Consider the following 70,194-nt stretch of genomic DNA (forward strand, 5'->3'; position numbering starts at 1 on the left):
CAAGCCAGGTTAGGGGCCCTGGGGTCAGGGACGGAGCGGAGCTGACTCCTCTTCCTGACTCCATTGGCAAAGCAGCCTCACAACAGGGGGCTGAAGGCTGCTCCCTAGGAACCAGGGTCTCTATGGAAAGGCAGGGATGGCAACTGGCATGGAGCAGGTGCTCAGTGCCCTTTGACTAAGGAATGAAGAGCCTGTGTAGGCTGACGGTAGGGGAGCCCCTCGGAAGGCCTAAGCCTCAGACCTCTCTCTGGGGGGCTAGTGGTGACATTAGAAGGGGGAGCAGGAAGAGACCAGTTGGAACCCAGGAAAGACGGGTATACAGTGTGAGGCTGTCGTGGCCTGTGAGAAGGACTCCTGGCTGGGACTCAGTCTCCTTGTCCTCTGCCCCGGCAGGTGACCCTCGAGAAGCATGACCAATGTCACCCCCACCCCAGGCCCCTGGCAGAGGCCACAGGAAGCCACAGACCACAGGCTGTCCCACGGTCACCACACAGTATAGCCACTCCTCCGTTCAGGTCAGACCCTATGTGAGTGCGCAGCAGGCCGCGGCATCCCCTAGGCCTGCCTAGCTCAGCTGGCTGGGGGTGTGGCCGCCCTACTGGTGGGGAATACAAGCAGGGCTCTGCTGGGTGGCTCTTCTGCTGCACATGGTGGCCATGGGGGGTGGGCTGGTCCAGAGCTCAGTTTCACTGGCTCCTGGCACACCTGGTGCTAGCTCATGGGTTGTCTGGGAGACAAACCCCAGATGCTTGACCCTCTTATGTGGCTTCCCCAGTGTGAGCATCCTGAGAGAAGCACTGGGTGGCCTTTTCTGACACAGTGTCACTCTGGCCTTGGGTTCACCCATTGGACAGAGAGCACAAGAGCCTGGTGCAGATCATTCAGGGTGGGAAATATGAGTTCCTAGAAATTGAAATTAAAAGGTAAGTGTATTTTGGTGAAAGGAAAGGAAAGGAAAGGAAAGGAAAGGAAAGGAAAGGAAAGGAAAGGAAAGGAAAGGAAAGGAAAGGAAAGGAAAGGAAAGGAAAGGAAAGGAAAGGAATCCCTACATATAAGGGGTTTTCAAAAAATGATGCGAAGCTCACTTTATGAGAAAACTATGCATGACCTTCAACTTTTTTTACACCAAAATACAATTACCTTTCAATTCAATTTTCCACGAACTTTCTGAAGTTCTGTCCTACAGCTGCGGCCATCTGTCAAAAACAATATGTCCCCCAAAGGGAACACCACAGCCAAGAATTGACCCAATTCTCTGCCCCTGGGACAGCCACGGGGAGGGGGACTTGGGAGGTCTGAATCAGGGAGCATTAAGAAAATGCTGGGGTGGGCATCTGAATGCCTGTTGCCCATATTGGAGTGTCTGGTTCGAGTCCCAACACCTCCACTTCTGATCCAGCTTCCTACTAATACGTATCCTGGAAGACAGCAGGTGATGGCTCAAATACTTGGACCCCTGCCATCCATATGGGAGACGTGGGTGGAGTTCCAGGCTCCTGGCTTCAGCCTGGCCCAGCCCTGCCTATTGCAGGCATTTGGGGTTAGTAAACCAGAGGATGGAAGATCGCTCTCTGTGTGTGTATCTTAAAAGAGAGAGAGAGAAAAAGAAAATTTAAATCAAAATTAAAAACAGAAAAAATGCTGGATTACGACTTTCTAATAATGTGGTAGTTAAGGTTTTTGAGTTAATTCCTGTGTGCCTGTCCCAGGTAAATGCATGAGTTATCTCTTTTCTTTCTCACAGTAACTCTATAGGGTAGGAATTGATATTCTCCTGCTGTACAGGTGGGGAAACTGAGGCACGTTAGACACTGGTCCCAGTAACTTCCCTGGAAGAAGCACAAGCAGGATTCAGAAGCAAGTGCCTGGCCTCAGAGCAGGTTTCTTTCCAAGGAAAACCAAGCGGTCACACAGGCCAACTGGACTCTGGCACCCAGGCTGACCACCAGGCCTGCATGGTCCGGACGCTGGCACTGCCACCTACGAGCTGTGTCCCCCTGAGCCTTGGCTTCTCTGCCCATGAAACTGGGTAACAGCATCCACTTCTGGGTGGGTCAGGTGCCAGACAGGGGCCTGGTAATGAACAACCACTAAGCCCCTCCCCTTCTCCCCTGGAGGACCAGAAGAAAACACCACTGTTGTTCCCCAGAGGGTGGGGGACATTGGAATTTTCGGGAAGCCTGGGTGAAAACCCCAGAGAAGACCATGGGGAAGTCAGTGTCCTGAGTGTCCACTGCGTGCCAGGCTTCCTAGCAGGGCCTCGGGTCTCAGCCCTGTGGCCAATGCCGCAGAGGGACACTGCTTTCCAGAGGTGGGGCTGAAACACCATCTGGTGTTAGCTCCTAACTCCTCAGAGTGCAGGCAGCCATCTGCTCAGGGTTCCCTCCACCCCTCTGATCTCATCTCTGCCACACTGCCTGTGGCTGCCCCTGGCTGCTCTTACCCATCACATCTCTGCCTCAGGGCCTTTGCACCTGCCCTGCACTCCGCCTGGAACCAGCTTCCCCCGACTCTTGGCCCGGTTCACACCTCCCTTCATCCAGGTGTCTGTTTGAAAGGCATCTCCCCGGGGAAGTCTTCCCTGACCACCTATCAACCCTTACACCTCACTTGCTACCTGCTTAACCCACCTTGGCTGGGAGGGCAGGAGCAGATAGCACTTAGCACTTAGCACTGTCTGGCATTGCACTGTCCATCTGTGTCTTATTTATACCCATTGACCTCCCCCACGGTACTCATCCCTCCTCGGCTTTGTTTATTGCAGTATCCTTAGAGCTTAGCACAGTGCTTGCACACAGTAAGTGCTCAATAAATGGTCACAGACAGAAAGAAAAACCTAATGAACAGGACAAAGGGAAGGCCAGGGGGCTGAGCTGCTGCTGGGGTCTTTTTGGTTTCTTTTCCATCAGAGCGCTTTTGACCTGGCCGGAAGAACAGGCACGCCTTGCCCGCTGGGTTGGGGAAGGTCAGAGCTGTTCCCTAGCAGTAGAAGTGGTGCTTTTCCGATGAGCATGAGCACGTGTCAGGTATGGCCCCGTAGCGGAGGGAGTGCGATCACCGCAGGCGACCCTCGGGGAGTGTAACCTCCAAGGCTCCAAGGCAGCCGCTTCACAGGTGTGCGTCTGGCCCAGAAGGCAGCACCCTGCTTGGTTTCATGCCCTGTGGTCACCATCGTGAAAAATCTTCACTCTTTCACAAGGGGCCTGCCAGAGAGCCGCCCCCAGCTGGAGCTTCAGGCTCGGTAGATGTGGGTTCCCTTGGAAAGAGGACTTTTGTGAATGCTATTCACACACCATGCCGTGCAGGGTCCCCCTTGGCATTGCCATCCACTATGCACCAGGCACTGTGTTAGACGCTGGAGAGCCAACAAGTGAAGCTTAGCACCTGCCCCAGGAGCTGCCAATCAAGAGGAGAGGCTGGCCAGTGAGGAGAGAGGTGACACTGAGCTGAAAGGTCCCCCTAGCAACCTGGTCCCCAAAGCCCACAGCCTTGCATCCCCCAGGAAACACAGGGCAGGGACCCTGCATGGCAAGGAAGGTGATGACCTGCGTCAAAGGGGCTGTTCTGTGGGTGACGGAAGCCTGGGGCAGTTAGCCAGCTGTGATGACTTCCATCTTGTGGGAGGGGCTCCCTGCAGCAAGTGGAGCCGGAAGCAGAGGTCCCTCTCCAGCCAGAAAGTCCTTTAAAATATCTTTTCTGGGGCCTGTGTCACAACGCAGTGGGTGAAGCCACAGCTTGCAATGCCAGCATCCCATATCAGAGGGCCAGTTTGAGTCTCGGCTGCTCCACTTCCGATCCAGCTCGCTGCTAACGGCCTGGGAAAAGCAGCAGAAGGTGGCCCAAGTGCTTGAGCCCCTGCCCCCACATGGGAGACCTGGATGAAGCTTCTGTCTCCTGGCTCAGCCTGGCCCAGCCCCAGCTGTTGTGGCCATCTGGGGAGTGAACCAGCAGATGCAAGACCTTTCTCTCTCTCTCATTCTCTCTCTCTCTCTCTCTCTCCCACTCTGCCTTTCGAATAAAAAATCTTTTTAGAAAAACTTTTTCTGCTCCTCCACTCCTCAAATCTCCTGTCATTGTTGAGACTGACTATAGCCAGTGACACCGGAGTAGTTGCAGAAGTTCTTGGGGAGAAAGAAAGGAATGAAATGTAAGTTTATTTTTGGTGGGGAAAATAAAGGTTTAAATCCATGCATAGGCTTCTCATAATATGCATGTCCATGAACTTGAACTGTCCTCCTGTCGGCATGTCCCCTTCCTTCCCAGTAAGCCACGCGGGTACCAGCACCGGGCCAGTCCAGCACAGGGTAGCCCCGGGCCTGCCGTGCGCGAGCGCTGCACGCGTCTGCCCTGGTGCACCCGCCCGCCTCCCGCTCCGAGCTCGCAGCTGCGCGCTCGGCCCCGGCAGCGGTGTCGCCGCGCGCATTTCCGCCCCCTCGGGGGCTGTGCCGAGCGGATGCCGCTGCCTGCGTGTGAACAGGGCTTGTTTTCCCTTCACGCCCTCGGGCTCCGTTTTTATGAAGCACTTCCTTCTGTTGGCGCTTTGGGAATATTCATTCCTGGCTTGCACCGCACGCGGGTGACAGTTGGGCTGAGAAACGCACCCGCCGCTTAATTAGGGCGTCGCCAGACCTGCCAAGGCCCTGCTCCGCCCCTCACGGCCGCCGACCCTAGGGACACCTCCACCCGCCCACCCCAGGCCGCTGAAGGGAGCTCGCTGCTCCTGCCGCTGTGCGCGCACCGCCGCGCCTGGGCTGCCGCCTAATGACCCCGGTGTCCTCAGGCTGCCCTCGCCTTCCCCTCCTTCGTGGGAACCTGTCCCAGCCAAGGCAGATATCTGATCGTCCTCCAAAGAGGTCATGGCCTCCCGCACAGCTCGGTTCTTTCCATTGCTTTCATGAGGAACGCGCCCCTGCCTCCTCCCCGCACAGTCACACCTCCAGACCCCTCCCAATTCCTCCCACACCCCCTCCCAGTCCCAGTGGACCGGGACCGGGCTGCTGCTGTGCCCCACCGACCGCCGTGGGCCCCTGCTCTCTAGGCACTGGGGCCTTACCTGAAATCCAGAGGCAGAGGCGCACAGGTAGGGTTCAGCCCACTTGGAGGAAGCTGAAGGTGGCGCTAGCAGGAAGGCTGGCTTTCCACAGTCCACTTAAAGGGCTCCCAGCGGGGCCAAGGGACACCCTGCCCCTCCCCCCACCCCACGGCTCAGAGGAATACTGCAGATGGAGGCCGCTGACTGAGTTGACATTAAATGTCAAGCCACAAAATCAATATTGAAAATTCCACGGTGTATGATATTAAAATCCCGCTATTAAAAAAAAACTAGAAAAAATATTTGCAACACATATGGCGAAGGATGAGTCTCCTTAAATGCTAAAGACTCCCACAGTGAGCGGAGAATCAGCAAGCCAAGGCAGAAGCGAGCAAACAGCAACAGGCCGGGCACAGAAAAGAACCCGGATGGCTTCTGAGAAACAGGGCCACGTGCCACCGCACAGCAGAAACGTGGAGGGGACATGGCAGCATGGCTTAAATTCCAGAGAGGGGGATTGGTGCCATCAGCATCCCACATCAGAGAGCCAGTTCAAGTCCCAGCTGCTCCAATGCTCCTGGGAAGGCAGCAGAACATGGCCCAAGCACCTGGCTCCTGCCACCCACATGGGAGGCCAGGATGGAGCTCCTGGCTCCTGGCTTCCACCTGGCCCAGTTCTGGCTGTTACAGCCATTTGGGGAAGTGAAGTGTAGGGAAGATTCTCTGTGTTTCTCCTTCTCCCTCTGTTGCTCTGCCTTTCAAATAAATAAATTAAAAAAAAAAAAAAAAGACATGTTGGTAGAGGTGCAGGCATCGAGCCCAGAGATCCAGACGCCATTAGGACACCTGCCTCTCATACTGGACTGCCTGGGCTGGAGACTTAGCTCTGGCTGCTGACTCCAGCTTCCTGCTAAAGCTGGAAGATATCACCTAGGAGGCAGCAGGTGATACCTCATGGAACTGGGCACCTGCCACCCACGTGAGGGACCTGGATTGAGTTCCTGGTTCCTGGCTCTATCCCTGTTCCAGCCCCAGCCATTTACGCATTGGAGGAGTGAACTCGTGGGTGAGAGATCTCTCTCTCTTTCTTTCTCTCTCTCTCTCTATATATATATTTCTAAAAATTATAATAAATTTGGTAAAGAAAACATCTTCAAAACAGGTGGCCTAGTGGGAGAGATATGGGCTCTGGGGAAGCTCTGAAGTGGGCTCCCACTTGAGTGGACCCACAGGGTTTCCATGGCCAGCTGACCCCAAGGGGTGATATCAGCAGTTGGCATGGGGGTGGCAGCCTGGGGTCCACACATCTCAGTGCTACCACCTCCCAGATATGCGACTGCCAGCAGCTGACTTTCTCCAAGCCTCAGTTTTCCCATCTGTAAGCTGGGAGTCACCCTGTGTTAGCCAGGAAGATAAAGGTGTGGTGGAGGAGGGAGGAACAGGGGGCGGGGAGGGGGGGAGGCAAGGCAGGAGAGGGCGGTAGACTATTCAGTCCTCTGCGAAATGGGCTCTGTGGTCCAGGCAGGCTGAGCGAAGATGGGAGCCGGTGGTGGAAATGAAGTTCAAGGTTATTGGTGGTGAAGGAAGGGCGGGAACTTAAAGGAGGGACAGGATCCAGATGGCAAGGTGCTTAGATTGGGCAGCTGAGACCAGGCTAGGAAAACAGCCTTGGGCTCCCAGGAGGGAGCCCTCGGCTTTCCCAGCAGCACGTCACAGCCTGGCCCACATTTTCCCCGACTCAATCTAGCAGAAGTCCAGGCCATGCTTAGAAAGCACTTGGACACACCCAGAGCCCAGCAGAGACTTGGACGCACCCAGAGCCCAGCAGAGCCATGGCCACAGCCCACCTTCCCATGAGTTAGGGAGCAATGGTGGCATTTACTCCAGAGCTGCAAGGCCAGCAAAGCCAGGAAAAAAAAAAAAAAACCACAGTCCACAGCATTGAGTGCAAAGAGGGAAATACACAACCTGGACTTAACGACGCCCCGCGCCACAGCCAGGTACATAGCTAGGCTAACAGAACAGGTCCCAGGTGCAGAGGCTCAGAGTCACCTACAGCGTGTGCTCATGGAAAGGTGCCCCACATACCAAGGGCGCTCATTTGTCAAAGGTGCTCACTGGAGGAGACTAGCGAGCCCCCAAGCATGAGCCCGCGAGAGCAGCGAGGCCAGGTGCTGTGCAGATAGCTAAGGTGTGGCCCCACCTTGCAAGCCTCGGAGAGCGCACGCGCAATCAGTAGGTACCCAGCTCCCTCAGGAAAAGGGTGATCCAGGAGGCATTCCTCGCTGAACGGGCTGCAGTCCTGGCTGCCTTCAGGTACCCGACTTCCACGGGGCGGGAAACTTGCATGGGGAAAGGGAAGGTTACTAGAACTCCAGAGCGCGCAGATTCCAGGACCTCCAAGAGGGGCGTCGTGAGCCGTGGGGGTGAGGAAGAAACCAGGGCAGCCTGGAGGGCCCAGAAACAGGTCCCTGTGGCCTTCCCGGCCCTGCGCTCTCACGCCCCGGGCCTCGCTGCCCTACTCCCTGGACAGACTCTGGCCATAAGAAGCTGATGTCTCTGAATGGCAGCCGGCCAGCCAATGGGTGGCGCCCTCTGCATCCACTTCCGGTTCGGCGGGGGCTGGTGCAGTGGAGGTCGCTTTCTAGGAGCAAATGGGGCTGAGCTCGCCTGCGAGCTGACATCATTGGGAGACTGCGTGATGGACGCCGACCTGGACCCGCTCTGACCTGGACCCTCTGACCTCTGGCTGTGTGGATGCAGTGCGTTCCATCTCCCGGCCTCAGTTTCCTGAATTGCAAAATGGAAATAAGGTGTTTGTCACAGGTTGCTGCGAGGAGAAAATGAGATCCTAAACGGGAGGGTGTTCCTTAAACCGTAAAGCTAGCAGCGAGTTGCTTTAGTGTACACGCAGCCAAGTGAACGTTCTGAGTTCTGCTTTTTTTTTTTTTTTTTTTTTTTTTTTTTTTGACAGGCAGAGTGGACAGTGAGAGAGAGAGACAGAGAGAAAGTTCTTCCTTTGCCGTTGGTTCACCCTCCAATGGCCGCCGCGGCCGGCGCGCTGCGGCCAGCACACCGCGCTGAACCGGTGGCAGGAGCCAGGTGCTTCTCCTGGTCTCCCATGGGGTGCAGGGCCCAAGTTCTTGGGCCATCCTCCACTGCACTCCCTGGCCACAGCAGAGAGCTGGCCTGGAAGAGGGGCAACCGGGACAGGATCCGGCGCCCCAACCGGGACTAGAACCCGGTGTGCCGGTGCCGCAAGGCGGAGGATTAGCCTAGTGAGCCGCCGGCGCCAGCCCTGAGTTCTGCTTAACAGTGCACCTTGGTCCAGCCCCCGGCTGATCCCTGGCATGGGTCACATCCTGCACTTTTCTCCACAGTCTGGGGGGGGGGGGGGGATGGGAAGGGGAGGGCGGGGAATGCACAGGAGTTTGCATGCAGAACACACACACACACACACACACACACACACATGGGGCTGGCAGGTCTTGGCTTCAGGCACAGCTCTGGCTCCCTTACAAAGTTGTTCAGCCTTCCAGGTCTCATTTCCTCCATCTGCAAAATGGGTTGGCAGATGAGAGGCTCCCCTAGTGCACACACTGCTGGGGGATTCAGTCACCCCCTGGCCTTCTTTGCTTCTCCTCTTCCCTGCCTTCCTCCCTGGGGTTCCCATGGCTGGTAGCAGCTGGGAAGGGAGGAGCCCTGCAGAGGGCACTTGCGCCCCCCCCCCCAAAGTTCTGGGGAAACCCTGGCCAGCTACCCGCAGCAGCCCAATACCCAGACAAGCACGCCTGCCTTTCTCTAGAACAGTCCCAAGTGCATCTGTAACGCGTCACAACTGGACTGCAAACCTCAGGTCACAGATAAACCTCCATTGCGAAAATCCCGGTTGCTTGCTCTCTCTGCATGACCAGAGCAGGCACCCAGCGAAATCATTTGGTAGGGGACTGAGCACCCAGCAGTGATCCCTGCTGGCCTGGCCCCTTCCCTTCCTGCCCTTGGTCTCGAGGCCGCCTCATGCTCCTTGCAGTCCCCACAGTTCCACTTCCCTGTACTCTGCAGGCCTGGGAGAAAGCACTCTCCTAGGTGGACCCTTACTTCCTAGACCCCAGGCCATCGGTGCCCCGGATCCTGGGACCCAGGCAAGGAGGGGCTGCAGCTCCCGAGCTCTCACCCAAGCCTGCAGACCCGGGTGTCACTGCAGCAGCTGACAGTGGCGCCTGCACCACTCGAGTGTCACTTTTAACACCGCGCGTTAACACCAGCGGCTGGCTGGGGGTGCAAGGAGGCCCCCGCACCCCACATGCGGAGTTGTGAATCCGGCAGTTGTTCAGCAGGTTCTCTCGGCCTCGCCTCCAAACGTGTTACTTCTGGAGGGAGCAACACCACGGAAGCACACAGGCGCTCCCAGGAAGAGGCGGCGGCACCTGCCTGTCCTGCCTGGGCCGGGGCGGCGTCTCTGGGCAATGACACACAGAGGCCGGGACCTGGGTCTCCGCCACCTATGCACAGCTCTGCGAAAATTCAGTAAAAAGGACACAGCAAGGAAGAGGGAAGCAGTGTCGCCATGGTGCTGGCAATCTCTTCCTAAAGCTGCAGTTTAACGCACACCACGTGTTGTCAAAGAATCTGTCGTGGTGCAGTGGCAAGAGGCAAAGGCAGCGGGCAAAGCTGCAGAGCCGTGGACTCCAGTCCTGCGCATGCGTGGGCAGCGCCGCCACTCTCGCCCGTGCCCTGCTCCCCTCCGTACTTGGGTCCCTGCGGGGTTTCGCTTCCTCACCACTTCAGCTCAGAGCCGGCACATGACTGGCTGTAGCCGATGAAACGGAAGGGACGTGGCCTGTTTCACTTGCCGGTGGCGGGGCGGAATGGCAGCCCACTCTTGCCAACCACGGCAGCCGTGGCAGGATGCATTGACACCAAGGAAGCTCCCAGGAGTCTGCGTCACTGAGCGGGGGACACCCAGTGGGGGAGCAGAAATAAACCCTGTCCCAACTGAGAGCCTAATTATGTGTGATAGATGGGAGCTCGGCCATGTCTGCTTTAGACTTCTATAGAGTTCCCGAATTTCCGTAGTCAGCAGGTGCCGGGTTGAGATTTCACAAAGCTTTGAGCAGGGCTGGCTTTTTCTGAGTAAATACACGTGTCCTTGATATGTGCTTCCACTGCGTCATCTCATGGGAGGCTCACAGAATCCTAAAGGGCTTTTCTCATTTTGCAAATGAAAATTGGAGTTTCAGAGCGAGCAGGTGCCAGGTGTTCTGTGTCAGTATCTCCCATGTCTCCTCCTCTCGTTTAATATAAGCCTAAAGGGGGAGGTACAGTGGACTTGTCCACAGTTAATCATTTAAGGAATTAAATGACCCTCACACGACAGCAGGCATCCCCAGTAGTCTGCTTCTGGGTGTGAGGCCGAGGCACAATGTCAATCAATCCTCTGCGTAACTCTGTGCCATGTCACTAGTGCCACCTGCTTTCTAGGTGGAAAGCCAATGCAGGCTCAGAGAATCTGAGCGCTTGGTCTAGGGGCACACAGCAGGGCGTTCACAGAGTTTGGTCCATCCAAGAAAGCAGGAGTAAGGAAGCAGGAGTGGTGCAGAGGTGACTTTGAGTGACAGACGCAAGGACTTTTTGAAATGAAATGTATATTTTTAGCAAAAACTTTCTAAAATGTTAAAAGTCCAACAATACTGTGAAACTCATCAGGAAAAGCAGCAGCGGCATCTCTTCTCAGAAGAACAACTTCAAGTCCTTTTGCTGTTCCCTCTGACATTTACTTTCAGATTTCTAAATATCATTCTTTACTGATTTTGGGGGGCGGGTATTACTTATTGGCTTCATCCTCTGAAAGACTGCTAACCGGTTCTCCACCAGCCACCAAACACAAACACACTTTTTTTCCTTCCAATAGAGTCCTTTAAAAGTTGCTAAATCGATATTCAGTTTTTATGCTGTTGTATCTACATACAAGGGCATGTCTGAAAATACATGGAGAATGGAATTGAAGGATATTGGTGCAGAAGCTTTTTCTTTAAATAAACATAGTTTTTTTCACAATCTGCATTTTCAGTGTTTTGAAGACCCCTCATAGGTATGGATTCCCCTTATATATGTTATTCACAGATAACAACAAGACACTAGGTTATATGCTTATAGTTGTTGTGTTGTGCAGCCTTTTGTTTTCCCGGGAGTTGGTGATTACCTCAGTTTTTTGTTTCATTGGTTTTTGATGTGGCATTACTAATTCTTCCCACAAACATGTCCACAGAGCACTAAAATTTCTAGTCATATCATGAAACATGTCTGGTAACCTCCCAGTTCTGTTTTACCTGGAGCACTCTGTCTGCCTGCTCCTACCAGGACTAGCCACTCTCCTGGCTGCCTAGACCGTAAAAGTTCTCAAATTTCTCTGCCATTATCCTGGGAATTCCCTTCACCTCTCTCCTGTGTCAGTTTCTTGTTTCTCAGATCCAAAGTCCTCTTCTTTCTTGGTTTGCTCCCTTCATTTTGTTGTAACATATATGCCAGTAGCTTCCTTGGAGACTGCATATGGGAGTTCAGTTTTGGGATAATTGATTGACAGTTTGGCTGGATGTGCAAATCTCATTTGGAAATCATCTCCCCTCAGAATTCTGAAGGCAGTTCTCTACTGGCATGTGGTGTGATGAGTTGATGGTAAGTGATCCAAAGCCATTCTGATCCTATTGTGTGACTTTTCAGTCTCCAAAGCTTCTAGAATCATCTCTTTATCTCTGATACGCTAGAAAAGTATTTAATAAAATTCACTATCCAATCAGAAAGAAAAGCTTTGCAGAAGTTAGGCTACAAGATAACTCCGCAAGTTGACATTTACATGTTTTACCCCAAACCAGGGGGTAGGTACCCGGAAGCATGGTCCCCACCACCCCTTGCCCAGCTAGTGCTACTGGGAAGAGGGATCAGACTGGAAAGGAGGAGGTGACGCATCGCTATTTGAAGATTATTTGACTTTTCTCCCAGAAAACTCCCAAGAACCGATGGAAAAATGATTGAAAACGACGAAGTAATTGAGTAAGGTAACCAGATCCAAAATGAGTAATCTATTACCCATAGCCCTCAAACACACAGACGACAATCTGAACCAAAATCTGATGGATAAAAGACTCCATTTGTAAAAGCAACTAGAAATAAACTTCTTTAAAAACAGGCACAATCTCTGTGAAGAAAACCTTTTAAATGTTACTGAAGGAGACAAATGCAAACTTTTTACCACGTTCTCGGGTAGGAAGCCTCAACATTAGGAGGATGCCAATTCTCCCTAAATTAAGCTCCATATCAACACGATCATAATGAAAAATATCAAGAGGTTTTCATGGGGAACTGGACAACGTGGTTCTAACAGGGATATGGGAAACATACATGTACAAACACCCAGGAAAAGTTGGAAAGCAGAGAGAGAGCGAGCAGAGGTAACCCTATCAGCTCTGGACATGCATTTTATATATTATAAAGCTACAATAATTGAAGCTGTGGTTCAAGTATATGAATAGCCATATAATTTAGAAGTTCTTGGAAGTCATCCAACATGTATAGGAAGTTACCATATGATCAAGTTGGCATTGGAGCCAGGATTTATCCATATTTAGTATTGGGACAATTGGCCACCCATCTGTAAAAGAAATTAATTTAGATCCTCACTTCACATGTTATACCAAAATAAATTCTACATGAATCAAAGGTTTAGAGAGAATTGTGAAATCCTTAAAGCACCAGCAGGAAGCAGGGGACACGAGAACAAGCTTCTCTCTCCGGCCTCTGCTCCAGCTCGAGGCCCCCTGCTGGTGGCTTGTTGACTGAATAACCGATGGATTCCTGGTCAGGTCCGGTAGGAGCAGTGGCTGCCAATCAGTGGCCTTGGGCTTGCTGTATGCCATTGGGTTCTACCAGTGTGAAGACATTTTTGGGTCTCCATCCAATATTTTTAAACTGGGAGATCTCACATAGAAAAATCTGGATTTCAGGCGTCCCTGAGATGTCTAAAAATCTGGCAGCACAGGGCTCTACTTCCTTCCTGGAGCCACTGAAGTTGGTCCTGGGAGCGAGGCGGCCGGGCTCCAGGCTCTCGCGGGAGCTGACAGGACCAGTGCACAGCCCGCTGAAGGGGCATGGTGGCCCCCCCCCCCAGCCCAGAGCCCTGGGGTAGCCATGAGGGCTGAGGCTGCAGCTGTGTGGGGGTGGTCCCCAGGCTGTGTGGTCACCCAGGTTAAGAAGTGATGGCACAGGGAGAGGACTGGCCAAAGGGAACTGGGGACTTGAATCCAGAGGACTTGGGCACAGAGACCGCGTGCGCGCGTATGTGGGTGTGTGTGTAGAGAGAGGGGAGCAGGAGCTCAGAAAGCACCCCCAGATGCTCGCACAGGTGGATAAATGCTCAGGGAAACGAAAACCAGATCTGGCCGCATGCCTACTGCCAACCCACCGCCTCACCTGGGCCACGGGGCCACTGCCCATCCCCCTGAGCCTTTGAACTCCTCCTCCTTCCTCACCAAGCCACAGAGGCCCTGGGCCATCCTGGAACCCGCCAAACACTTTTCTGCCTCAGGACCTTTGCACTCCCGGTTCCCTCTGCCTGAGACCTTTCCCCTGCCCCTGATTCTGTAGCTCATCTTTCAGGCGTCCTCTTAAAGAAGCTGTCCTGAAAGAGATTTGGAACGTGCTAGTAGAGGCCAAGGGATGGCAGAAGGCCGCGGAGTTCTCCCTTCAGGGTGGTGGAAAGCAAGTGAATTTCTGAGTGCAAAGAAAGGAAAGGCCTGGAAGGGGTGGGGGTGGGGGTGCAGATCAAGTTGTCCTGGGGGACTTCCCGTGGGCTGCCTGTAGCACCCACCCGTGGCCGTGGGGAGAGTTGGGAGCCTGCACCTACAGGCAGGTCGCCGGATGTCAGGTTGTCAGGTGTGTGTTGGAAGGGACAGCTCTGGGGCAGCCGCTTCCTTGGAGCCGGCTGGGGACAGTCTGATGGCGCAGGGCCGCAGGGCGGTGGCCTTCTCTGGCGCTGGCTCCTCAGGTACTGGCTCCGTTAAGGTAGGGAGAGGTCTGGAGGCAGGCGTGGTGCAGCCACGAAGTGGGGCGATCCCCCTCCCTCCGCCGCAGCGCGGGCGAAGCGCTCGGTAGGAGGTGAGACGCCACCTGCTCGGCCGGCCCGGAGCTGGTCACCCTCGTGTGAAAAGTGAGGACCCGCACAGCGAAGCACCTGGAAGGGGCTGTTAGGGAAGCAGCCGCAAGGCCCGGCCTGCCCTCCGCAGGGCCTGGGGAGAGAAGGCGGGGGCCGGCTCTTGGGCTGCAGGGGAGGAGCCCGAGCCAGCACAAAGGCCCGCGTGGAGCCCCGGGCAGGTGGGGTGCACGCGGCCCCGAGGGGTTGCCCGCCGCTCGGCCGCCAACAGCCCCGCGGGCGCTCCTCCCTCCGCACGTCGGCTGCGGCAGTCCGAGGGCCTCCTAATTGTTCCCGGATCGGGTGGCATTTAGATCAATGAGTATGCAAAGCAGGGCTAAATCAGCTCAAGGGCGGGCCCCCTGCGAGCCGTCCGCGCCCTGCCGCGTGTTTATCTGGAAAAATGGAAATCGGGCGACCGCACAAAGCCGCCCCGCCGAGGCCTGGGGTCTCCTGCTGCCCTGGCGCCTGGGGGCTGTGCAGGCTCAGGCCACGCGCTGCCCTCTCTGGGCCCGTAATCACGCTATTGAGCCTTGACTGAGGGCCCGAACTCAGCCCGCGTGTTAATCCGTTTCTGCAGGTCAGCCTCAAGACCACACTAACCAGCAGGAGGGATTATGCCCATTTTACAGCTGAAGAAACTGAGGCAGAGAGGTCAGGACGTTCTCACAGGTCCCTGGGAGCAGCCCTGACCAAGCACTTGACCCTCACGTGTGTGAGTCAAAGTAGGCAAAAATCTGTTAGTTTAGCTGTGCTTGCAGCTTTGCTCCCTCTTGAGGACCTACTGCGTGCATGCACTCTCCCAGCAGGAGATCTGGAGAGAAAGAGAGAGAAGCTCCAGGGAATATGAGCAGGGCAAAGGGCAAAGGTCGACAGGAGGTGACAGAATTCAGCAAAAAAGAAAAAGAGCGAGAGCGCGCGCGCGCGAGAGAGAGAGAGAGAGAGAGCCCCTTCTTGCCAGAGGCTTGCAAGGGAGCAGTGGGCGGGACAGCAAGATATGGTCCATAATGATACGGAGCGCAGTCCAATACGCACACTTGTAACACCGGGATTTCCACAGTTAGGGTGAGTTTCCCATGATCCAACAGGTTTTCCCAGGGAGGTGATTTGCATCTCTGGGCGGAGCTGGGGAGCTGATATCCCCTTTATCCTTATGGACTCCACCAAATGCTACAGGGTGATCCTCTGCAGAGCGGAAATAGCAGAGTGGCCAGGGCCGCACGCTGGGGGCCTGGGGACACCAGCTCAGGCTATACACCAGGAATTAAGGTTTCGAGATGGCTAAGCATGGTTCAGCTGTCCCCACCCTAGGCTAATCAATTATGGTCAGAGGCAGGTCACAGAGTGGGAACTGTCCTGTGAACTGGACACCCACCCCAATCTACACCCACTAGCCAAGTGGACCCCACATCCATGCAGCAGGCAAAGTCCAGGGAGCCACAGTGCAGAGGTCAGAGAACCTTCCAGAAGGTTGTCAATCTGTGCGGATAGGCACAGAGTCCGGGATGCCCCAGTGCACTGGGGCCAAGTGGAAGGAGGTGCCGGGTGAGTGCCCAGAGGAGATGGCTGAGGAGTGGCAGCCCGGGGACAAAGTGACCAGACGCGCTATTTTAGCAAAACTGCCCAGCAGCCTGGGGAAACTGAAGATGTAGGGCACCGTGGAACTGCTCCTGTAGGAGTCTATGAGGGCAGGCGTTGCCTGGAAGGGTCTGCAAAACTTCCCCCAAAGATGCCCTCTCCGTGGCAATGAACTTGGCCTCAGTCAGGCTCCTGGACAACCCTGAAGTTCCTCCTCCCTCTCCTCCATCCGACCATGTGCTCCCCAGCTCCTTACTGCCCCCTCATCATCGCTTCCTTCCTTTTCTTTCTTTCTTTTTTTTTAAATTTTATTTGTTTACTTGAAAGTCAGAGTTACAGAGAGGCAGAGGCAGAGAGAGGGGTCTTCCATTTGCTGGTTCACTACCCAGATGGCTGCACTGGCCGGAGATGCACCGATCAGAAGCCAAGAGTCAGGAGTTTCTTCCAGGTCTCCTATGCGGGTGCAGGGGCCCAAGGACCTGGACCATCTTCTACTGCTTTCCCAGGCCATAGCAGAGAGCCAGATTGAAGAGGAGCAGCCGGGACTCGAACCGGCGTCCATATGGGATGCCGGCACTGCAGGCAGCGGCTTTACTTGCTACGCCACAGCGCCCAGGTCCCTTCCTTTCTATTTCCAAAGCTCCCTTGTGATGACTCCAGATCATTGCAGCAACTTCACAGGGACCTTCCTCGCGCCAGGTCACCCACCCAAGTCCCTACCCCGGGTTAAAGCCTCTAGTGAACAGCAGGCAACCCAGTGTTAGAAACGAGCAAATGATTTGTACATCTTCCTCCTCACAAAGATGCACAAATGGCCGACAAGCCTATGAAAAGATGGCCAGCACCATCCTCATTAGAGAAATGCAACTCCAGACCCTAAGGAGAGACCACTTTGCACGCACTGGAAACGCTATTGCATGAACACGGTGGGTTGTGGCAGCACACCCCTTCTCCGGCTGACGGACCCGCAGTTCGGGGCTCTTGGGCATAGAGCTGCCGCAGCTTGGGAGACAGTCTCTCACGCAGTTTCTCTTGCATTTCTGCAAATCTCCTGAGTCCAATGATGGGTTTCAAACAGCCTTGGAAGATTGTTCTCTCCCTGAAACAGAGGGCAAATGTGCTTGCTTCCTATCAGAGGGGACTTGGGTTCCCTAAGCTCAGAGCTTCCCTCTTGTAATGCAACTCGCCGCATACACAGCGCCTGTGAGGAGCCCCGCACATTGCCCCTGCGGGATTTGGAGCAAGAGGAGCTGATGTGGTGACACATGTGTTGGTACCCGTGCTGCTGCTGTGACCCGTGGTTCCTTCTCACATCGTCTGCCACTAGCAGGCTACCTCATTAGCTTTCAATTAAGTGACATCTCAGACCCTTCATAGCTCCTCATTCAGAATGCTGTTTACGAATGTTTTTGTGAACATACATTTGGCCACTGCTTTTTGGGTCTTCCATCCTGCTGCCCGCAATACACATGTGATGCCGGGAGCTCTGGTCACCTTCTTGATCCATGAGGCCCAGGTATATATCAGAATGGAAGGTGTGTGAGTCCCAGGGGTCTTGGCCAGTCGGCATCCCCCACACTGGCCCTGGAATTTTATAGGAGAGAGAAATGCCTTGTTCATGCCAGTGCCACCGTGGTGCTTCCCAGTCCTATGGAATACAACCCGGGCCGTGTCCCGTGCCTTCGGAGATGCTGCTTCTGCCCCTCCCTTCCTCCGTGCACTAATGTACCTTGTACCAACCTCCATCAATACCTCCCCTCGTGCGCCAGTCCTCCCCACAGTGATTGCTTTCTGCACCCCAGTGCCTAGCACAGCACCCAGCACCCAGCACCCAGCAGGCAGGAGCTCAGGCAACGGAGTTGACAGCTGAACAAAATGTACAAGACAGACTCAGACGAGCTGAGATCATGCGAGACATCTGCAGTGCGGTGGGACAGGTGTGGAGTTCCATTGGCTGAAGGGATTCCCATCCATAGCCCTGGGCTGCGTGGCCCTAGACTTGGCTCTTTCCTCCCCCAGCTCAATTCTCCGGCTCTGCCATGTGGGCTTCAGCTCAGGTGCTGAATGTCCAGGGGCCTGGCTGAGACCCAAGCCCTGTGGTAGGGACCAGCCTTGTGGCGTAGCGGGTTCAGCTGCCGCCTGCGATGCCGGCATCCCATACGGGCACCGGTTGGAGTCCCAGCTGCTCCACTGCCAATCCAGCTCCCTGCTACTGGCCTGGGAAAAGCAGCAGAAGATGGCCCAAGTGCTTGGGCCTCTGCCACCCATATGGGTGACCTGAATGCAGCTCCTGGCTCCTGGCTTCCGCCTGGCTCAGCCCTGGCTGCGGTAGCCATCTGGGGAGTGAACCAGCAGTGCAAAGATAACTCTGTCACTCTGACTTTCAAATCTTCAAACAAACAAACCCCTGCGCTAACAACTGGCATGTGGGATGTTGTCTTCTGAACCCTGCTGCTTCCTTGCTCCGTTTTCTTATGCTGAACCAGTGGCATCACTTGGTGGCTGAGGGAGGACCCACCGCTTGCTGGGCCCAGGACCACTCACTGCTCTGCACCCAAGGTTGGAGAACTGTGGGTGCCTGGGTGGCTTGGCAGCTGGAGGAGACGGCCGGCTTCAGTGAGCCCAGCTGGTGCCACTGAGTTGTGTGGGTGCCTGGTCACCGTGCTAATCTGCTCTTGGTGCCACTAATACCAATTTATGAGCAGACAGCCAGGATCAGACAGGCCAGCTGTCAGGCAGTGGAGCAGCTCAGCGTGTGCTTTGATTTTCAGGCTTAGAGCCGGAATTATGAATTAATTAGCAATTCTCTGTTTCTGGAGCTGCTTCGGGCAGGTAGCTCCCAGGGACTAGGTGACATCAGTGATATACTGCGAACCCAGCCCAGCCACCCCCCTGGGAACTCAGCTCTGGTCCCGGCCCCGCCAGCACCTTGCAAGGTGGCTTAGCTGGGCCCTCACCTCTCTAGCCCCTGCACCTCATTAGTACCGCAGAGGGGGCTGGGTTCCATAGCCACATTCTGTGGTTGCCAATGTGGCCCATGGTGCCTAGCACATAGCGGGGCCAGCAAAGCTCTCGGTCACCCTTGGCCCTCCACCCCTCAGTGCGGGGAGACCACCTCCCTGCTGCACCCTGTGCCCGTTTCCTGAGCTCCAAGGGTCGCCGTTTGCAGAAAAAACAGGCAGCATAGTGTGTATTTGTTGATTTTCAAGACTATAATGAAATACCTGGGGCAGGCTGTTTGTAAAGAAAAGAGGTTCTACTCAGCTCACAGTTCTGGAGGCTGGGAGCTGGACGGCGTAGTGCTAGCCCTGGCAAGGGATCCTTGGCTGCGTCACTCCGTGGCGATGGCCATGGCTGAGCGTATGAGGATGGAAGAGAGCGCACCTTGAAAACAGGAAGTGGAGAGCAGCTGGGAGCCCCCGCCCCCCGCTTCTGAGGCCCCGGCTCCAGCAGCCTCAGGACCTCCCACCAGACCCCATCTCTCACAGGTTCCATCACCTCTGCCACCGCCATGCTGGGGGACCAGGCTCCCAGCACATGTACCTCTGTTTGACACACTGTGTGGGATGGTCTAACCGTGTCACCCTGCCAGTGTCACCCTGCCATCTGACTTCCAAGGGGGAGCGCTCCAATGCCCCCCACCTCTGCTCTCTGTCTGCTGGGCTCCAATGCCCCCCACCTCTGCTCTCTGTCTGCTGGGCTCCAGCCTCACCAACCCCCTCTGTGTCCTCCTGAGCGATGTCCCTGATCCTGCCACAGGACCCTGCCACATATCGTTCCCTCTGCCTCCCTGGTTCCTCCCTGCTTCCTCCTAGCCTGTCACCCTTTGGGTCTCTGCTCTGATGTCCCTGACCCTCAGCAGCCACTCTCGGAGCACCTGTGCCTTCCCACACCCCGTCATCACAGAGGGGGCGTTAACTCTTGGGGTCTCCCCATCCAGGTCACGGAGCAGGTACACAGCTGTTGTATTCCCCAGTTTTGCCGGAGCCTACATCCTGCCAGTATGGATTCTCTCCTCGCAGAGCGCTGGAGCCCCTGACGTGGAACTGACCCGCAATAAAGACTTCTCGATGTGGCCGTGTGGCCAGTTCTTCTGGGCGGTGGAGTAGGACTTCCAGCTGTGCCTGTCCTCCCGCCAGTGGGACACAGGGCAGACAGGGCAGTAAGGTGGGGCTGGGGTGACACACGAGCTATGACAGTGACGGGAGAGAGCCAAGCCTCTGTCTTGTTTGAGCCCCTGAAATCCTGCGGTTGGCTCATCATGTGCTCTTTTTTTAAAAGATTTGTTTATTTATATGAAAGGCAGAATGACAGAGGCAGGAGACATACACACACACACACACACAGGGTGGGGGGATTTTTCCATTTGCTGGTTCACTCCCCAAATGCCTGCAATAGCCAGGGCTGGGCCAGACAGAAGCCAGAAGCCTGGAACTCCATCCTGGTCTCTCAATGCACTTGGGTCAACTTCTGCTGCTTTCCCAGGCGCGTTAGCAGGAAGCTGGATTGGAAGCGGAGCAGCCGGGACTCAAACCGGTGCTCTGACATAGGAGGCTGGCAGCTTACCCTGTGTGCCACAGTGCCAGTCCCTCAGAGTGTGCAGTGACTGTGTGCTTTAGGGATGGGGTGATAGACTAAATGGCAAGTTGAAGTCTCTGAGCTGCTTCACTAGGGTCAAACTCCCAAGGGGCCAGGGGACACCTGTGTACCCAGGGACACCAATCTTCCTCCACCCCACTATGTCAGCAATTGTGCCCCAAACCACATTAGGAAAGGGTAGGTGCTTAGTACCTATTTCTTGATTACGTGAGTGAGTGAGCCAAGCACTGCAAAACTAGACCTCACAGTCTATAGCTTTAAGTACACTTTGGATTCAAAGAGGTTTGACGGACTGGCGTGCGTCCTAATGAATGATCATCTGCTTGGAATCTGGTCCACGTCCTGCATCCAGACAGAGCCAGGGCTCCATCGTCCCGCCCTTGCCACAGCCACACTCAAGGAGGCTCCTCCCAGAGCTGGCCTGCCCCTCACTGAGGACAGAGGCTTCAAAACCTTCGTGGAAAAATGGAATTACCAGATCAAGTTTCGGGGACAGGCATTTAGTCTAGTGCTTAGGGCGTGGTGTCCGCCTCCCAGCGCCCGGCTCTGCTTCTGCCTCTGGCTTCCTACCAGCGCTTGGGAGACAATGGCGATAAGGGGGAGCTGGACTGATGATCTGGCTCCTAGCTCCTCGCCTCTCCCACCCCAATTCTAGCCATTGCAGACAGATAAGGGTGAACTAGGGGGTGAGAGCTCGCTCGCTCACTCGCTCTCGCTCTTGCTGCCTCTCAAATATACAAATTTTAAAAGATTTTTATTTATTTGAAAGACAGAGAGAGAGAGAGAGAGAGAGAGCTTTCATCTGCTGGTTCACTCCCTCAACGGATGCAACATCCAGGGCTGGGCCAGGCCAAAGCCAGGAGCCTCTATCCGCGTCTCCCACATGGGTGCAGGGGCCCAAGCACTTGGACCATCTTCTTCTGCTTTCCCAGATGTATTAGCAGGGATCTGGATGGGAAGTGGAGCAGCCAGGACTCGAACCAGTGCTCCAGTGTGGGGCGCCATTGTTTCAGGCAGTGACTTAACCCACTTCGCCGTAATACCAGTCCCAATAAATAATATTTTTTTAAGAAAGTTAAGCTTGCCGGCGCCGCGGCTCACTAGGCTAATCCTCTGCCTTGCGGCGCCGGCCCAATGGGTTCTAGTCTTGGTCGGGGTGCCGGATTCTGTCCCGGTTGCCCTTCTTCCAGGCCAGCTCTCTGCTGTGGCCAGGGAGTGCAGTGGAGGATGGCCCAAGTGCTTGGGCCCTGCACCCCACAGGAGACCAGGATAAGTCCCTGGCTCCTGCCATCAGATCAGCGTGGTGCGCCGGCCGCAGCGCGCCAGCTGCGGTGGCCATTGGAGGGTGAACCAACGGCAAAGGAAGACCTTTCTCTCTGTCTCTCTCTCTCACTGTCCACTCTGCCTGTCTAAAAAAAAATTTTTTTTTAATTAAAAAAAGAAAGTTAAGCTTACCGCAGTGTAAAAAAAATCTGGAACCTGTGCATAGTTTTCCCCTAACACATTTTCCTTAAACTTTTTGAAGACCTCTCATATAGGCATCTCCTACCTGGGTCCTGCCAATCAGATATCCTATTAGTGACAGCAAGGACAAAGTCTCAGCTCTAGAGAATGAAAGCAAGAGCAAATTCTCGGGGCAGGCATTGTGGCATAATGGGTAGAGCCACCTCCTGCGGCACCAGCATCTCATATGGGCACTGGTTCATGTCCCAGCTGCTCCACTTCTGATCCAGCTCCCTGCTAATGCACCTGGGAAAGCATTGGAGGATGGCCCAGGTCCTTGGGCCCCTGCACCCACATGGGAGGCCTGGAAGAAGATCCTGGCTCCTGGCTTTGGATTGACTTAGCTCTGGCCGTTGTGGTCAACTGGGGAGTAAACCAGCGGATGGAAGGCCTTTCTCTCTGTGTAACTCTGTTGTTCAAATAAATAAATAAAATCTTAAAAACAAAGCCTCTAGAAGACCCCCTTTCTCTGTGTGTGTGTCTCTTTCTGCCTCTCTCTCTCTGCCCCCTCCCCACCCTGCACTTCCAGTTTCTTGTCTAAGCCTATCAGAAGACCTGGCAACCCTGCCAGGTGTCAGACAGTGGTTGCCAACCAGCAGTGCTTCCTCCTGCCAGGTGCACAGCCTCCCTGCCCCTCTGCAGTCCCCGGCCACCCCTCCAGGTGAGCCCTCACCTGGCCTCCTGACTCAGGTGCCCATTTGCCTGCCGGGTCCCTGGGCCTCTGCTGTGGATCACATCCCCACGCAGTCCTGTCAGCTACGCTCGTATCTCTCACACCTTCTCCCTGCACCTGACTCCCAGAGCCAGCCCAGTGCTGGAGGCAGGTGCAGTGGACGCTTGTTGGCTGTCTCCTTTCACTCTGTCGCATGCAGGGACCCCCAGACCCACCGGCACGGGGCTGGCTCAGGCCTCGGAGCAGAGCAGGTGCTCACCTGGACTGGCACGTTGAGCTGCATGTAACTATGAGCTGTGTGTGCTCCCTGGGGGTGTGGGGCAGCCTAAGGACCCCAACGCGGCTGCTGGGGAGTAGGCTGGGGGCTGGCCAGGACTGCATAGCCAGGCGCTGGGAGGCTGCAGCCTGCCATGTTCTCTGCACAGCAGGGGTACTTTCTGGTCACTTGGGACTTCCCACAGCTCACCTGGAGGCTGGATTTGCTCTACGCTCATCCCTGGCTCCCAGGGCAAGGACAGAGCTGGAGGCTTCCTTTCCATTCTCCCCTAAGCACCCGCCCCCCCTTCAGCCCTTGGACTGGAGCTACTGTCGCCCTCCGCTCTGTGGCCACAAGTGGATGTGGCCGTGATGGGTTGCAGCGATGGGCTCCCTGCCAGCCCAGCCCCTAAATCCTCCCCTGGACTGCATTCCAGGCTATTTCTCTCCACCCAACCCCCACCCCACCCCGCCACCGACCAGTCTGTCCACAGCCAGGGCAGAATTTGAAGGCCCTAATTACAGATCACCGTACTGCGGTCAGTTTGGACCCCTGAGGAACTGCATGGAGTAGACTCAGCCAAGAGGGTGGGAATTTGGTGCAATGGCTCAAGCCGCCACCTGGGGGTGCTGGCATCTCCTCTGCTGTGCCTGGTCCAAGCCACGGCTGCTTTTCCCATCCAGCTTCCTGCCACAGCACACCCTGGAAGGCAGCAGATGTTGGATCAGGTACTTGGGTCCCTGCCACCACATGGGAGACCTGGATGGAGCTGTGGGCTCCGGGCTCCAACTTGACCCACTGCCAGCTGTTGTGGCGTTTGGAGAGCAAACCAGCAATAGCTGGGGGTGGGTCAAGCTGAAGCCAGGAGCCTCAATATTGCTGATTTCCATGGTTGTTGGTTTTTGTTTTTGTTTTTTTTTTTTAATCTAGGAAGTGTCATGGCGTCAGGTGCATGATGGGAGTGCAACTGTCATCCGTGGTAATTTTATTATGATGACCTAACGGCCATAGCAGGGCTGCAGCCTGCAATCCATTTCAGATCATTCTAGCTGGTGCTGTTTGTAAGTTGCACCATCGGGAAGTTGCAGTTTTCCACTACCAAGCAGGCAGGAGCATTGGCAGTGCACAGAAAGGGAGTGTGGACAGTGCAGAGCTGGCCGCCATGTGGGCTGGAGCGGGCAGTCACGTGGCTTGGCAGGGGTTGTCCCGCCATGGGCCATGCAGGGCTGCAGAGAGCAGTGCTATCAAACTTCAGTTCCTCTTCCTCTCGCTGCCTCCCTGCCTACATCACTGCCTTCCTGTCCCCACCCGCTCTTGGAAAATCACTCCTCTCCTCTGTGCCTCGCCTCCACATATCTCACACCATGGAGCTCATCGACTCCCTGCTGGCCTGGGTTTGGGGGCTGGGGACGCTGAGATCCACACCTCACACCTGCCTGCCTTCAGAGGGCTCCCAGGCTCAAAGGACAGGGTCAGCTGAGCCAGAAGGCGGCACAAGGCCACTTGTGAAGGGGAGGGGCCAGGCCTGGGCTGAGGGTGGGGATCTCCACAGCCCCTCCTCCCTGCGGAAGCTGAACCCAAGAGCCTGTTCTTCTCCCAGGGGGTCCTGGCTGATGGCCAGGGCGCAAACAGTGCAGCAGGCACAGACTGAGCTCTGGGGTCAAAAAAGCTCCCACCGCCCCCTCGCTCTCCAAGTTCACCCAGCCCTGCGCCCTGGCCTGTGCACCTGCCTCTCTCACCAGCTGGGCTCTGCCACCTGCCTCCTCCCCAGCGCCATGTCTGAAAGTCTCCCTCGGCTCAGCCCAGAGCAAAGGCCCCAGAGAGCCTCATCTGTCCACAGAGGCCATTCGCGCTGGTGTTTGCTGTCGGTGGGTCCAGGTGGCAATTGTCTATGGGTAGGACCCCATGCAGGTGAACCCTCCAGCCCTCCTGTTAGTGCATACTGGGCCCCAGCCACGCTCCAGGCTTCATGCTTAGTGCTATAGGGACCAGCCCCCCCCCCCAGTTCCTATAGCACTAAGTCCCTATAGCACCCGCTGGAGGCAGTCCCCGCCTTTGGGGAGCTTGCAGCTGAGGTCGGAGATGAAGCAAAGGGCTGAAGAGTTGGGCCACAACCAGAGGGAGAGGGAGGTCTCTGGGGATGAGTCTGGCAGACACTCAAAGGAAGGAGAGGGCTGGAGGCTGGGGGGAGCAGCAGTCAGGGAGGGCGTCCTAGAAGAGGTGGGGAAGGGACTACAACTCTGGAAGGAAGGAGCTGTCTGCATACTTTGCAGCTGCTCTTGCGTCTGCCCTCCCTCAGGGCCAGGTCCTAGTAAGGTCCCCTGCAGCACACACATGGGGGCAGGTAGCTCAGGGGCGGGGCTCTGTCTGTGCACAGAAGCGGCTGCAGGAGCTGCTCTCCTGGACGGTATCTCTGGCCACATTTCTGCACGTCCCCAGGCCCTGGCCTCGGCCGCTGTGTCTCAGTGCCTTGTGGCTCCTGCCCCCCACCCTCCATGCCATGCACGCTCTGCTCACGCTGCAGGAAGGGTGGGTGCCCACCCCCCCACCCCCCGCTGCTGCACTCTGTGCCTCCGGCCGCTCTAGGGCTGCTGCTCACTGCGGCTCTCACCTCCTCTCTCTCTCTCTCTCTCTCTCTCTCTCTCTGCTCTCTGGATACAACTTTGTGTGTTTTGCTTCCCCAAAGCCCCAAGAGACAGCATCTGTTTGGCTGGACTCTGGCTAGTGACAGCTGCCCTGGGTCAAGGCCCCACGGCTGGTCCCACCAGCTGTGGCCAGAGCATCCGGGATGGAGGGAGGTGGCGGCCCTCAGCTGAGCAGCAGAGGGACAGTGAGAGCCTTGGCTGTGTGTGGGGGGGGTGGGGGCGGGACGGGGGCGGGCGGACAGGCTCAGAACCCTCACCCCAGCCGGTCCTGCAGCACCTCGGCTGGCCCAGTCCCTCAGGGCAGCCTCAGCCGGGGCCATGGTCAGCCGCAGGGCTGAGAACTGTGCAATGCCGTCTCAAACGCTGTTTCCCTAACACTTCACACCAAGACCCAGGGTGGGACCCCGGGGACAATACCCTTGCTCCCGAGAAACCGAGAGCCCCGTCCTTTGGCACAAGCCAGGGGGGCAGGTGCCGCGAGTGGCGTGGCACTCACCAAACCACCAGAACTTTCGAGCAGAAGGTTTTGTTCCTTCTGCCCCCACCCCAGATGACGTGTTCGCCTTTGGTTTTGCCATTGTTCTTTCCAGGGAAATCTGATTTTAAAACAGAGCAAAACAAAACAAAAACCCTGTTTTCCAACCAAAGGGACATGGCATGTGCCAACAAACATGGGATTTGAAAGCTTTGTTTTTAGGGCTCAAGGCGAAAAAAAAAAAAAAAGCCTACGCATCTATCCAGAACAGGTGCCTGGCGCCCACGTGGCCTTCTGGACTTCTGTGTGTGTGGACAACCCAGCATGAGGGTCACGAAGTTTCCGGTTTGCAGGATCTTGCCCCCTGTCGATGAGGAAAGAAAACATCCCAGTGCGAGCATCAGCCGCTGATGTCTCTCCACACCCGGCGCACCGGATGAGCTCCGGCGGTGGGAGGTGCTGACCACCACGCAGCTAGCAGGTAGCCGGTTGCTGTGTGCAATCCACTGTTAGTGTTGGAGAAGGGTTTCGTGGCTCCTGCGGCAGCTCCTCCACCCCGGTGGACCTCCTCATTCTCCTGGTCCTCCTCCCCAGGGAACCGTGGGTTTCCAGGGCAGACCCCAGGGTTCTGTTCCGGGGAGGGGGAGGGGGAGGCGGGGTGGGCTGGGTCACACCCGAGACCCATCACCACTGCCTAAGAAGAAGCAGATACCCACCCGCTCCAGCCAGTGGAAGAAGCCTCAAAAGGCAGCCCTTGGGTCTCTGGGGACAAATCCAAGGTGAGGTGAGGGCTCCGGCACACCCAGGCTGAGGCCTCTCGTCTGTACAACGGGAGAAAGCGCCGCGTGTCTCCACAGGCGCGCAGGGGACGCGAAACGGGATGACGCCACGAGGGCCTGCGGCCAAGGCTGCGGACAACTCACCCGTATCCCTTCCCCCGCTTCCTCGGAGACACAGGCCAGGGGTTCCGCTGAGTCACCCGGAACACAGCCTGTTCCCACACTCCCTGGAAGCTGGAAGTGTCCCTACGGGACAGGGCGTCGCCACCTTAGCCGCGTCTCTGTCTCTACCTTGTGCTGCCGCTTGGAGTGTAGCAAGCGCCACTGGCCCCGGGGCCACCCGTCCTGGAGCACAGGCACCATGCTGCACACTGGGGTGGCAGAGCTAGGGGCCGCCTTGGCCTGCCTTCTTCTAGAAGGTTCTCTGGGTGTTCGGCAGACACTCATCCTGGCCGGCCTCTCCTTGACGAACAGTCTGGCCCAGCGGTGGGATGAGTCACAGCCACCATGACAGGGCTTTTGTCCTCCAGGGGTGGATGCGTCACCTGAGGGTGACACGAAGGCGCCTCTTGGTGCTGCCGAGAAGCTGGCCCCCTCCCGGCAGGCAGTGCAGGAGGAGTGGAGCAGGCCAATGAGAGTTGGTGGCACTAGCAAGTGTGTGTGTGTGGGGGGGGTGTGTGGATGGGTGTGTGGGTGTGTGTGGATGGGTGTGTGGGTATGTGTGGATGTGTGTGGGGGGGTGTGTGTGTGTATGGGTGTGTGGATGTGTGTGGATGGGTGTGTGGGTATGTGTGTGTGGGTATGTGTGGATGGGTGTGTGGGTATGTGTGTATGGGTGTGTGTATGTGTGTGTATGGGTGTGTGTATGTGTGTGGATGGGTGTGTGTGTGGATGGGTGTGTGTATGGGTGTATGGGTGTGTGGATGGGTATGTGGGTATGTGTGGGTGTGGGTATGTGTGGGTGTGTGTGGGGGGGTGGGTGTGTGCGTGGTGTGTGGATGGGTGTGTGGGTGTGTGTGTGTATGGATGTGTGTGTGTGTATGTGTGGGTGTGTATGGGTGTGTGTGTGGTGTGTGTGTGTGTGGTGTGTGTGTGTGTATGTGTGTGGATGGGTGTGTGTGTGGGTGTGTGTGTTCTCTGGGACTCTCGTGGCGAGGACTCACTCAGTCATCAAGAGCGTGCTGGCGAGGTGCAGGAACTTGCCTGGCAGTTGCGATCGCAGGTCAGACGCCGTGTCCGTGCTGGAGCACCCGGGCTCAGTTCCTGGGAGGCGGCGGTATGGCTCAGGCATTTGGGTCTCTTCCACCCACACAGGAGACCTAGACTGGGTTTCTGACTTCAGCTCTACCCAGTCTGGGCTGTCGCAGTGAGTGGAAGCACCTTGTGTTGGGGAGAAGGGGGCGGGAGGGACGGCGTATGTGTGTTGAGTGCTCCTGTGTGCGACAGTGACAGAGACCAATAAACGGCGCCCCCATCTCGGGCCATGGACACCTGCAGATGCTGGTCCCTCCCGGCGCTCGCTGGCTGAGGACAAGTCCACCGCAGCTTGTGTTGTGCCCCGGGGGACCACAGCTGTGGCACTGTCTCCACACTCAGGCTGGACTTACACGGAGCCGGTCCTACTCTCCACCGACCTAGCTGTGACCAAGAGCTGGGGTAGGGCTGTGCTGGAGGCCAGGCTGGCCAGGGACATCCCTCAGCAGGCTCACGGGTCAGCCACCAGCCAGGAAGGCCCGCACTTGCTCTACATCAGCCCACTCATCTTCCCAGTGAGCCTAGAATGAAGGTGTCTTGTCCCCACTTTATAGAAGAGAAGACTGAGGCTCAGAGAAGAGGAAGTGGCAGACACAGACATTGCACACATGTCATAGAGGCTCCAAAGCCATGGGCAGGTATAGGACCTGGCATGAGCCACACCCCTGAGGGACAAAGGGCACAGGGTCAGGACTCCCAGCCTCCTCTCTGCTTTGTCTCAGAGTCAAGTGGTGCCTGCCCTTTGGCCCTGCGGACCCCCAGGCCCACCTGCCCACCCCCCACGTTAGAAGGCATCTTTCCCTGCCTCCTTTGGGAAGGGACATGAGCTCCCGGGAAGGGTGTGTTTGCACACTGGCTATGCACCTTCTGGGCTGTGTGTCCAAGGACCAGCCCTGTGCGGAAGGATGGGGACATGCCCTGTGGCTCTGATGTGGCCAGCCTGAGCCAAGTAGCCCCGGCTCAGCCCCGGGCTCCAAATCCACTCTGGAGCATCACTTTAGAGCTCATGACCTTGGGGTTTTCCACGGGTACCATCAGAAACACAGCAGGCCATTCTCTCTTTCAAGAGTGCTCTGCTCTGTGCTCCAGGATTTTCTGGGGACAGTTCTGCCATCCTGCAGTTGTCATCCTGTGCCTGCTGGGATGAGACAGCAAGTGAGACAACCAGCCTGACACAGAAGGAAATGCACCCAAGTTCAATGATGCCATCAGGGGGCCGGTGCTGTGGCATAGCCGGTTAAATCACCACCTGTGGCACCAGTTTGAGTCTTGTCTGCTCCACTTCTGATCCAGCTCCCTGCTGATGCACATGGGAAAGCAGTGGAACATGGGCCAAGTGCTTGGGCCTCTGCACCCATGTGGGAGATCCAGACGAAGTTCCTGGCTCCTGGCTGTGGCCTAGCCCCATGCTGGCTGTTGAGGCCATTTGGGGAGTGAGCCCAGGTGGGCTGGCAGGGTTGTACCCAAGGAAGCAGCCGTCCAGGTGGGGAGCCCAGGGTCAGTGGCTCTGGGGCTGCCAACTGAGGGGGCCTGATCGACCTTTCCAAGCTTTGGTTTCTTTTTTTTTTTTTTTTTTTTTTTTTTTTGACAGGCAGAGTGGACAGTGAGAGAGAGAGACAGAGAGAAAGGTCTTCCTTTGCCGTTGGTTCACCCTCCAATGGCCGCCGCGGCCGGCGCGCTGCGGCCGGCGCACCGCGCTGATCCGATGGCAGGAGCCAGGAGCCAGGTGCTTTTCCTGGTCTCCCATGCGGGTGCAGGGCCCAAGCACCTGGGCCATCCTCCACTGCACTCCCTGGCCACAGCAGAGAGCTGGCCTGGAAGAGGGGCAACCGGGACAGAATCCGGCGCCCCGACCGGGACTAGAACCCGGTGTGCCGGCGCCGCTAGGCGGAGGATTAGCCTAGTGAGCCGCGGCGCCGGCCTCAAGCTTTGGTTTCTTGGTCTGCAAAATGGAGCCTGTGACACCCAAGTGGTGAGAATCCCGGTGAGACCCTACATGAAAATGGAGAGAAAGTAGGCACACACGGGGAACTCCTGTCGGGAGGTGGGGATAAGGCTGGTGTGTGAACACAGACAGCCCTGGCTGGAATCCTGGCCCCACCCCCTTCTGGCTACATGATGTCCCTAACTCTGCATGGACAGCCAGAGCCGCGGCGGCCCCCTTGTGGGGCTGTGAGGCTGACATAAGGGCAGTGTTCCCTGGAGCAAGAGAGCGCTCCACAGGCACAGCCCGTCAGGAGCAGAGCACGCTCCTGCCGCTCAGGTATGTGCAGCTGCTTCCTCCAGTGAGAGCCTCCGCCCCGGCTAGGTGTCCCAGGGTGCCAGCCCACCCCGGGGTCAGCACTGACCAAAGGCCCTTGCCTTGTGGATGCACCCATCTGCCGCTGCCCCCTGCTGTGGCTTCTTGGTGTCTGACCTCCCACAGGGGTTCCCAGTTCCTTCCAGAATTTCCAGTCTCCAGCGCCAAGCAGCCTGGGAAGTCAAACAGCAGGGTGAGAGGCAGAAATGCAGACAAAACAGCATGGCCATCTCAGATCACCAAACGGGCTGTTTCGTGGGACGGCAGTGAAGCCGAACGAAATGAAGATGAGCTATGAGGTCTGAAATGGGAACAACGAGGCGGGGACTGGCGGGGGGCAGCCGACTTGGGAGCCAGGCAGCCCCGGGTGCTATCTGGGTGGCCCGGACAAGTCTATCACCTCCTGGAGGCCCTGCTCCTCGGGTTCCAGGCAGCAGCGACAATGAGTGTGGTCCCTGTGCCAGGCCCCCGATCTTTCCTGCTCACTCCCTGCTGTCTTCACGGGCTCTCGGCCCCCAGGCCCCATGCAAAGCTCTGTCTCTGGCTGGGGTTCTCCCTGCACACTGCAGGCTGCCACATCCACCCCCTGGCTTCACATCCGCCCCATCTCTGTAGCGCTGTGCCCAGAACTGAGGGTGGGAGGCGATGGCCCAGGACCCGTGACCCTCCCTGACGGGTGCTGAGCTGAAAGGACGACCCGGGCTCTTTCCTGGCATGCTGGCAAGGTCCCCATTCCCTGATTGCCCCAGGAGAGGGGTCAGAGCCTGGCTGGTGGGCTCAGCCCCAGCCCTGTGCCACCTGCCTTGCCTTCAGAGACTTTGGCAGGGGCCGGCGCTGTGGCACAGCGGGTATAGCTGCCGCCTGCAGTGCCCGCATCCCATATGGGTGCCGGTTCAAAGCCCCACTGCTCTACTTCTGATCCAGCTCTCTGCTATGGCCTGGGAAGCAGTAGAAGGAGAATCAAGTCCTTGGGCCACTGCACCCGCGTGGGAGACCTGGAAGAAACTCCTGGCTCCTGGCTTTGGATCGGCCCAGCTCCAGCCGTTGTGGCCAATTGGGAAGTGAACCATCAGATGGAAAACCTCTCTCTCTCTCTCTCTCTCTCTCTCTCCCTCTCTCTCTGTAACTGACTTTCAGACAAACAAATAAATATTTTAAAAAATAAAAAGGCTTTGGCTTGCAGCTGTCTCTCTCTCCACAGTGGAAGAGAGAGGACCTGGGGACCTGCCCCACAGCATTCCTGGGGCACCTGGATGAGGGTGCCCGGTGGGTGCACTGTACCGCCTGACTTCACCACTATCTGCAGAGCAGGCTCCGCAGGCCCTGCGGCTCCTGGTGCGTGAGCCCCAGCCGTCTCCTGCCTCACCCTCGCAGTACCCACACCCTAGCTGCAGCCTTGCAGGACACCGTTATGTTTTCCTGATTAACAAATTGCAGAGGCAGGCATCTGGGGCAATGGCTAAGATGCTTCCTGGGGTAACTGCATCCAACTCAGAGTGCCCAAGTTTGAGTCCTGCTTCTGCTTCCAACCCCAGCTTCCTGCTAATGCACACCCTGGGAGGCAGCAGGTGAGGGCTCAAGTCCCTGGGTCCCAGCCGGCCACATGGGAGACCTGGACTGAATTCCTGGCCCAGCCTTCCGTGTCGCAGGCATTTGGGGAGTGAACAGGGGGTGGAAGATCTCACTCTCTTTGCCTTTCAAATAGAAATGTTTAAATTTTTTTAAATTAACAACAGTAATATTTATTTCAGAGAGAGAGAGAGAAAAATAGACAGAAAGATCTCCATCTGCTGGAACATTCCTTAATTGTTCCCAACAGCTCCCAGTGGGGGCCAAAGTTGGCAACTGAGAATTCAATCCAAGTCTCCCCCATGAGTGGCAGGGACCCAACCGCTGCCTCCCAGGGTGCACATTAGCAGGAGGCTGGAATCGGGAGCAGAGTCACAGCCCAAGCCCAAGCACTCCGACATAGGACACGGGCATCCCAAGACCCGGGACAACCACTACACCAAACACCCACTCCAGTAATATATGTAAGCCGCTAAAGCTCTGGATAAAGAAGCAAGCAGTAAAGACGGGAAATGACTCTTCCAGCTCCACCCCACTCCCCGAGCTGCCTGCTGATGACAGTTGTTATAGTTCACTCCAGAACTAGCCTGCCGTTTGGGATACAGATGTGTGTGTGTGCACCTGTGAGATTACACACACGGGGCCATAAGAAACGCGGCTGGGGCTGTGCTGCCACGCTGCGCTGAGACCCACTTTTATTTTCCTGTAGCGAGTGGGGAGCATTCCTTCATGCCAGGCTTTCCATGGACTGCATAGTGCTCCGCCGTGCAGCAGAGACATTCTGCTTCACTTTCTTCCGTTGCTAGCGCAGACCACGAGGCACTGGACATCTTTGCATCTGTCAAGGACAGGCTCCTATAAGTGCAACTTCTGAGTGCCCAGGACCATGCATTGTGAATGCTGCTAAGTCCTCCCAGCTGCTTTCCTGTCCCGCATGGGAACCGCACCCCACTGAGTGTAGCAAGTCCTGGAGCCCCACGGCTCTGCTGATGCAGCATTGTCATTTCTTTAAATTTTGCTCCCAATAGATTCTCGCTGTTTCACTATGACTTCCCTGGGGACTGGGGCAGTTACACATCTATTTAGCTGTCCACTGACCACAAGTATTCCTTATCCTACAAATTGCCTGTTCCTTTGCTTTGCCCATTTTTTTCCTACCAGACTATACAAGAATGTGTTTTTGCTTATGGGCTCATGAAATCTCATTAAATGTTACAATAGGAACCAGCTGTCTGTTGCACAGAATTTCACTGCTTCCTCCCGGTCTGCCAGATCTCCTTCTAACTTTGCTGATGGTGCCTTTTGGCCATGCAGAAGCTTTTGTTTTTATGTAGTTGGGCTTTTCTTTGATAGCTTCCGGGTTCCGTGTCTTGCCTAGGAAAGCCTTCCCTCTTTCAGGATCATGAAAATATTCTCGCTTTTCATCTGCTAGTTTATAGCTTTGTTTTTCCTGTTCCCTGCCTCTATCCATCTGAAATGAGTTTGGTGGGATGACACTCCCTTCCCTGGGAAACCCAGCCTTGTCTTGACATTCACAGAGGCTGAACCCAGACTACCTTCCTGTCCTTCTTCTCTCATTCAGTCACCCCGCAAGTATGCTTTGAGCTTCTGCCGCGCTCTAGCCCAGAAGATCCTGAGCCTGCCCTGGGAGAGACGAGGCCTGACGAGGAGACAGACAGCAGCAAGAAGACCCACGGCTTGCAAGTGCCACTCCGGCACTCCGGGTAATATGGAGAAGGTGAAATGGGATGGGTGTGGGTGTGGGATGCGTGCATGGGAGTGTGCATGCATGTGTGTGGTACATGCATGTGCATGGGAGTGTGCTGCATGTGTGTGCAAGTGTGTGCATATGTGGTACATCTGTGCGTGCATGTGTGTGGTACGTGTGTGTGCATAGGTTTGCATATGTGTGTGTGCGTGCATGTGTGTGTGTGTGTGTCTACTCTCTGCCAGCCTTTCAGTGTGACTGTTCCAGGCCCACTCTTGCTCCTGGCATGTCACTCTCATGGGTGTGGTCTTAGTCTCCACCCCTGGGCAGTGGTACCCAGCGCTGTGCCTGTTATATCATAGGCTCTTCCTAGGTATGTGAGGATGACCCATGTAAACCCCACCCTGTCTCACAGGGACCCCCAGCATCCATCACCTCAGGTGCCAATGGGAACCTCACACCCAACATGTCCCAGAGTGAACCCCCTGCCTGCTTCCCAGCCTTCTGCCCCTCGCCCGTGGTCCCCAGCGCCATGCTGGACTGTCACCCTCACTCGCCCGTGGACTCCACCCCAGAACACCTGCAGGAGCCACCTTCCACGTCGTCCCCTTGATGCCAGACTTTCTCATCTGATGATGCCATCGACTTCAGCCTGGGCCCCCACCCGCACGTGGCTGCTCCAGTCCTTGCACAAACAGCAGCCGAGGGCTGGTTGTTCTAGAGAGCACACCTCCACAACTAGTGTCCTTTCTCTGGGTCAATTTCTCCAGCAGGGCCAGCTCAGCAGGGGGAAGACAGGGAGGGAGGGAGGGGGGAGGGAGGAGGAGAGGGCAGGAGGTATGGGGCCCACGCCAGGGCCCGGGAGCAATTACATTAAGGACTGGGCAGAGGAAGAGGCTGAGGGACAGGGAAGGAGACGCACCAGAGCTGGGGAACCTTGGAATCCTGGGACAAGAAGATTTTTAAAAAGCAAGCAAGTAGGGATGCAGTTTCAGTGCTGCACACGGGGAAACGGGCGACGCAGGGTGTGACCCACCCAGCTCTGTCTGCGACTCCCACGGCGTCTTCCCAATTCTGTGGCTGCCCTTGGTGTTGCCCGCCAATGAACCTGACCGCGGAACAGGAGGCACTCAGTGACCAGCCTGGGAATGAGGTGGGGAGGGCCGTGACATTTTTCTGTTCGGAGAGGGTCTTCTACACCCTCTTGCCCTGTCCACACCCCCAAGGCATGCTGAGTGAATTCCCAGGGGACACAGCTTACCCTGGGCGCTCAGGCAGTGTGTCTGGGCTGTCCTGATGCCGCGCTGTGCCAGGCATCATGGTGGAGACTTGCAGCCTGCACGCTCTGGGACAGCCACCTGCACCATGGCAGTGCTGATGGTGGGAGGAGAAGCAACCTGCCCCCTCTGTCACGCAGCTGGGGGACATGGAGCCAGGACGCACACCCCGCTCTGCTGCCTGGCCCCAGGCGCCCACCCTGAATGGTCCCAGGGGGACATCCGCCACAACAGGACCATCAAGGCTGAAGGTGCACAAATAAGGGAGCCAGCCACCTGCTGCAATGGGGAGGGAGGGAGGGACCCGGGTCCAACTGTCCCTCGTGGACTTGTCAGGAGTGCTTTTAGCTAGAGTGACCCATGACCCCAGCAACAGCGAGCATCCCAAGTGGGACTGAGGACAAAGGTGTCTTGTGCACCAGCGGCCGTCTCCACGGGCTTCCCTGCTCTCCCACCAGGCCGGTCCCATCCTCCCCAAGGATGCCCCTCCTCAATCACCAGCCCCCAAGCAGCACGGCCTTCAGGAAGGGCACGCCTCCCCCCGGACTCCAGGGGAAGCCGCTGGAATGGAGCTGGTCACCAGCTGCCCCATCAGCCCTGCAGAGAGACAGCAGGCTGCCACCACCCGCCAGGAGGAGGCTGGGCCAGAGGCACTGTGACTCGGGAGGGCGTGACAGAGGGACAGCCAAATAGAGATGTCACCAACGCCTTGTTGCAGCAGGAGAGGGAGTCTGCAGCCACACAGAGGAGCACAGGGCACGGCAGGGCTGGCCCAGGCTGGGAGGGAGTCTGCAGCCACACAGAGGAGCACAGGGCACGGCAGGGCTGGCCCAGGCTGGGAGGGAGTCTGCTGCCACATGGAGGAGCACAGGGCACGGCAGGGCTGGCCCAGGCCGGGAGGAAGTCTTCAGCCACACAAAGAAGCACAGGGCACCTGGGCCTGAGCTGATCCCTGAGGAGCCATAGGAAAGGGTCCTGGAGGAGGCAGAGGAGTGGCCAAGAGGACACAGCAGGAGGACTTGGGAAAGCGGGTGCACCAGGTGCGACTCCTGGACAGAGGCCGGCACCTCCCTCCCCTGCGGCTTCACCTTAGCAAGGGGCACTCGTGGGGAGGGAGGGGCCTTTCATTACCAGTGGTGCACCTGCATACACACACACACACACTCATATAGCACATGCACACCACACACATAACACGCACACATGTACACCACATGCATGTAACGTGCATATCACACACGTCCACATGGTACATACACACTGCGTGCATGCCACACACATGTATGCCACGTGCACATACAGCACGTACAAATACACATGCATTCACATGCACACTCACGTGTACACAAATGTATGCACATGCCAACACACACACGTGCACACAGCACAAACACGCTCCTACATGCCACACCCATACCACACATGTATATGCACAAACACTTGAATGGCCTCTGCTGCCTCCCAGGGAGCACGCCAGCAGGAAGCTGGATGGGAGGCAGAGGAGCTGTGGACAAGAGCACAACCAAGGCCGAGAGAGAGGAAGGCTGGCTGGGTGCTGCTGAGGAGGTAACCGGTGCCCCTGAGCAGAGCACGTGTTGGGGCCACACTGACCCGGGACCTACGGGCCCCAAGCAGGCCGGCTGCAAGGACGCCTGGGAAACCAGCTCTCTGCTGGCTGAGCCCTCGGGGCCACCCGGCAACCCACACCTGCGGCCAACAGCTCCGGTGCGTGCCAGTGCTTGCTGGAGCAAGGGCCATTGGCTGGGCCCGGGCTGCAACAGGACAGCCAAGAGGACTTTGGGAATGTGGAGTCCTACTGACGGGGGGCACCGTGGCCCTCTGGGCTGCTGCTCCCCAGCTTGCAGCTCCGGGCCAGCGCCTCGGTGCGGAGGTCCACATTTATCCCATGCAAGCCTGGAAGAGGGTGCAGTCAACACAGGCTCACGGGGCTGGGTTCCGAGCGGAAGCCGGGGCCTTTGCTGCTCTCGCAGGGCCCAGTCCTAGCAGCTGTCGGCCGCCCCCCTCCCGCCATGCTCCCAGCAAAGACAGGATCATCACAAAGCAGTCAGAGAGCGCCGGCCCCCGCCCTCTGGGACGGCGTCCACTTCCTGGCAGGAATGGGCTTGTCATTTTTCAGGCCAGCGGCTTCTCTGTGGCTCTGTGAGGCAGAGCTGCACAGGAAGAGGCAGGAATCCAAGGCCGTGCGGCCCCCCTTGGGTCCTCCCCATTGTTCACCACGGCTGACAGCAAGTGAAAACGCCCTGGGGTCGGCCGTGGTGAGTGGAGGAATTGATACGCTTCCCATCTTCTCGTCTCCTCTTTCCTCGGGGCCGAAAGAGCGCTGGTCTATCTGATTCCTCTGCAGTGCCGGAGCCCAGGAGGGCAACAGAACAGGCCCCAGACACGCGGAGAAGGCTGCCGTCTCTGGAGGGGATTCCTGGCCCAGCTCTGGCTGACGAACTGAGGATCGCCTTTCCTGCCTTTCAAATTCGCCCTTGCACCCTGGGGCTCCCATGATTCTCTCCACAGCCCTGTAACACAGGGGACCCGGAGGTTTGGGTTCTGCTTGGGTGAGTGAGAGCTGAGAATCCGTCAAGGGCGCTGGTTGCTCCCGTGGACAAGACGCGATTCTACGGGGCATGCGCAGACGGCCAAATGGGCGGGGTCCTGGGAGGCCCAGGCCCGCCCAAAACAGCGTCCCATTGCTGAGACTGTTTCTGGTGGCCAAGGTGGCTGCCACGCCAGCCTGGGCTGCCATGCAATGCCTTGTGTGTGGCTGCCAATGCCGTGTTTGCCATGGCTAAGGTTGTGACTGGGTTGCAGCAATATATTTGGAGAGGCCTGGCAGGGGGACAGGGGTCACCTGTTCCTGGCTGAGTTGCCCAAATCTCCTCTCACCCAAAGCGAGACAGGACTTTGCCCGGCTGGCCCCGTGAAGGGAAGGTGCCCCAGAGTCCCCTCAGCTTCTGAGTCAGCTCAGCCAGACCATGGGAGCTGTGTCTGCCAAGGCCTTGGGAGTGGCGGGGGGGGGGGGGTGTGCCTGAGCCTCGGTGGCCACACGAGGGAAGACCCAGACTGCAGACATAGGTGACACCCAATTGCTCAGGCCTGCCCAGCTTCCTGGTGGGGCCAGCCCCAAGCATGTAGATAGCGCCCCCATATGCAGATCCACAGTCAGGGGGCTCTCCCCTGGGCTCCAGCCCTGAGTGCACAGAGCCCAGTTCACAGTCACCTTCCAACCCACCACACCTGTGCACCTGTGGCTCCTTCCGGAGGTCCTCCTTAAAGCCCCTCCCACTGCCACCCCGACACCTCATCCTGCCAGCCACAGCCCCCCACAGCTCCTGCACCCACACCCCTATGCCTCTGCATCCCCCAGGGTCACTCTAGCAGCCTCCCCAGCGTATCCCGCCCTGCCCCTCCTTGCTTCTCCCCAACTCACTTCTCCCCAGGAGGAAAGATCATTCTAGATGCCACCCAGGCCCTTCTCCAAGGCCTGCAAGACAAAGCCCACCCTCTCTGTTCACAGTAGTCCCTCCCCCGCCTCCAGGAAGCCTTCCCAGACTACCTCCCACATTCTTCTCTACTCTCCCCAGCCTGAATCCAGGCCAGGTCCCTGCTGTGGCCTTATTCTCTCTCATTTTTTATTTTTTATTTTATTTTTTTTAAAGATTTATTTTATTTATTTGAAAGACAGAGTTACAGACAGAGGTAGAGCCAGAGAGAGAAGAGAGGTCTTCCATCGCTGGTTCACTTCCCAAATGACTGCAATGGCCAGAGCTGCACCAATCCAAAGCCAGGAGCCACTTCCAGGTCTCCCATGAGGGTGCAGGGGCCCAAGCTCTTGGGCCATCTTCTACTGCTTTCCCAGGCCGCAGCAGAGAGCTGGATCGGAAGTGGAGCAGCTGGGACTAGAACCGGCGCCCATATGGGATGCTGGTGCTGCAGGCCGCGGCTTTAACCCGCTGCACCACAGCGCTGGCCCCTGGGCTCTTCTCTCAGTGCAACCCTTGCCCTGTGTTATCTGCACCTGTCCCTGACAGTGGGCTGCTGAGGACAGGAGCTATCCGATCCACCTTTGTGTTGCTGGCGCCTGGCATGGTGACTGCTCGCAGCAAGGGCTCCAGGTGCAGAGCCGGCACATGGAGGCAGCCTGGGCCCCATAGAAACAGCCAGCAGGAACCCCAGGGAGGCAAGGACAAGGTCCCCCCAAGAAATGACCAGCAGCAACAAGCTCCAGCACAGGTTACCCTGAGCCCAGTTCTGCCTCTGGCTTGCTGTGTGACTTCAGGCAAGCCACACAACCTCTCTGAACTTTGGTTTCTTTATCAGCCATAGGAAGAAAAGGACATGACTTTGTGCCCCCGTCCCCATCTCCCACGGGGGTTATCACATCTGGAGCTGAGGTGCCTGTGTGACGCAGCAGGGTGCCTTTGTTGGTTGGGGGTGCAAACCAGTGGGGCGGAGCAAGAGCAGCCCCAGGCTTCCAGGGCAGCAGGTGTGACCTTGCTTGATGCCACCCAGGCCGCCGCTTTCTTACCCAAAGCAAAGGACACCTTTGCCATCCCAGAAGCCGCCCAGACACCTGCTTCTCCCCCTGGGTCTCCTCTTCCCCCCTTCTCATCCCTCACTTTTGTGTGCCAAAGGCGCCTCCCCCAAATTTCTGGGAGAAGGTAAACTCTTTTTTTAAACATTTGATTGATGTATAAAATATTGTTTGAGAGACAGAGAGAAAGAGGAAAGATCCATCCTCTGGCTCACTCCCCCAGGGCTGGGCTGGGGCCAAAGCTGGGAGTCAGGAACTCAGTGCAGGCTGCTTAATGTGTGGCCGGGCCCCAACCTGCTGACTCCCAGGATGCACAGCAAGGGGAAGCTGGAGCCAGCGAGCTCAAGCCAGCACTGAGCCCGGGCATTCTGATGTGGGCCGCGAGTGCCTTAACCACTGGGCTAAACACCCACCCTGAGAAGGTGAACTCACCTGTTCAAAAAAAATTAGAAGCGATTTGAGTCCATGGCAGCAGCTTAGGAACCTGCCCTTTCTCCCAGACACACACACACACACACACACACACACACACGCAGGAGACATCCCTTCTCTTCTGAATGACACAGCTCTACTGTAGAGTCTGCATCCTCTGCAGCCTGGTCAGTCCCACCCCCGCCCACCCGCTGCACTCAGCTCCAGGTGCGGTCCAGACCCCCAGGAACCCAGGGCAAGGGGGACACCCTGAGAGCCAGCTTGCAGTCTCCTCATCCTCCTCGTCCTCTCCCGCACCCTTGCTCTCAGCAGAGACTCCCCTTCCGGCCCGCCCCCGAACACGCCATCCTGTGTTCCAGTCCGCCAGTAGGTCCCAGCCGGACAGGGAGCACTACTCATGTGCCCAGGACCCGGCACATCATTCCTGTCTACAAAGGCACGGGAGGAGGAGTGGACCCCATGGGTGAGGGGGCTGCGGGCCGGGGTCTTATCACCCACCCTTTGCCTCTGCCAGCGCCAGCCCCCGACCTGGGCATCAGCAGAAAGGCCCAGAGCCTGAGCCGCAACCCCTCTGCTGCTTCTCCCCGCTCTGCCCCAGCCGCTGCGAGCGCGCGCACGCAAACCCAGGGCTCCCGGCTGGAAGGGGGAGGCTGGCCAGGATGAGAACTTGACCCTTTCAAAGGCTGGGTCAGTCTAGACTCCGGGAAACACGCCCACTTCCGCTCCTCAAAAGCCGAGCGGCGCGGAGCTGCTAGGGCGTATGAGCAGAGAGCGTGAAACACCCCGCGAAACGGCGGCGGGGCAGCGAGCCCTGCAGGCTATCAGAGCGCGCCTGCGGCTGCGTTCGCGGGCCGGGGAGTCAGCAGCGCATGGATGAAATTCCCTGCTCATGACGCATCCACCCACTAGGGCGTCGGGAGGACGCTTCGCACAGCAGGGCGCTGGTCCAACGAGCTGGAAAACGCCCCGAGTCACTCAGGGACCCCGATGGCCATCGGCTGCCGCCCGCCCGGCTGCCTCTTCTTCTAGCGGGAAAACCTGCGCTGATTCGCAGGCCAGCTCCAAGTCACTGCTGTCACCCCACCCCCGCCATCCACTGCTGCGGGGCGGGCTCCTTCCCCCGCGTCTGGACCCTAAGATCCCCCCAACTCCACATTGTCATCCCGGGACCCTAACGCGTGTCCCTCTTCCCTGAAGCAGTGCCTGGGATCTCCCTTAGAGGAGACGGAAGGCAAGAGGTGCACCCGTGCCCCAGCCAGCAGAACGCATCCTCCGCGGGGCCTCAGGCAGGGCTTTCTTTCTGCCTGGTGCCAGGAGCCCCATGGTCCACCCCCCGCCCCCTGCTACTCATTCCCTGGCCCCCTGTGCTCAGCCCAGCCCGGGTCGCAGGCTGCCTTCCCTGGATCCCAAATAACCCTCTCTTCTTCCTAAATCGACCCAGCCACTCTCCAAGCCTCCCACAAGCCTCTGCGATCCAGGAGCCTGCAGGAGCGAGACAGCCCTGGTTTGCAAGCATGCACGCAGGCTCCTGTGCGTAGCAAATCCAGTGGCCTGCAGCAAAAGCTTCTCCTCTCTTGGGGTGAGTGACAGGGATGGCTTAGCCCCAGTCTGGAGCTGGAGGAGCTGATGGGTTGTGCTGGCGTCTGGCTAGGCGGCCTGTCCCTGCGGCAGTCCTGCTCTGCCACCGAGCCCACCTCCTCTGGGGTCCTCACCGGAAATGGACAGAGCAGACCAAGAGCAAGGTGGCCAGGGAGAATGGAGGACCCAGGCTCCCCAGCTGCTCCGTGGCTCTGCAGTTAGGGAAAGCGGCCTCCTCCAGAGGCATGTCCCCTCCTCCTGGGACCTCACCACTGACTGATCGATGGCACCAGGACACAAAGGCTGGGGCCACAGGCCAGGCCTGGCCGCGAGGTCAGCTGAGACCTCGTAGACGCTGCCTGGCACCCAGACTTCCCCCAGGCCATCCTTCCCTCCCCAGGAGTAGATCCTTGGACGGTTCCCTCCTACAAACCTCCAGCTCGGTGGCTTCCCAGAGACCTCCACCTAAAACACGCACCGGGCAGGAAACCAAGACAGAGCCTCTTGATTAAAAACCAGTCTCTTGTCCAGCAGCTCCTCATGCGGAGCTCCAGGGGAGCTGGGGCAGAGGAAGAATCCTGGTCTTCACACCGCGGGAGGCTCTCCACCTACCCACCCCCACCAGGAATCTGCATCTCGCTCCGCAGTCATGCCCATGCGCCCGGCCAGCATGCAAAGAAGCGAGGACAGTCTGAGGGTGGGGAGGCGCCAGAGCCTGCAGGCGGGGCAGCTCACTCACTGCAGATGGCTCGCAAGCACAGGCTCCTGCCCAAGAGCCAGTCCAGCTGCCTGGAGCCCCAGCTTCTCCCAGCTCGGAGGGACGGGACGGGCAGGGAAGCAAGCAGCGAGGCCACAGAACAAAGGCCTCCTCTGGGGGGTCTGGGGGAGGGTCACCCACGCTGAGTGCCCAGTGCAGTGTCAGGGGTGATGACCCAGAAGTGTCCTGTCACTCCCGTCCTCGGAGCCTGGGTTTCCCCAGCTGGAAGATGGCACCGGTGGCCCCTACCCTGCTTGCTTCCTGGCTGGCAATGACAATGCCGCGCGGAGGCGCGCACAAGCTGACTTCCGCTGTTAGGGTGGTGATTGATGGCCTGGCCACGCCCTCCAGAGGCCGCCTCTCTGGAGGGCTGCACACCTGGGTTTCCCTCCACGCACCGGAGCCAGCTGAAACAGTCCACACGGTGGGAGTGGATCCTAAAGCTGTGGACAGTGCCAAACCCTGCATATGCTGGTTTTTTTTTTCCTATATACACATAATTATGAAAAAGCTTTGATTTTTAAATCAAGCATAGTGGGAGATTAACAACAGCTGTAAGTAAAATAAATAATAGCTAATAAATAAATCAAATAGAACAGTGGCAACAATATATGATAATAAGTTCTTTAAAATTATGACCATTTTTTTCTGGAATTTCCCAGTTGGTTTCCTTCACACAGCTGGCCTCAGATAGCTGAAGCACTGGGCAGAGAAACTGCGGATCAGGAGGCACTACAGTGGGCCAGACCGTGCGCGGGACCACCGAGCCCAGCTGCGGTCAGCAAGGGCTCAAGGCTAGCCTGTGGTCTATGCCCCAGGTCCTGTGCCCAGAGCAGCACTTTTTTGTTTAACTCTTGTTTTTAAAGATGTATTTATTTGAGAGGCGAAGTTACAGAGAGAGAGAGAGAGAGAGAGAGAGAGAGAGAGAGATTTTCCATCCTCTGATTCACTCCCCAAATGACAACAACAAGGGCTAGGCCAAGTAAAAGCCAGGAGCCAGGGGCTTCTTCCCATGCAGGTGCAGGGGTCCAGGCACTTGGGCCATTCTCTGCTGCTTTCCCAGGCCATCAGCAGGGAGCTGGATCGGAAGTGGAGCAGCCGGGACTCAAACTGGTGCCCATATGGGATGCCACAGGTGGAGCCTTAACCTACTATGCCACAGCACCAGCCCCTTTTGCTTAACTCTTTAAAAGATGCTGCCTAGCCCAGCAGTGCCCAGAGCTCCCCCGCCCCCCCCCCCAATAAGTGGTGCCAGTTACAGAACGAGAACCTGTGGCTTGGAGATGTGGAGTATCCAGGGTCACAGGGCAGATGAGCAGAGGAGCCGGGGTCCGATTTCAAGTCCGTGTGACCCCCTCTCTCCCAGGGTGCTGGTGGCACTGTCGGGAGGCCTCATAAGCAGCCAGGACAGAAGGTGTCCCCACACCTGTGCGTGCCCGACCCAGCCGTCCAGCTGGGGCAGGTAAGAGAAGATCGAATTCCTTCATCAGCTGTTTAGCTCCCGTTCTGGGATTTCAAGTAGCAGCAAATGGACAAAGAGAGTCAACAGGAGGAGACTGCGGGTCTGACGGGCTCTGAGGACGGAGCTGGAGCCTCACCAGAGGGACAGAACCCAAGAGGGCCCGGACAGCCTCCGAGGGCCGCCAAGGTGGAGTTAATTGCCTCGCGTTCAGAGCTCTCCGTTAACTGATGGGCTTCCCACGCCCTTAGCTACATGTTCGCCTTTCGGGGAGAGGGAGAACACGACAGGGCAGCACAGGTCAAGCGTCTGCCTTCCCTCTATCACTCATTTCCCCGGGGCCAGGTCCTGAATGACAGCTGTGACTGCTGACAGCCTGCCAGTGTGCACCGCTGGTGGTTAGCAGGTGCACAGCCGGCCGTGCACACCACCCCAGACCCAGCAGGAGGCCCCCCACGCTGTGCTCACACACACACACACACACACACACACACACTGATACACACTTCCTAAAAACCACACCGGGGGCCAGCATGGTGACCCAGTGTGTTAAGCCACCTGCACCCCGTATGAGTGCCGATTTAAGTCCCAGCTGCTCCTCTTCCAATCCAGCTCCTTGCTAAGGCACCTGGGAAAGCATCAGAGGATGGCTCAAGTGCTTGGGCCCTTGCACTCACATGGGAGACCTGGATGGAGCTCCAGGCCCCTGGCTTCAGCCTGGCCCAGTCCTGGCCATTGAGGCCATTTGGGGACTAAACCAGTGGATGGAAGATCTCTTTCTCTCCTTGCCTCTCTTAATCTGCCTTTCAAATACGGGAAATAAAAAGAAAACAAAAACACAGGCCCCGGAGCTGGGTGTGCAGACCACAGCCTCTCACCCCCATCCTCCTGCTGACCTGCTCAGGCCCCAGCAGAATCCATTTCTATGTCTCAGGCCTAATGTCCTTGAGCCAAGAGCGTTCTGATGATCAAAAGCTATGGGCCACACCCTGCTGACGTAGAGACAGGCACACTTTGAGCTGTCCAGAGGGGCTGAGCATGAAGCTCCTCTCCAGGAAAAAACACGAATCAGTGCAGAGGCAGGCACACCCAGTGGTTAATGCCCCGGGCCCTATTTGCATATACCTGCATTTGACTCCCAGCTCCGGCTCCAAACTTCAGCTTCCTGCTGATGGGAACTCTGGGGGGGCTCAAGTCATTGGGCTCCTGCTGTCCGCTTGGGAGACTCAGATGGAGCTCCTGGCTCCTGGCTTCTGCCTGGCCCAGCCCCAGCTGTCATAGTCATTTGTGGAGTGAACCAGTGGATGAGAGACCTTACCCTTCCTCTCGCTGCCTGTCAAATAAATTTTTTTTAATATAAATCCTTTTGGCATGAATGCAATATATTTTCCATGACATGTTTAATTAAAAAAATGGATCCCTAATAGCATTAAGGATCCATTTCCTTTCTTCTTTTCCTGTTCCAACTCATGATTCTAAGGGTAGCTAATGACTAGCATATTTTTCACCACAGTGGAATTAATATTTTGCATGAGCAGTTGAGAATAGCTTTTTAGTTTTAAATAACGCATTTCACTCTTCAGCTTGTATATACATACATATCCATGACAATAACGTGGTAAAATGTAATCCCAATTCTTTCCACTGGAAACTGGGCACACACAGAATGCCAGTATTGAGGACAGGGTTTGTCTTGTAAAACAGTCCATTGTTGGGGCTGGTGCTGTGGTGTAGCAGGTAAAGCCACTGCCTGCAGTGCCAGCATCCCATATGGGCTCCCGTTCGAGTCCCAGCTGCTCCACTTCCGATTCAGCTCTCTGTTATGGCCTGGGAAAGCAGTGGAAGATGGCCCAAGAGCTTGGGCCCCTGCACCTGCATGGGAGACCCAGAGGGAACTTCTGGCTCCTGGCTTCAGGTCAGCCCAGCTTCGGCCATTGTGGCCATTTGGGGAGTGAACCAGCAGATGGAAGATCTTTCTCTGTTTCCCTCTCACTGTCTGTAACTCTACCTCTCAAATAAATAAATAAAATCTTTAAAAGATAAAGTTAAAATTAAAAAAAAAAATAAAAAGAGAGGCAAACCACTGTGGCCAGGCTGCCCCTGAAAGCAGAGGATGCAGTGGGTCTGCTGTGGCACCCACCATGCCCACCCTGTGCCTGACCCTCGGTCCAGGTCTGAGCCCTGAGCCCAGGAAGGCAGCAGCGAGGAGGGCTGCAGGCTTAGGGGAAGACAAGGGGTCCGCAGTGGCTCACTTCCCCTCCTCTCCCGTAGACAAAGAGGCTGCTTCCCCTCCTGTCCCAGCCCAGCCCGCCTGGGCTGAAGCAAGGAGTTATCACCTGTTTGCTGCCTCTCTGCAGATTCCCACAGGTTCCTCCTCAGTGCAGAGTGGGCTTGAGGGAGAGCTGTCCAGGGTCTCAGTCGCCCAGGGACAGCCACGGCGCTGCCTTCTCCTCTGGTGTTTCCTGAAGCTGCAAGCTGTGTGCCTGAGGGCTGAAGGCAGAGGGCTGAGAGGGGTGTGGGCAGCCTCTGTGTTGGGCCAGCTCCCTGTGGCTCTGGTGAGGCTGAGGGAAGCCCCCCGGGTTCCACTCCCCACCTGCAGGGCACAGAGGTCAGAGGAGGAGGTGAAGCTGGGTGCTGCCCGGGGGAGGGCTGGTCCCACTCGGAGAGGGCTGCGGGACCCAACTGTCCCCATCTGGGAGGATCTCGTGGTGGAAGGACCGGAGGAGGAGTAGCTCACTGCTCAGCAAGCCGCCCTGTGCACGGAGCTGGGGATGCTGGGTCAGCCTAAGTAGCAGGCAGCGACCAAGCCCCCATCACCAGGTCAGACCAGGGTCTCCCGTCACGTCCTGCCTCCTCCACCACCAGGGAGCCACATCTGGAAGCCAGGGTGGAGAGGGAGGCCCTATTTGTCCCAGCAGAGGCCACACCCTCCCGGCTCACCCAAGGCCCTCCCAGCTGGGATTGGGCCACACCTGGGTGGGAGGGAAGTTAGAGACGCTGAGTTCCGGCTGGGAGAGTCCCAGCCTCCGGAATCTCTAATAGCCTGAAGCCATCACATCCACCTGCCATGTAGTTAAAGATCCAACCAAGCTTGCTCACATAAAGCCCAGGGTTTACAGCAACCCCTTCTAAATGGGCCTTCCCCACTGCAGCCCAGCCTGCCACTGGGACACGCTCCTAACCCACGGCAGAAGGAGGAGCTCCAGGGAGCCTGCGCCGAAGTCCCACACCCCCTCATTAGCCTTGACTGTGCCCCATAGCCCGTGCAGAGGGCAGAGGAGATGTTGAGTCCCTGCCCAGTGATAATCACCCCCATAGTTCCCAGTGACGGCAGCCCTGTCCTGAGACATCCAGCCCTCCCGGCACAACTCACCTACCCACCAGAGCCCTGCAAATCAGCCCTAAGGGGATGCCGCCTTGGGCCCAGCAATGGCTGAGGAGGTCACGGCTGTGCCAGTCATGAGTCCAGCCCAGGAGACACCTTGGAACACAAAGCAAAATCCCCCACCCGGGAAGCCAAGGAACAGAACAGAGATGGATGGGTTGGGAGGGCCCTGCACGCTCGCTCTCAGCCCCATGGCTGACTGGCCCTGCCTAGCCACCAAGCCCCCAGCAGGCAGCCACCTGCCGCCATCCACGCCTGGGATGGAAACACAGCGTCACGTGTTTGAGCTCAGTGCTACCGCTTGCTGGGAAGGTGACTGGGCCCTTGTCAGCTCCCGCCACTTCCTGTCTTTAAACTTGGCATGAGGCAGGAGTACAGGAGCCACCCTGGAGCCCACCGTGGGTCGGCCACCACATCTGCCAGTCGAGGGACATTGCGTCTACCATCCCTGGCATCTGTCCCCTCTTCCAAGACAGGAAGGGGTGGGCGGGTCACAGCTGCACACGCAGCGCCAAGCGCCCCGCCTCGCATGTCCCTGGGAACTGGAAGCCCTTCTTTCTGGCTGGCGGGCGTGAAGGAATTCTCCCAGGACAGACAGGGGAGAGGCCAGGGAACTGTGGACAACACCGAGTGACACTGGACACACCGACCAGCCCCAGGAGCCTACGCCACGCTCTGGGCCACACCCCGAAGTCACGGTCCCTGTTCTGCACCTGCAGGGGGGCCATCCCACACCTGGTACCCTACATCCCACCCCCATCCTGGGGGTAGCCTCAGAACAGGCCCGCAGTCCCCGCCCCCACCCTTAGGCCCCGTGTCTGCTTTCCACGCAGGCACCGTTCCTGGTTTGTGGCTTGCAGAAATTCTCTTGGGGAGCCTGATTTGCACCTGATTTTAACTCTCTCTCTCTCTGCAGGCTGGAGGTCTCTGCTTTGCCTTCCTCGTATTTCCTGGAAGACTGGCATCCGCGGCTGGGGGGTGAGCACTTCTTCCCAACCCTCCTGGTGCCCCCTGGCTCTCTGCAAAGACACACAGACCACACACAGGGCTGCTCACAGCCACAACACGCACATGCACAGAGACGCGTGCACAGGCACAGGACCCGCGATTTCTCCCAGCGCCCATTGCTTGCCTGGAGCCCCGCACATCAAGGTCAGGAAGAGGGGCTGTTGGGAGAATGGTTCTTCCTGAGTCTGGACGGCTTCCCCAGAAGCCACTGGCTCAGGAGACGCTGACAATTTCACGGGGAGCTCAAGCTGTCAGCATTGACCAGGCCATCGCAGCTACAGCAGGGAGAATGGGGCTCCTCCAATAACCAGTGCTTCTCCAACTGTCACAGGCGTACAAATCACCTGGAGAGCCTGTTAAACTGTGGATATTGTCCTGTAGTTCCAGGCAAGTCCAAGACTGTACATTTGTAACAAGCTCCCAGATGTCAGTGTGGTTGGCCCTGGGAACATGCTTTGAGTTGCAAGACTTTAAATAAGATTGTTGTTCCCTCCCTCATGCTCTTAAAGTCCAGAAGTGGTCGATCCAGGGATAGTGCGGTATCAGGAGCCCAACTCCCTACTACCTTGTCACTCCCAGGTATGACTTGTATTCCCAAGGTGATTTGCATGCTCCAAAGTGCCTGCTGGAGCTCCAGCCATTACGTTACATTTGCATTTCAGCCTGCCTCTTGCTCCCCAAAACAAGACCTGATGAATGAAGAGCATGCCCCTTTGTTAGCAGACTCCATTGGAATGTTTCTGCTTCCACTGATATCCCACCAGGCAGAACCCAGCCACGCGGCCTCACCGAGGTCTGCCTATAAAGGGAGCGAAGAGAAGAGTCTTCCCCAGGTCACCACGAGCCCAGCTAACATGGGAGAGATCCATTACCGAGCAGTCACTAGGGAACATTTGGAGGCCCTTGGAGATGGGCTGGGATGGAACCAGAGGCATCCCAACCCTTCTCGATGGGGCCGGTTTTCCCAGCCTCCCAGGGGCAAGCACGAAGACGCAGTGCGTTTCTGTCCCTAAGGCACCCGGCCACCCTGTGCTTCGGGGTTCCAGGCTGCACTGTGATCCTCCCTCTCACCTGAGGCTGTGAACTTGATGCTGCAGCCACAGACACGGATACATGCAAGCAGCACAATGGGCATAAGCCGACACCCTGTCATCAGCCACTTCTCTGTCTACCGACCACATTTATCCTTGGATCTATCTATCATCTACCTTCTATCAAATCCAGCATTCCATCATCTACCCAATCTGTCACTATTCATCTATCGTCTGTCTCCCTACCTATCATCTATGAAATCTACCCATCCATTTATCTGTCACTTCCCATCTGTCAGTCTATCATCTATCCAATCTGTCACCTATCTGTCTATGTGCGTATCACCTAGCTATCTAATCTGCACATTCTTCTACTTACTTTGCTCCAGTGGCTCTGTGGTTAAGCCCCTGACACATGCCATGAGAAAGCCAGGGAAGAAGGGTGGGCACTATGGCACAGCCAGGTAAGTCACTGCAGTCCCATACTGGAGCGCCAGTTCAAGTCCCAGCCACTCTGATTCCGGTCCAGCTCCCTGCTGATGTACCTGGGAAGGTAACAGATGATGGTTCAAGAACATGGGCTCTGGTCACCCATGTGGGAGACTGGGATGGAGTTCCTGGCTCTTGGCTTCAGCCTGAACTCAGCCCCAACTCTTGCAGCCTTTCGGGGCATAATCAAGCTGGTAGTATAAGATTCTGTGTGTGTGTGTGTCTCCTCTCTATGTAACTCTGCCTCTCTAATAAATAAACAGATAAATGAATCTTGTTAAGAGCATAGGGAAGGAGTGGTCATTTGGCCTAACAGGGAAGATACCCACATATCACATTGGCTTTGATTCCCAGCTACAGCTCCTGACCCCAGCTTCCTGCCACTGGAGACTGTGCAGGACAGCAGTGATGGTTCAAGTCATTGGGTCCCACAGGGGAGACCTGGATTGAGTACCCAGTTCCTGAAAAAGTTACACACACACACACATACACACACATACACTTTCCCAACATTCCATAGCCCTGTTGCACAGTGAGGAGAACTGATGCCAAGAAGGCTGAAACATGTCACTCAAGGTGACACCAGGTGCTAGCGACCAAGGAGGAGGCAGAGGCTAGCCCTGCAGACTTCCGGCCCAGCACTCTCCCAAGGGGCGCATCTCCAGCAGGGCTCCCACGTTCCCACCTTGGAGGCTATCGGACGCCCTCCTGCAGGCCAGGTGCCGGGCATGGGGCAGGGACTTGGGGTCAAGTTATCCGTGAGCCCTGCCCCGGAGCTGCCTCCAGACTGGCCAGGGAGACAGTGGAGCCCAAAGACAATTAGTCCACAGGGTGGCCAGCATGCCAGGGAGGGAGCAGCCGCTCTGTGCCCCCTCATCTGGCTGGACCTGGGGGAGCTTGAGATGGCTGCGGCCCTGGTCTTACCTGCTCCCGAAGCCTGGTTACAGATGACCTCTCCACCTCATGGAAGTCCTGACCCAGAGAACCCAGAAACACTGAGAGCCAGGCAGCCGCTCTCGCTGGCCCGCGGCCGGTCATGCCCAGGCCTTCTTTGGAGAGCAAACAGTGCTCTGATTTGGTGACTGCTGTGGGGAAGGAGCCAGGCAGGATGGGGTGGTGCAGGGGAGGGACAGGACCTGAGCCACTTGTCCCTGTGTACTCACAGCCAGGCCAGAAACTCTCTGAACTTACTGGAACACTTCCAGGACTTTGTTTTCCCAAACCGAGATTAAAAAAAAAAAAAAACAGGTTGGACTTCTTCAGTGTTTGCTCTGAGACTTGATCCCCTGAGTAGGAACTGGGCTTCCTGGCAGGCTGGCGAAAGTCAAAATGGGATGGATGCACCTGCTTCTCACCTGGGCCCTGAGGAGCCCTGGGAAGGGAGCTGCCCAGCTGGGGAAGCATCCGGTGGAGGGGTCTGAGTTGGAGCTGGGAAGAGTCCTAGATACGAAAGAAGACAGAGCTGGTGGGAGTGCTGCATGGCTTTGGTGAGTTTCTCTGCCCTGGGAGCTGCCGGTGTGGTGTAGTGGACTAAGCCACAGCCTGTGATGCCAGCATCCCATATCAGAGAGCCGGTTCAAGTCCCTGCTGCTCCACTTCTGATCCAGCTCCCTGCTAATGTGCCTGGGAACACAGTGGGAGATAGCCTAAGAGCTTGGGCCCCTGCACCCATGTGGGAGATCCAGATGGAGATCATGGCTCCTGGCTTCAGTCTGGTGCAGATCCAGCTGTTACAGCCATTTGGGGGAGTGAACCAGTGGATGGAAGCACTCTCTTTCTCTCGCTCGCTCACTCTCGCTCTCTCTCTCTCTCTGTAACTACATTTGAATAAATCTATTTCTTTTTATTTTATTTATTTATATGATGAAAAAGCTATGTACCGATTTCATTTTTTGGGCACTGAAATAAACTTGCCTTTTAATTCCATTTGTCCATGAACCGCTTGAGGTCCCCCTGGTACTTCCCTCACTGGTTTCTTGGAGGGCTAGCAATGAGCACCTGGTGCCTGGCGTTCAAGCAAGCTTGGATATTGCCAGTGACTGAGTCCCCATGGGGCCAGGTTGCGGTGGACGCCCCTGCTGGGGAGGCCCAGCTCCCAGGCTTACTCTCCATCACTGATGGATCCCATCTCGCTGGGCACCCAGTGTCTCCTCCCAGCCCCGCTGCTTGCAGACAGGGACAGCGTTACTTCACAGGGGCAGGTGAGGCAAAGCAGCCAGCGAGAAAGTGCTGTGGGTGACAGGAAGCACTCCTGGCTGCTGGAGAGGCTCCTCCAGTACTGCACTGCCGGCCGTGACTCAGTTTCCCTCCCTCTGCACTTCTCTTCCAAAGCTCACCGACAGCCGTGCGCACACCCTGCACTACTCTGGTAGTGTCAGAGTGCTTCTCCCCTCAGCCTCCCATAGCCATGAATTGGGGGCTGTGTGGCCCCAGATCCACAGATTAGAAAGATGAAGACCCGGGGCTGTGCTCATGGCCACATTGAAATGAAAACGCAACACTGTTAAATTCTGAGAAGGAGCTGCTGACCCTGGAGTAAGGACTCCCAGACAGCAGTCACCAGCACTGGGCACCAGGCACCACCCCACCCACCATCTTCCCCACTGCAGCATCTCTTGTTGCCACGCTGTGGGCTCACGGGGGCAACAGTGGGTGCCAGCCAGAGCCAGGGTGGCGGCCAGAAGACAGACTGCAAAGGGTGGCCCTGGCCTTTCCTCCTCCCCGATCTCGAGGCTCCTCCTCCACAGGGCGCGTGGTCTGCTCCCTTGGGCTAAGGTTTGCCCTGACCCAGAACACAGTGCGAGTGAGGGTTCTGCCCAGGCCGGGGGCCCCCAGGGCCCGCAGGCTCCTCTCTCTCATTCAGCCAGGGTCCGTGACACTGGGAGAGTGGCTCAGACACCAGAGTTCCCTCCCCCTGTGCGAGAAACACTGTGAACGGTGTCTAGGGGAGAGGGGTCAGAATGGAGGACAATGGGCCGCGGCAGTCTCACGGGAGAAGAGACCGCAGCGAGCTGGGTGGCTGCAGCCACACGCACCTTCGCAACGCGAAGCCCAGGGCACGGAGAGGCTGCACTGTCCCCTGCTAGGCTGGCGGCTGGGAGAGGGTGCTTCCCCAGCTCCCCTGCAGGCGGCTGTCGCTGAAGGGTGGCCCTGTGCAGAACGCGACACCGTGTCCCTCTCCCAAGCCACAGACAAGGGCCGGCGAGCTGGGACTCACTCCCTCCTGATCAGACCCTTCTCAGCCTCTTGCTAGGAAATCCACCCAGGGCCCCAGTGTCATCCCCTGCCTCCCAAAGCCCATGGTAGTATCCCGCTGAGGCTGGCTTCTCTGGACCGCTAGAGTGCTGTGGGCCTCCCTGCTCCGTCTCCCTGGTGTCCAGCACAGAACCTGACCAGACAAGGTGCCAGGACACGGTTGCTGGAAGAATGGCACTTCTCTGACTTCATTCCTAGGCCCAAGTTCAAAGTCCCCTGGCACAGTGCATACTCCTCTCATGGGTGGTATTTTAGATAGATGCACAAGGCTGTTTCAAAGAGTTCATGGATTAAGCAGCCACTTGGAATGACCACATCCCTATCAGAGTCTCTCCTCTACTTCCAGTTCCAGTTTCCTGCTAAGGTTCACTCTAGGAGGCAGCAGGGGATAACTCAAGTAGTTGGCTCCTTGCCGCCCATGTGGGGGACCTGGATTGAGTCCACAGTTCCTGGTATTTGCGCAGTAAACCAGTAGATAGGAGTGTCTCCTCTCTCTCTCTCTCTCTCTCTCTCTCTTTTGCTCACTGCTCTCTCTGTTCCCCCTCCAAGTCTGTGGAAAATGGAATTAAAAAGATAAGTTTATTTTGGTGAAAAAAAGAACTTTTGAAATCCATGCATGGTATTTTTTGTAATATACTTTCTGTGAATTCTTTGAAGACCTAGTTATGTATCTATGAGATAGATTGATGATAGAGATAAATAGATAGATAGATAGATAGATAGATAGATAGATAGATAGACAGACAGATAGATAAATGGGTAAGTGGGTCGATGGAAGATAAATAGGTGAACGAGTCTATTTGTCTACTCAGACAGCAGATAGATGAGCGGTGGATGAACAGGTGGATGGACAGGTGGATGAACGGATGGATAGACAGATGATAGGTAGGTAGGAAGGTAGACAGGTAAATACTGGGAGTTCCAAGCTCCCAGCTTCAGCCTGGCCTAGTCCTAGCTGTTGCAGGCATTTGGGGACTAAATGCAAGATCATCGATCTCCCCTGCCCCACATTCCCTTTCTAATTAATTCATTAATTTTCTAAAAAGCCCAGGGTCTGCCTCTCAGGGGAGAATAGAAAGGAAATCAAACGACCACGCTGGAGAAGTTTACAGCCTGGGCAGCCCTAGGGGCCTTGAACTAGGCAGGCGCAGGGTCCAATCCTGGCTCTGCCCCCTGGTGACCTGGTGGATCCCCAGAAGTTGCATGAACCCCTTAAGCCCAAGCTGCAGCAGCAGGAGGGAAGTTGTCACCTTGGTAAGACTTTGTGACCTGGAAAGGGATTCTGTGTGGGAGACTCATGCAGGACCCCACCCCACCCCCACTCATCACTGCTGTCCTCAGCCATCTTCCTGGGGTGCGCACGCTCAATGTGGCAGGTCACAGAGCTGCAAGGGCAAACACAGCCCCGGTGGAGCAGGCAGGGCCATAGCGAAGGCCCGAGGAGACAACAGCCCTGGCGGGACCACTGTGGGGGGTGGGGAAGAGGATCCTGATGGGGGAGGAGGATCTTGACCAGGAAGGTCAAGGAGAGCTCCTTAGAAACACGGACCCACGGATCTGCCCTGCCCCACTGCCTCCCAGAGACGCACAAGTGCAGCGGGCAGGATGTTGACAGGACGACAAGAGGAGAAGTATTTTAAAAACCATGAACTGACAGCTCCCGGGGCTACGCCAGTATTTACCAACCTGGGAGTGTTCCTTCTGGAAAGGAGTGGGCCCAGCTGCCAACACAAACAGAAAGACCGGGCCTGGCTTCACCTGCGGACACACACCTGCGGGGGGCCCAGGTCCCACAGGACAGGGCAACGTGGGCAGCCGGGCTCCTGGGTCTCTCCAAGCCCAGTCAGGCCTCTCATGTCGCTGGTGCCTGAAACAATTTGCTTTCCTTTGCTCAGCCCTGAGCCCAGCCCCTCCATCCTGGCCTCGCCTTGAGCTGGGACGGCTGTCCCATCTGTTCAGCCACTGCCGAAGCAGCTGTCCCTGCTCGTCCACCAACCTGTCCTGGGCCAGTGGCCTTGGGACCAGACAGAGCCTGTCTAGGAGCAGCAGGTGTCCAGCAGGGGTCTCCCAGGTGCTGGGTCCGTGGATCTGAACTTGGAAGGACTCTGCCAGCTCCCAGAGGGGATGAAAGCTGGGTGTGGGGGCTGCCTGTGCTCAGCCAAGGGGTGGGTGAGAGGGGGCTCAGGGGCTTTCAGCAGGGAGGGGAGAGAGATGCTGATGAAGGAGGGGGGAAGAGGAATGCAAGAAGGGAAAAGAGAAAGAGAGAGTGTAACCACCTCACAGGGTCCCAGTCCTCAAATTCTCACATAACATCCCACCCCTTTTAAAATTTAAGGATTTGGGGGCTGGCATTGTGGTGTAGTGGGTAAAACCACTGTCTGCAATGCTGGCATCACACACAGGCACAAGTTCATGTTCCAGCTGCTCCACCTTTTTTTTTTAAAGATTTTTTTATTTATTTGAAAGTTGGAGTTACAGAGAGACAGAGGCAGAGAGAAAGAGAAAGAGGTCTTCCATCTGCTAGTTCACTCCCCAGATGGCCGCAATGGCCGGAGCTGTGCCTATCCGAAGCCAGGAGCTTCCTCTGGGTCTCCTACATGGGTGCAGGGGCCCAAGAAGTTGGCCATAGCAGAGATCTGGATCGGAGGTGGAGCAGCTGGTTCCCAAACCAGCATCCATATGAGATGCCAGTACTGCAGGAGGCGGCTTTACCCACTACGCCACAGCGCCAATCCCCTCACTGCTCCATTTCTGATCCAGCTCCCTGCTAATGCACCTGGGAAAGCGGCAAAAGATGGCCCAAGTGCTTGAGCCCCTGCCACCCATGTGGGAGACCTAGAAGAAGATCCTGGCTCTTGGCTTGGGCCTGGCCCAACCCCAGCCTTTGTGGCCATGTGAGGAGTGAACTAGCAGATGGAAGATCTCTGTCTCTTCCTGTGTGTGTGTGTGTATGCATGTGTGTCTCCCTTTCTATAACTCTGACTTTAAAATAAATAAATAAATTTTTAAAGATTTACAGAAATCTTAAGTTACAAGAAATTATTTATTTATTTGAAAGGCAGAGTTACAGAGCAGGAGAGGCAGAGGCAGAGAGAGAGAGCAAGAGCGAGCGAGCTCCAATCACTTGGGCCATCTTCTGTTGCTTTCCCAGGGAGCTGGATCAGAAGAGGAGCAATGAACCAGTGCCCATTTGGGATGCTGGCACTGCAGGCTGCAGCTTAACCCACTATGCCACAGAGCTAGCTCCAATAATTTTTTTAAAATATTATGGATTATGGGGTTGGTGCTGTGGTGTAGCAGGTTAAGCTGCCTCCTGCAGTGCCGACATCCCATATGGGCGTCAGTTCGAGTCCCGGCTGCTCCACTTCTGATCCAGCTCTCTGCTATGGCCTGGGAAAGCAGTAGAAGATGGCACAAGTCCTTGGGCCCCTGCACCCACATGGGAGACCCGGAAGAAGCTCCTGGCTCCTGGCTTTGGATCGGCACAGCTCCAGCTGTTGCGGCCATCTGGGGAATGAACCGGCGAATGGAAGACCTTTCTCTCTGTCTCTACCTCTCTCTGTAACTCTGTCTTTCAAATAAAGAAGTAAGTCTTTAAAAATATTATGGATTCTATTTCTTCAGCCTTTTATATGTGAAATGCAGTCATCCCACAGTATCCATGGGGGATCAATTCCAGAAACCTCTCAGATACCAAAATGTGCAGATGGCCGAGTCTGTATAGGTTAAGTGGGGTAGGACTTGCACAGAACCTGTGCACGGGATCCCCACAGAATTCACATCATCTCTAGAGTCCACACAAGGTCTAACATAATGTAAACGCTGTGTGAACAGTTGCTGTACTGCATCGCTCAGGGAATAATGACAAGAAGAAAATGCATACCCAGAGCTCAGTGCAGAGGCTTCTTGTTCTGTTCTGTTTTTGTCACATTCATGGTTGGTTGAAGTCACAGATGAGGAGTGGAAGGCCCACTGTATAAGACATAGAGAAAAATATGCATCAAAAATACACACACAGAGCTCACAGTGTGGTGCAGCGAGATAAGCCACCACTCGGAACAGCTGCATCTCACATGGAAGTGCCTGGTTCAAGTCCTGGCTACTCCACTTTTGACCCAACTTCCTGCTAATGCGCCTGGGAGGCTGTTTGTGATGGCTCAAGGACTTGGGCCACTGGCACCCGGGTGACCCGGATGGAGTTCCAGGCTCCTGGCTTCTGCCTGGCTCAGACCTCCCTATTGTAGGCACTTAGGGAGCAAACCAGCAGCTGGAAGATCTCTGTCTCTGTCTCTCTCTCTCTCTCACACACACACACACACACACACTCCCTCTCTCTCTCTCACTGTCATCCGTCACTCTGCCTTTCAGGTAAATAAAAATCAATGAACATCTTTGCACACACATCCCTCACACACACACACACACACACACACACACAGATGGATGTCTGTGATCTCTGTCTATCCCTCTCTTTGTGTCTCTCTGTCTTCCAACTAAATAAGTGATTTTAATTAAACAGAACTACATGCACACCTTAACAAATTACTAGTACAGGCCAGTTCCAGAGCTGGGAGGCTTGTGGCGCCCCCAAAGCCCACTCCCCGCCTCCCACCCCTCCAAAGCTGAGCAGGAACAAGAGTCCTGGAGCCCTCTCACACCCTCCTGCGACCCCTTGAACAGGCAGCCAGAAGCACTGCTCTTCAGTTTTGCCAGCAGCTTCTAGCTTTCCAGAAATAGAATCACACCTACGTGTTCCACTGCGTCCGGCTTCCTTCACTGGAGGTGCGTTTCCAAGATTAAATCCTGTTTTACAAGGAGCTCAGCTCCCTCCTTGTCAGCGCCGCCAATTACCCTGTGGTGTGACCACACAACGAGGGGCTCCTCTGTTCTGCTGTTGACCGACACTGGGGTCTTTCCCAGGTGGGCCATTGTGAGTAACCCTTCCCACCCCCTATCCCACCCCCCCGTCACTCCCCCTCTTCGTGGAGGAACGACACTAAACCCTGCCTAGGCTTCATATCCGAGTCACGGCACCATTATGTCGCTCCCCCTCTTCATGGAGGAACGACACAGGACCCTGCGCTGTTCTTTCATCTGCTCGGCCCTCCCCGGGTTTGCTGCTGGTTCTTCCCGGGTTGGCTACTGTCCCTTCCACCTCCGTGGAAGGGCGGTTCCCCCTGGCCACTTTCCCCACTTCCGCAGGGGAGCGGCACACCGCCGGCCGGCTCTCTCGGGGGCTGCACAGGTGTTCCCCTTAGATGTTCCTCTTAGATGTTCCTGGTGCATGCCGTCTCTCTCCTCCTTTATAGTCCTCCTCTGCCAATCCCAACTCGGCTGCCCACACGCCGAGTACGCTGCTCTCCTCCAATCAGGAGCAAGTCCTACAGTTTATTGGCTGAACTGGAGGCAGCTGTGTAGAAGCTGTTTTCTTCTCTCCCAGCGCCATATTGTGGGAGAGCAGATGCATAGAATAAGTCTTAATTCCAGTAACTTAGTCTAGTCCGAGTTGCTCCCCACACCCCCCCCCCCCGCTACATCTCCTGTAGGCGTCCCAAGATGAGGTCAGCTTGGGACCCCTCCGTAAGCAGCTGCGGGGGGGGGGGGGGTGGACGCACAGCAGGTGCCCGTCCTAGCTGAGGACTCACTCCCGCAACAAAGACTTTTGAGCGTCTAGACAGTATGAAGGGAGGGCAGGTGCAACCGATGTTCAAAAGCTGCGGGAACACAGCTTCAGTTCCAGTGCCAGGAGGGCTTCCAGGCTGTGGCGGCCCTCAGGGTGGGTTGAGAGGAAGTAACATGGACATGATTTACCTCTGGGTGGCCGTGCCTCCCAAAATCTGCTTCCCCAGACCAGGTGGGCACAGGACTTCCTCCACTCCTGTCCAGGGCAGCACCTGTCTGGACCCTGAAGCCCGCTGGAATGCAATGTGGGACCAGTAGCAGAGCTGCTTCAGGACAGAAGGTGATGGAAGGGACCAGAGTTGGGGTGCAGGGAGTTACACAGCATCTTGCAACACCAGATCCCACATCAGAGCCCCTGGTTCAAGTTCCGGCTGCTCTGCTTCTGGTCCAACTCCCTGCTAACATACCTGGGAGGCAGTAGAAGATGGCCCAAGTGCTTGGGCCCCTGCCAACCACATGGGAGACCTCAATGGAGTTTCAGGCTCCTGGCTTCAGCCTGGCCCAGCCCTGGCTGTTGTAGCCAGTTGCAGAGTATAACAGCAGATGGAAAATCTCTCTCTCTCTCTCTCTCTCTCTCTCTCTCTGTGTGTGTGTGTGTGTGTCAAATAAATCAATCTTTTTTTCTAAAGATTTATTTTCATTTATTTGAAAGGAAGAGTTACAGAGAAAGAGGGAGAGACAAAGAGAGAGACCTTCCAGAGTTGAACCCAGGCACTCGATATGGGATACAAGGGTCTTGAAGCCATCAGCTAATTCAAACACCTGACCCTTTTAGCATTTTTTAAAAGAATATATCTCTAGGGGCCAGCATTGTGGTGCAGTGGATTAAACAGATGCCTGTGATGCCAGCATCCCATATGAGCGCTGTTTTGAGTCCAGACTGCTCTGCTTCCAATCTAACTTCCTGCTAACACACCTGAGAAAGCAACAGAAGGTGGCCCAAGTGCTTGGGCCCCTGCCACTCATATGGGAGACCCAGCTGGAGTTCCTGGCTGTTGTGGCCATATGGGAAGTGAATCAGTGGAAGGAAGATCTCTCTTTCTCTGTTTCTCCTTCTCTCTGCACCTCTAACTTTCAATTAAGTAAATAAAAATCTTTTAAAAATATTTATCTCTACACCTCTACAAAATCATGTGAAGTATTGCTACTTCCAGATGTTTTCATTCTAGACATTATCTGGTGACTTCCAGCTCTGGGATTTGGAAAGATAATGAGTTTAGCTCCCCTCTGCCATCCTTTGTCCCACCTACACACAAACACATTCCTCCCGTTCAACTCCAAGCAGAGATCTGTGGTGCCATTGGCTGGATAAGCATTCGGTGCCTGTGGTGCTATGGCTATTGCCTCAGAGCTGAGCTAAGTAGCAAACTGTCAACTCATCCTTCCCTGCATACCCTTTGCTTCCTGGGAGGTACTAACTGTCTTGTTTCTGTTTGTTTTCTATAAACGCATCACTGATTCAACTCCATACTCACTGTCAGTTGCCTCACTCTCTTTGCAATTTGTTCCTTCCTATCAGGTGTCCTCTCAATTTCATCAGTGTGGAGAAGTCCCTTTTGGAATCTTCTGACCTGCTGCAGGCTGGGCTGGCCAGCCACCATACTGCCACCTCCCTTCTCCATCACCCTGAGGAGTTCTTCATTCTCCCTCCTGGGCTGGCTCTTCTGTTTCTTGGTTTACTCCCTTGTTTCGGTGGAGCCTGTCCTCAAGTCGCTTTCTAAGAAAAGGTGTTTGAGAAGTAAAGGCTTCATGTTTTAAAATACTTTTATTACATCCTCACACTTGGTCGATGCCTTTTGCTGGCTATAGCATTGCTCCCTGGTACAGTAGAGGAGCCTTGAGTGGCCCTGGTGACCCTGCCTTCCGGTGTTCAGACCCTTGTGTAATACTCTCCTGCACTGTTGGTCTGTGACTAATGGGATGTGGCAGAAGTGATGGAATGTCACTGTTGAGTTTAGGTTATAACAGACTCTTATGGGCTTCCTGTGGGCTTAGTCCCTGGAGAGATAGCCACGTCATGAGCAGCCCAAGGAAAGGTCTTTGTGGCAAGGCCCTGAAATCCCTGCCAAGAACCACATGAGTGAGCTTGGAAGCAAATTCTTCAGCCCCAGCTGAGCCTTGAGATAACGCAATTCTATCCCAGAGCTCAAGTGCAATGCCAGGAGGGATCCTGAGCCACAGCAACCCAGCTAAGCTCCCCCTGAATTCCTGGTCCTCAGGACTGCTGAGATACTAAGTGTGTGTTGTTTTAAGCTATTAAGTTTCTGGATGATTTGTCACACAGGAAGAGGCAATGCATATATGGTAGTTGGAAATCCTTCTCCTTTGCAATTTTCATAGTTTAAGATCTTCTGGCTCTAGAGAGTTGCTGTTGAAAAACCCCAAACCACTGTGATTCCACGACCAGTCCTCTGCCCCCAGTCCCCCGGGGCTGTAGCACCTTCTGAATCCCTTGGGTTCTAAAGTTACACAATGGTTTGTGTCGCTCCCCGTCTTCATGGGGGAACGACACTAAGCCCTGCCTAGGCTTCATATCCGAGTCACGGCACCATTATGTCGCTCCCCCTCTTCGTGGAGGAACGACACTAAACGCTGCCTAGGCTTCATATCCGAGTCACGGCACCATTATGTCGCTCCCCCTCTTCGTGGAGGAACGACACTGAACCCTGCGCTGTTCTTTCATCTGCTCGGCCCTCCCCGGGTTTGCTGCTGGTTCTTCCCGGGTTGGCTACTATCCCTTCCACCTCCGTGGAAGGGCAGTTCCCCCTGGCCGCATTCCCCACTTCCGCAGGGGAGCGGCACACCGCCGGCCGGCTTTCTTCGGGGGCTGCACGGGTTCCCTTAGATGTTCCCCATAGATGTTTCTGGTGCATGCCGTCTCTCTCCTCCTTTATAGTCCTCTTCCGCCAATCCTAACTCGGCTGCCCACACGCCAAGTACGCTGCTCTCCAATCAGGAGCAAGTCCTACAGTTAATTGGTTGAACTGGAGGCAGCTGTGCGGAAGCTGCCTACTTCTCTCCCAGCGCCATATTGTGGGAGAGCAGATGCATAGAATAAGTCCTAATTCGAGTAACTTAGTCTAGTCCGGATTGCTCCCCACAGATCCCCCTTTCTTTTTATTTTTTGGCGTTGATACGCGCCTGTCTTCGGTGTCCCGCAGCACACACTCTGCTCTACTTGCTAGAGTTGCCACAGGCTCTTACAAGTCCTATCCATCAGGCAAACCGAATCCGGGTCCTCTCTTCGCCATGTTGTGAGGAGGTTTTTAGGCGCTGATGCGTGCCTGTGTTCGGTGCCCTGCAGCGCATGCTTTGCTCTGCCTGCAGGGGCTTACAAGCTCTATCAGGCAAACCGAATCCAAGCCTTCTCATTGCCTTATTGTGGGGGAGACTTATTAGTGTTGGTTCGTGCCTATCTTCGGTGACCTGCAGCTCATACTCTGGTCGAGCTGCTTGCTGGCGCTTACCGCCTTAAATCAGGCAGACCGAATCCAAGCTTAATATTGTTGTATTGTGGGGAAGCCTTACTGATGTTAATTCGTGCCTGTCTTCGGTGACCTGCGGCGCATAAGCTGCTAGCTGCCCGCAGGTGCTCATCGCCTCACTAATCGGGCAGACCGAATCCAAGCCTTCTAATTGCCATGTTGAGGGGAGGCCTTTCTATTTCTCTATTTCTCTATCTCCGGGCATTCCTATTTCTCCCATTTTACTTCTATCTTCCAGCATTCCTATTTTTCTCATCTTACTTCTAAACTTCTGTTTCTCTTATCCCTGCGGCTTTCAGGCGGCGCTCGCCCCGAGGCTGCTTCTCGGCACCTCGCCCCGCGGCAGCTTCACGGCTCTGCGCGGCTTCCCGGTGCCTCACCCCGCTGGCGCCCGCCCCGCGGCGGCTTCACGGCTCTGCGCGGCTTCCCGGTGCCTCACCCCGCTGGCGCCCGCCCCGCGGCGGCTTCACGGCTCTGCGCGGCTTCCCGGCGCCTCGCCTCGCCCCGCCGGCGGGTTCCCGGCTCTGCGCGCACGCTCCGCGGTCTCCATGCACTTCGCGCCCGCACCACGGCCTTGCGCCAACGCCCCGTGCTCTCTCTGCACGCGGCGGCTTCCGCGAATGTTTCCGCCACCACCGGCATTCAGTCCAAGTTCCCCGGACTAACCTGGCGAATCCTGGCGGCCCACGTCTCTGCCTCTGGTTCCAGATCTTCGCCTCTTGCTCCCCGGGGTGACTTGAAGAATTCCAAGGTGGCTTATATCTCCGCCTCGGCCTGCACTCGCGGCTTCATCCTCCCTAACATTTTTCTCTACCCGGTACGTTTCCCTAAGTTTTCTTCCAACAATATTCCTCTCATTTCTCCTGGCTTCTCCCCACAGTCCGTATCCGAGTCCAAGCCTCCTCCAGGTTTCACTTTCGCTTTCAATCTCCTAGCTTCCCCGCCATAGTCCGCATCCGAGTCTATGAAAGCTTTCACTTTCGCTTTGAATCCTAACTTCTTTCCCACAGTCCATATCCGAGTCTATGCCTAGGCTTTCAATAGCTTCTTCCGGCACCTAGGCTCTTTGCTAGTCTCTCTCTCCGGTATTTTCCCATTTCTTTCCTCCTAAGTTTCCTATCCGAGTCAGGTTTCCTATCCGAGCTAGGTTTCCTATCCGAGTCACGGCACCATTATGTCGCTCCCCGTCTTCATGGGGGAACGACACTAAGCCCTGCCTAGGCTTCATATCCGAGTCACGGCACCATTATGTCGCTCCCCCTCTTCGTGGAGGAACGACACTAAACGCTGCCTAGGCTTCATATCCGAGTCACGGCACCATTATGTCGCTCCCCCTCTTCGTGGAGGAACGACACTGAACCCTGCGCTGTTCTTTCATCTGCTCGGCCCTCCCCGGGTTTGCTGCTGGTTCTTCCCGGGTTGGCTACTATCCCTTCCACCTCCGTGGAAGGGCAGTTCCCCCTGGCCGCATTCCCCACTTCCGCAGGGGAGCGGCACACCGCCGGCCGGCTTTCTTCGGGGGCTGCACGGGTTCCCTTAGATGTTCCCCATAGATGTTTCTGGTGCATGCCGTCTCTCTCCTCCTTTATAGTCCTCTTCCGCCAATCCTAACTCGGCTGCCCACACGCCAAGTACGCTGCTCTCCAATCAGGAGCAAGTCCTACAGTTAATTGGTTGAACTGGAGGCAGCTGTGCGGAAGCTGCCTACTTCTCTCCCAGCGCCATATTGTGGGAGAGCAGATGCATAGAATAAGTCCTAATTCGAGTAACTTAGTCTAGTCCGGATTGCTCCCCACAGTTTGCTTCATTAAGTCTGCATTTTGCACTGTGCTAGGTCCCTGAGGAACTATTTAATCCAGAAAATTCATGGATTTCTGGTCTGGGGAATTTTCTTAAATTGGTTCATTGACAATTCCCTCCCCTCGATTCTTTCTCTTTTCTCTTCCTGAAATTCATATATTGGACGCCTGGTCTAGAACTGATTTTTTGACTCACTATTCAATTTTTTTGCCCATTTTTTCTATTTCTGTCTGGGCTTTCTTATTTCTGAATAATGGATTTATTTTCTGATCTTTGAATGATATCTTTCTGCTCTGTTCTGTGTTCTCTGTATTACATTTTTTTGTTGTTTTTACTGAGTACTCCCTTTTGTAGTATCTGGTTCTCGTGTTATGGACACAGCATCTGTTCCTGTCAGGCTAAAGATATCAACACCAGAGAGGGCATTTGGCCTGGGTATAAAAGATGCTGGTTGGGACACACACTTCCCAGATCAGAGTGCCTGGGTTCAAGTCTCATCTCCAGCGCCTAACTCCAACTTCCTGCTGATGCACATCTTGGAAAGCAGCAGGTGATGGCTCAAGTAGATGGATTCTTCTCTCCAGTTGAGAGACCTGGATTGAGTTCCTGGCTCCCGAATCTGGCCCTGGCCCAACTCCCTCCCACCCAACTGTGGGGAGTGAACCCATAGATGGGAGACCTCTCTCTCTCTCTCTCTCTCTCTCTCTCTCTCTCTCTTCCTCTTTGTTTCTCTGTCCCTTTACTTACGAAGTTAATTAATTAATTTAGAACATATATAACAAAGCCATCTTTTTTGATTCTTTGGTTTTCTTTTTTCATAAAAACTTTTCTTCTTCTGCAAAGACCCTATCCTTTCAGGTTGCTTCCTATTGTTTTCTTTGCTGTCTCCCCTTGATGCTAGAATCTTCACCAGCTGTCTGCTAATCCTGGCTTCTCTGTGCATTTAAGAGCTGAGCCCTGAAAACAGGGAGCTCTCAGTCCTTATAGGGCAGATTTGTTCCCTGAGTGTCCCCCGGAGTGATTGGGATGGACCATGGGCACTTGTTCTGGCTGTCACTGGGGAACAAGCTGCTCTCAAACTTAGTGGCTTAAAATGATGACACTGGACACTGGTGCTGCCCACAAGTCTGGAAACTGGACCAGGGCGTGGCAGGGCAGCTCTTTCCGGCTCTACCAGCAATGGGCTGGGTGGAAGGCTGGAGGGTGAAGGCCCACTCAGCTGACTCCTGAGTGCCCTGGGGAGAATCTAGCAAGTGGGGGGCTTGAGGGGTGAGGGCTCCTCTGCTTGTCCCCCTCCGTGAGCTCTGTGGACCTCAGGATGCCTGGGTTCCTTCCACGCTGGCTCGGGGCTCCCAAGGACATGGCCCAGAGGGAGAAAACAAGCCCAGCAGAAGCTGTGACCCTTTCTGTGCTGGAGCTTTGAACGTCACATTTCTTCCCTCCTTGAAGCAGCAGCAAAGACACCCAGAACCCAGGGAAGGAAAACAGCTCCCCCTCCCCTTTGATGCAGGAGTATCAAAATTCTGGAAGAGAGTGTGGGAATGGAAATGCCACTGTGTCACTGACCACGGGCTCTCTGCCTCTCTTTTTTTTTTATTTTTGACAGGCAGAGTGTACAGTGAGAGAGAGAGAGACAGAGAAAAAGGTCTTTTTTTGCCGTTGGTTCACCCTCCAATGGCCGCCGCATCGCGCTGATCCAAAGCCAGGAGCCAGGTGCTTCTAGTCTCCCATTGGGCCATCCTCCACTGCACTCCTGGGCCACAGCAGAGAGCTGGCCTGGAAGGGGAGCAACCGGGACAGAATCCGGCGCCCCGACTGGGACTAGAACCTGGTGTGCCGGCGCCACAAGGCAGAGGATTAGCCTATTGAGCCAAGGCGCCGGCCGTGCCTTTCTTGCAAATAGGAAGTCACAAGAGGCCAATGGGCAGCCCTGACAAGGTTCACTGGAGGCTGATGCGAGGTTCTGCCCACCGGCTCGCCCTCGGCAGCTGAGCAGGTGCACTGCAGGGGTGGAGGAGGCGTGGCAATTCCCCCTCAGGGAGGGCCCTGCAGCTCTGCCTCAGCCCCCTCAACACCCACCAACTAGGTTAGCACCCAGCACAGTGTCCTTTGCAGGTGCTGCTGGGATTTTTTTTTTCTTTGCAAAAATTGAGCCCAAAATGGTAGTTGCTCCCTACTGCTACCCCAGGAAGGTCACCTGTGGGTCATATTGGACTACTGTGGGCGTGCGTGCAGATTGCAGAAGCCACCAGCAGGGTGCGTTATAACGAGGACCTTTTGCAGTGAGGGTCCGGATGCACCTTGCTCCTGATTGGTTGGGAGCTGGAGCTGGACACACATCGGGTTGGGAGGGGTTCAGTGAGTCCTGCTTCTATGCTGCCTCTGTCACAGTCACTCTGATGCAAATTCTCACTATGCTTAAGAACCCCATTCCCTGGAAACAGCACTGTATTGGTGTCCCGTTGCTGCTCGCTATGGCTTGCATGTGCTTTGGGTCTGAGTGTGGGGGACCGGGTCCCCCATGGCGGGGGGTTGAGACAGTGGGACTTGGAAGAAGCAGGGCCTAATGGGCAGTCCTTGGGTGGCTGGGGGCTCTGCCCTGAGAAGGGATTAAGTAGATCTTGTGAGAGGGTTGCCCTAGAAGCCCGACCCTGGCTGCCTGTTCCAAGACGAGGCACTCCCTCCTGTAGGTGCCTCTGCCACTGGGTGGTGCAACCACGAGGCCCCCACCAGAGCCTGGCCCTTGAATCCCCAGAGCTGTGAGCCAAATAAAACTCTTCTCTTTATAAAGTTAACCTGCTTGGAAATAATGAAGGATAGAAATAAAAGGGAGAGAATGATCCTGCAGGAAAAACAGGACACACAGCAGACTCATAGAATGGCAGCACTCCTGCCTCAGAATCAACCCTTAGGACATTCGGATCTGGCTAAAAGGTCCATGAGAGTCTCACAGGCATGGAAAGCCATGACACGGTGGCAAAAAAATAAAAAAAATCTAAATGAAAGATCCTGGTGGACAAGACCCCAGCAGAAGGATCAGGCCATCAAGGAGAGAGGCGCCTTTCTCTGAAGGGAGGAAGGAACCTCCACTGTGATACGGCCTTGACTAAACAAGTTCAGAGTCGGTGAACTCAAGGGGCTTCCATAGCCTAGACAGCTCATAGCAAGAGTCTCTGGTGATTGCTGACATCATAAATAAGAGTGCCAATTGTTAATCAACAACGGGAGTCACTGGGTACATGCTCCCCACGTAGGATCTCTGTCCTTAATGTGTTTAACTATGAAACTTAAAAACAACACTACTAGTCGAACAATACCCTATACCTTGTGCAGTTGTGTGAGTGCAGCCTGTTGAAATCCTTGCTTACTATATACTAAGTTGATCTTCAGTATATGAAGGTAATTGAAAATGAAACTCGATGAAGGGCAGGATGGGAGAGGGAGTGGGAGAGGGGAGGGGAGCAGGAGGGAGGGAGGTTGGGGGGGAGCCACAACAATACACAAGTTGCACTTTGTAAATTCACATTTATTTAATAAAAAAATAACTATATAACAAAAAAAAAGAACTTAATACTTTACCCTTTTAGTATTTTTTATGTTCTACTTAAAATGATTGGTTGAACTCTGTAATTAATACACAATTACTCTTAGGTGTTTAATTAATGCTATAACTAGTACTCAAATAGTATTTTACACTTTGTGTTTCTGTGTGGGTGTAAACTGTGGAAATCTTTACTTAATATATGCTAAATTGATCTTCTGTATATAAAGATAATTGAAAATTAATCTTGATGTGAATGGAAGGGGAGAGGGAGTGGGAGAGGGGAGTGTTGTGGGTGGGAGGGAAGTTATGGGGGGGAAGCTATTGTAATCCATAAGCTGTACTTTGGACATTTATGTTCATTAAATAAAATAAAATATAAAAAAAAATAAATAAATAAAGTTAACCTGCTTGGGGATTTATTATGCTGACTAGTGCACTGCACTGACAAAGAATTTGTACTTCTGATTGATAACCATAACCATGTTTGCTTCCCATGTTTTAAGATTTATTAATTTATGTATGTGAAAAGCAGAGTGAGGGAGGGAGAGACAAAGATATTCCATCTGATGGTTCACTCCTCAAATGAATGTAATGGCCAGGGATGGGCCAGGCCAAAGCTAGGAACCAGGCACTCCATCTGAGTCTACCACATAAGTGGCAGGGACCCAAACACTTGGTCCATCCTCTGCTGCCTTCCCAGGTACATTAGCAGCGAGCTGGCTTGGAAGTGGAGCAACACCAGCCCTCTGCTACCAATTTGTTTTAAACTATTGTAGGCACAAAGCCCTTTTCAGCTCCTTGTCCCTCCCTCCATTAACACCACCACCCCTGGAGGGGAGGATTTTAATCTTTCCACATGTGTGCAGACATGCAACATACATAAGATTATTCCATCTTTTAAAAGATCACATACTGGGGTCGGCGCTGTGGTATAGTAGGTTAAGCCTCTGCCTAAAGCACAGACATCCCATATGGGCACCAGTTCAAGTCCCGGCTGCTCCACTTCCAATACAGCTCTCTGCTATGGCCTGGGAAATCAGTGGAAGAAGGTCCAAGTGCTCGGGCCCCTGCACCTCTGTGGGAGACCCAGAAGAAGCTCCTGGCTCCTGGCTTCAGTCTGGCCCAGCTCTGGCCACTGCAGCAAATTAGGGAGTGAACCAGGAAATAGAAGACCTCTCTCTCTCTCTCTCTCTCTCTCTCTCTCTCTCTGTATTCTGCCTCTCAAATAAATAAATAACATCTTAAAATTTAAAAAAGATCCCAAAAGAGAGCTAAAGCCATAAGACGTAGAGAAAATCTTCGTGACACTGAATTGGGCAGTTGTTTCATGGATCCAACACCAAAAGCACCGGCAACAAAAGAAAAGACAGGTAAAGTGCCCTTCATGAGTTAAAGTTTTTGAAAGGTTTTTTAAAATGATATTTATTTATTTATTTATTTGAAAGGCAGAATTAGGGAGAGGCAGAGGCAGAGAGAGAGAAAGAGAGAGAGCGAGAAGTCTTCCATCTGCTGGTTCACTCCCCAAATGGCAACGGCCAGAGCTGGGCCAATCTGGAACTGGGAGCCAGGAGCTTCTTCCAGGTCTCCCACACAGGTGCAGGGGCCCAAGGATTTGGGCCATCCTCTACTGCTTTCCCAGGCCATAGCAGAGAGCTCGATTGGAAGTGGAGCAGCCGGAACTCGAACTGGCTCCTATATGGGATGGTGGCGCTGTAGGCGGAGGACTAACCTAGTGTGCCACAGCGCCAACCCTTTGAAGGTTTTTTTTTTTTTTTAATATAGTAGCCTTTGTATCTTTTAATATCCATAGTATCTTTTTCATTGTTGATAATGATAACTTGTGTTTTGGTAATCTTTGAGTTTTCAATTTCCTTGTCTGCTCAATAACATCCCTTGTTGCTCTACAAACCTCTGTTGTGTATCTGCTTTATGTTTCAGAACATTTCACAACAAAGTAAATTTACCTTTTCCTTCTGTTTTCCACAGCTATTGTGAAATACCCTCAAATGTGCGTGTACAGCTATTCGCGTCTTCCTAATCCTGACTCGGGCTGTTCACCGCGGGCATCTGCGTGGACTGCTTTTACTTTCATTCAGTTCATGTGATTTCTCCCTTATTTGGGGTTTCTAATAACCTTTTCTTGTGTTCATTTCTGGCTCAATTCCATGTTGGTCATAGATCACTCCTAGAATGATTTCACCTTTTCAAGTGTGTTAAGACATGCTTCATGGCGCAACGCATGTCCTATTTTGGTAAATACGCACTGGCAAAGAACGTGTATCCTCTAGTTGCTGCCTGTAGTGTGCTATAAATGTCCATTAAGTCAAGTTGATTAATCCTGTTGGTCATATTTCCTATATACTTATTGAGTTCTTTTTTTTATTTATTTATTTATTTTTTTGACAGGCAGAGAGGACAGTGAGAGAGAGAGACAGAGAGAAAGGTCTTCCTTTGCCGTTGGTTCACCCTCCAATGGCCGCCGCGCAGCTGGCGCGCTGCTGCCGGCGCACCGCGCTGATCCGAAGGCAGGAGCCAGGTGCTTATCCTGGTCTCCCATGGGGTGCAGGGCCCAAGCACCTGGGCCATCCTCCACTGCACTCCCTGGCCACAGCAGAGGGCTGGCCTGGAAGGGGGCAACCGGGACAGAATCCGGTGCCCCGACCGGGACTAGAACCCGGTGTGCCAGTGCCGCTAGGCAGAGGATTAGCCTATTGAGCCGCGGCGCCGGCCCTTGTTGAGTTCTTTATCTGATTCTTCTAGCAGTTGCTGACGGAGATCTGCTAAAATCCCCAGCCATGATTGCAGCTGTGCCCTGTCTCCCGCTGTTTGCCACGGCAGGCATCGCGGCGCTCCGGCACCAGGTGCATGCGTGTCTGTGATCTCCATGCCGTCTCATTGAATTGTTCCCCACA

At 55.5% G+C, this 70,194-nt stretch overlaps 2 long non-coding RNA genes across 8 annotated transcripts; both read right to left on the minus strand.

The window, feature by feature from the left end:
• Window positions 1–25,854: 25,854 nt before the first annotated feature.
• On the minus strand, window positions 25,855–27,383 carry LOC149127475 (uncharacterized). Its single transcript, XR_016231226.1, has 3 exons — window positions 26,869–27,383; window positions 26,662–26,766; window positions 25,855–26,309 (listed from the first exon to the last, which is right to left on the minus strand). It is a non-coding gene; the product is annotated as an uncharacterized LOC149127475 (long non-coding RNA).
• Window positions 27,384–29,907: 2,524 nt separating this feature from the next.
• Window positions 29,908–50,737, minus strand: LOC149127476 (uncharacterized). 7 transcript variants are annotated; one of them, XR_016231642.1, is made up of 5 exons: window positions 50,441–50,737; window positions 49,407–49,572; window positions 47,877–48,007; window positions 45,940–46,093; window positions 29,908–30,450 (listed from the first exon to the last, which is right to left on the minus strand). It is a non-coding gene; the product is annotated as an uncharacterized LOC149127476 (long non-coding RNA). The 7 variants fall into 7 exon arrangements; XR_016231641.1 differs by having other exon boundaries at window positions 45,940–46,196; XR_016231644.1 differs by lacking the exon at window positions 47,877–48,007.
• Window positions 50,738–70,194: the final 19,457 nt, after the last annotated feature.

Source organism: Oryctolagus cuniculus, chromosome 3 (assembly GCF_051225735.1).
Source record: "Oryctolagus cuniculus isolate XC-2025 breed Fujian yellow rabbit chromosome 3, ASM5122573v1, whole genome shotgun sequence".
Taxonomy (NCBI): Eukaryota; Metazoa; Chordata; class Mammalia; order Lagomorpha; family Leporidae; genus Oryctolagus; species Oryctolagus cuniculus.